The 72,089-nt window shown below is 37.4% G+C and overlaps 1 protein-coding gene across 1 annotated transcript; it reads left to right on the forward strand.

The window, feature by feature from the left end:
* Positions 1–11,857: 11,857 nt before the first annotated feature.
* LOC143350800 (uncharacterized) lies at positions 11,858–41,723 on the forward strand. The gene is made up of 5 exons (XM_076782769.1): positions 11,858–13,404; positions 24,203–24,441; positions 34,734–34,874; positions 35,934–36,071; positions 38,288–41,723. The coding sequence occupies exons 1-5, from the start codon at positions 13,062–13,064 to the stop codon at positions 38,501–38,503; spliced, it is 1,077 nt and encodes a 358-aa protein (XP_076638884.1). The 5' UTR covers positions 11,858–13,061; the 3' UTR covers positions 38,504–41,723.
* The last annotated feature ends 30,366 nt before the right edge of the window (positions 41,724–72,089 follow it).

A 72,089-nucleotide genomic window follows, 5' to 3' on the forward strand; every position in this document is an offset into this window, starting at 1 on the left:
TTTCAAAAAATTTTATTTATGAATTGACTCGTATAAAATAGACACTTATTCTTTTGATTTTCTATAAAAGTACGATAGACTAATAAGTAAGAGATAATACTTAAATCCATGTGAAAATTTTATGCACTATTTTTACAAATATCACTAACGATGTTATTGCAATTTTAGATAATATTTATACATTCACGCGTATTCTATTATTCTCCTAAACTGACGACAATTACGACTACGAAAACTACGAATAGTGATTGTAAAGTAATAATTATAAGCAACTGGAGAATTACGACGGGGAAACGTTGACAAGAAAACGACACGATTCTACTCACTTCCGTCGACCTGTCACTGTTACTCTTTTGTTTATTCTCTTTCGCGTTGTCGTATTTCCATTGATATGCGTGCGCGAGCCAGTCTTGCCAATTTATCGTTCTTTTAATTCTCATTAATCACTGCATCCACAAAAATTTACCTTCTTCTCGCGCAAATTAATCCTCGAGTTCTTTGATACCACGCAACAATCCGTATGGAAAATATTCGTACGCCGCAGAAAACGTTCGCTGACACGAACGCGCCAATAAATGAACGCTGAATTCACGGCTCAGAAAATTTTTTAGTCATCGCCGCCTCGATGCTGACCTCTCTTGCACGCTCCGGTAAGCTTAATTATTTAATTTTAATTTGCCAGTCAGGGGCTGATCGCCCCACTAATTGGACAGTTAAGGAAAAATAAAATGCGTCCCCTAGAAATTAATTAACACAATCTCATTTAATATTCGTTCATGCGAATAAGTACAATTTGAGGGACATTTCTTGAACCAATTTATTACTCACTGTCTGATCATTTTTCCTGTATAATACTGATTTACTGTATTGCAATATAATAGCAAATAAAAAGATTCTTTAACTATATTTTGACATTTGAATTTTATATAGTTAAACTTAAATTTTTACATATTAAAAATGTGCAAAAAATTTTGCCAAATCTGAAGGGCCTCTGTGACGTGTAATGGGTTAAATATATTATTATAGATTCTATTAGGGTGACTGCTCAAATCAAGTGTTGTATCCCTTAAAAATATTCATTTTCTCAGACAAATATAACATAGAAAATTTGTTTATAGGACAAAGTTATTCAAAATAATACACGTGGGAAAATAATTCGTATAAAAATCGGAAAATCGTGGACATTTATAAATTCAGCCAATATTTAAAATGAGAATAGAATGGATTTCTATATTAAGTAAGACGATGACAAATCTAACGCAGTTTTTTACGTAATACTCGATCGTAACTGTGCTCATTATCCAGAGACAATCGAAGAACGTTTAAAATTAGAATTATTGATTTCTGTACTATTTCAGATTTCTATATTACATATAGCAAATGTCACAATTAATATAACTGGCTATCAGGTTTGCAGCAGATGTAGGAACAGCCAATAATTAATTAATAAAATAGAATCACATAATAGGGCTCTATCAAAGCGCGATGAAACGGCGCGCAAACTCTCGGTCGAGCAAGTCAGCGTTCTAAAAATTGCCAAGTGTCGGGAATCGTTTTGGAACCGTTTCATCTCGGCGTCCGACTCGCGCTATCTGTTTCTTTAGCTTTTATGTGCTCCGTATACCTCGGGTATTGAATATTGCGCCAGGCAACGAGAGTGGTTCTGGGTGGTCCTTGTGCGACCGAAATGTTAAGCAGAAAGGGCAAAACGGACAGCAAGATGGTCACAGAAAGAGTGAGATAAAGAAAGAGAGAAAACCCTGAGGTCCCTATTGGGTTCTTGGCGTGCCTTTCGTACTCTTGGAATGTGGCCGATGTCTCTATCCGCTTCTTGCAACCGTCGCGATCGCGGGGACCACACGAATCGATAATTGCCTGTTTCGAAAAATTGCTCCCGCCTTTTCCACTTGGACCAGTTAAACGTCGTTTTTCTGAGCAATGTGCCGGTACGCGTCTCGAATTCGCTCGCGTAATACCGAGCCGCGAAATCCCGACCGGTTGCAGAATCGAAACCCTTGCAAGCGGCGTCCAACATCACGATACTCTGAACCACAAGGTCCAACGAACTCCGCGTCAAACATCGGGTCACGCGGTACAATTAAACTACGGGCCAAAATGATCATTACGTCTTTCTACTCCAAACTGGGAAAAATAAATATTGACACGGGTAGGCCTGAATATTCTTCGTCTAAGAAAAGAAACAATTCTAATTTTATATTTGGTTCTCGTTCGAAAATTAATGCACGTAAAAATTGGAAACGAGTAGTAGAGTAGCCTCAATTATCGAGACTGTGGTATAAGTTTGTACTAAAAGCTCATATAGATAAAGTAAAAAAAAGTCTTGCTTCTGTAAACTGGAAAAAATAAATATTGACACGAGTAGTAGAGTAGCCTCAATTATCGAGACTCTGGTATAAGTTTGTACTAAAAGTTCGTATAGATAAAGTAAAAAATATATATGCGAAAGGATACGTTTTGCAGATGTTAGAAAAAGTGTACCTAATATGTGATATAAATTATTTATTACACGGGTAAAAACCTATTATATTTTTACAGTCGAGATAGAGAACAGTGTTTATAGATAAACAATATATAGTATATAATATAGAAATAGAACAAAATAGAATTGATATTGAGATTTATAAGTTAGTTGTAAATTATAAACCTGATTTTTGAACGAGAGAATTTTAATTAATTAATTATACAACGTAGATTTTTAGATACTTGGATATTCCAAATTACCAGCAATCTTGCAAATATGTATACTGCTATTATTTTTTTTCATAACGAAAAGAAATATGTATATGTGTACGTTGATATCACATAATATTTTCCTCTTCGTTGCTAAACACCGTTAAACGAGAGCGTCTTTTCTCTGAGAAAATATCATCTCAACTAAAATCAGACATCATCGATAACATATTAATTATACGTCTAAATTGAAAGAAAATTATAGGTGATAGCGAGCAATAATTATTATCTATTTATATACTCTTCATCTATTTTTAAATTTTTCTTACAGTTTTCGTTAATATTTGAAATTTTCGTTCTAATATTCTCAAACAACAGGAATAAAAAAATTTTCGGTTCAACTGTGTTTCTTATAGATTTGAATTTAATAATATTTTGATGTTCTCATTTATAATTATTGTACCCTATTATTTTGTTTTAGTTACGTTAACGACGTAAAATTAAATTTTAGTATTCATAAATGTATAAGTATCGACAACAGACGGTATATTATATTTACGAAATTTTTATTTCACCGTGATTATTTTACTTTGCCCATTTCTCCGAAATTCAATTTTGGGGCTCGCCTAATTCTTAGTTAAAGAATCGATATGACTTGTTCATAAACTCATTGTGTGCTACAATGTAGCTCCAACCGCCAAACTTATTGCATCTATTGTTTATCCCATTATTGAGGACCGCGTCGTAATTAGGGTTAAGGGTGTTCTCTCTATTTTCTATTCAGAAACGGCTGATTAGGGGAAATTTCGTTCGATTGACCGTCTTTCGCAGAAATGCGGATTAGTGAGAAGTGGGAAAAATCGGACGCACGGGTCTCGAAAGGAAGTTGTACTTTATTGCGCTAACACGGAGCGTTCGTTTATGGCACTGGTATTTACTGTCGAATATGTTTACGAACATTGAAATACTACGACCGAGATAGACTTACTTTGGACCAAGTTTGAAACTTATCGGTTTGAATCTAAAATATAATTTAAAGAAAGAAACAAATCGTCAACGCGCGTTTCCTAGGTTACATTTCATAGTTTGACAAATGACGATCAAAGTCAATAGGTTGCGAAACAATGTAACCAAAGGATTATCCGTGCAAACATAATGATTGAAAATTGTATTATTCTTGAGCATGCATTTAGTTTCTAATATTACCCTTTCATTGTTGTTTCTTTGTTTAAAAAAAAAATAAAATGAAACATGGACGTTTGCTTTAAGAATTACTTAAAATTAATTGCTGCCTTTTGATTCCTAATTAACTCAAAGTACTAAAGCTCCGTATTAAATTATATTTTGTTTCTTTGGAATTGATATACTAGTTTTCAAAATCTGTAAATGTATTAAGCAAATAATGTTTATATTTTAGATTCTTTGACTTTGACAGGATGAGAATTATTAAATGTGTGGTATCAAAATTTATTAGAATGAAATATTTGTTTTTCATATGTAAAAGTAAACGATCGAAGATTTCGGTAAATAAGTAAATTCAGTATTGCCTAATTTTGTAAAAAAGATGGTAAAAAAGAGTAAAATCATCTATTCGAGTTTTCTAAAAAGAGAATTGAAAGAATTTCAATTTTATTTAGAGAAAAAGAAAAGGGTCTTTTAATTTTAAATACACTTGTTGATGTAACAAATATAAAGATACACTGAACATTCGGAATAATTTTGTTATAAGCCAGAATGATTCTCGATTCATTTACATTATAAATATAAAAAATTAAGTAAGGTTGCTGTCATAGTTATATGACATGGGATACTTTGTATGGGTTTTCTTTATATTAGGATAACAAGATTTCACAGTATTTGTGAGTTTTATAGGATAATATAATAATTATAAATTTCATAACATAAATGTCTCAGTTTAAATTCGTTATTTTAAGGAGTTTTTTTAGTGTGGCAGTTCTTTTTACTATTTTTTGGCAAAAGAATTGCATAAATTTTTACAATAAAAATTGGAGGGTCTATTTTTACGTGTCTTAGGGTAACCAATTGTTGGTACGTTTAGCTTATGTCACATTAAACCGAAGTGACATTCGAAATAACAGTCGATGGCCAGAATGGTCAAAGTTGTGACTATTCTTTCTCGTTTTCATCGAAACGATTATGGGATGTGAGGGCAGGCATTACATGCTGCTGCGTGACTGCGCGTGTAATAGCGTAATTCGAAGTTAGGCTAATTTGCATAACTAACATGTCCCATGCGTCAATCTCGCAGAAGTCGTGCAAGATGAATTCGTCACGCACCAGTTGCATACCCTGGCGCTCTCTTAGTTTTCGCCAGAAAACATGAGGATTTCCTGGGAAACAAATAACTACTTTGACTCACTAATTAGTTCGTATCGTTGTACACTCGTTTTGGTTTTTTTTTTTCCTATTGGCAGGGCGCCACGAGAACGTCGCACGTTTTCTACGTAAAATCGTCTAGTCACCACTTAACCCCAGCGCCGCGTATTCGAACCAAAAGGAACATCTTGTACATAAATAGTGGACAACCTGATATCATGACGGATGACGCACAAAGTATGCGTGAAACTGACGTTTCGCGTCTACGATGACAGATTTAGTGAAATAACGTTACGCAATTACCAATTACAGCGTAGTCATACGCGATTGTTCGTCGTTTACGCGAATTTACGTTTACTTGAATATTATCTTCTTACTTCGAATCTTTTCATTTTGCATCCACGAATAGAAAGGGAAATCGATAGTCTATATCTACTAACGCGTTGCAACGAAATTAACTTCCTAACGATCAATTAATTAACACGTTAAGTGGCGGTCACTGGTGACCGACGATAAGCGAACATCAATACTTGGAAATTTTTTAATAATACCATTGACATTAGGAATACTACAAAATATGATTCTGTTGAACTATTGAATTTAATACGAATTTGAACAAATTTCGATGATATATATATATTTAGATATTATTTTTCATTAGAGGAATAGAAAATCCGTGAGATAAGTTTGAAGTATTGCTTGAAGAGAGATGAATAAAACATAAGAAAATAAAAAAATTTATTAATGAGAAGCGTACCTAAATAGAAGTAGCATAATGAGTTCAACATGGCAGATTCCGGGTCCGTTTTGACCCGGATCTAAATTGTATTATTTCGTATTCCAGTACAAGATTTCTAATTTAATTTGTATCTAATCGTATTTATAAATTCTTCATTTACTAATGTTGTTAATTTTACAAGTTCGCTTGGCATTAATACAATTATTATTATTTATTAAAAATGGATATTCTTAGTCGTGTTGCTTTCTAAAAAAATTGCTAATGATTTTTACCGTACAAATTTTTTGGTACTGGCTATTTTTGTTATGTATGTAGAATAATTATTAATTGAATAGATGTTAAAAATTGAACGTCCATACAATTACAAAGTTTTTCAAAAATTATTCGAAGAATACAATTATCTAGAGAATACGGTTATTTTTTCCTTCTATAAAGATATAATGAAAAATATAAAAATGTAAATTTTCATTAGGGAACGAGTTATTTAACGTGCATGCTTTATCATTCTCGATTACGAGTTTCTGAACACAAGTAATCGAAACTCACTCACTAAAACTAGATTATATTGTAAATAAATGTATAATTTAGAATACACACAAATATATCATTCCTATTTTTCTAAATAAATTTTTCCTATTGTCAGGGTTCTATGTACAGAATTATAGTATTTTCTTATAGAACGTATTCATGTACAAATGCAATTATATTATTTATCGTATACTTTCGATTGGATTCATAAATTTTGTATTATGTTTATCGTCATGAAACACTTTTTAAAATAAGACGAAGCAACTTCTTGATTTCTTTTCGTAGTTCGATGCTCGATCTAATTAAAAATTACCGTGTGTTGCAATTCATTGTAATTTTCGTAATCTATGTAAAGAAAAACTATCTTCTTACGGTCCGACATTTTAACCTAACGCCGATAATGACAAACATAAAGTACGGGTCAGAATTCATCCACGTTTGGCGGCTGTCAAAGTCACGTGAGAGGTCCTGTCGTCGAAATAAAAAGCCACGTGACTTCGATTAAATCGCGAGCACCAGTTAAAAAAAAAAACAATTTTCCTTATTCTCTTCGAAAGATAGTCACGTATTTGACACTTAAATTCCGACAAAATGTTTGCATTCGAGATTGTCGTGGCCTGCTTACGTGACAAGTTTCGGATACTGGTGCCTCCCTATCAATTGCCTGTAAAAATGGCAAGAAAAGAATTAACAAAGAAAGTTAACAAAGTCAACCAAAGTCATGATCGGTGGAATTGTGTAAATGTTCATGAAGTATCGAAAACAGTTTCAATGGCACGCGTATTTCCCTAAAAGTTGAACCACATAATCCCATAAGAATGGAGCGAGTGTAGGCCGAATGCAACGATTGTGTAGCGTTGGGACAAGTTAGGTTGCTAAACAATGCATTCTAAGTAGACCCTGCTGGTGTTTACCCTTTTATGACTCCTTCCCGTCGCGGTCAATCTGTGGTCAAAGCTATCGGATCAACTTGTCAGGAATTCTCCGTTTCCTGAAAAGAATAGCCACCGCGGGTTTCTCGAGGTAATCAGATCAGACAATATTGTTAATACGTTAACCCTTGCCGGCTAAATAGATTTTCGAAACGGAATAACCAAACCGTTTACAACTTCAGCGGATCAGATGCAAAATAAATTTACCTGCTTTCAAAATTAATTTCAACATATTTGTTCGTTTGAAATAATTGGATTTCGTTGATAATATTGTTTTATAAAATCAATATGATAAATCGAAGTAATAAAAAATTATCAAACATTCTTTTCAGTCATTTCTATCGAATAGTAAGGAGTTCAATGAACTTTGTAACAGAAGGATTCACTGAAAAGTTACTTGTAAGAGTCAATTTTGACGATTCATACACTAATCATATTATCTCAGTAAACCGAATCTTTTTAACACACATCGAAATTGTATGCTCCTTAAAGATGTTGCAGAAGCAAACTATTAAACGAAAGACCTTAATATCTCTTGTAATTAAACAAATGCTCGTTAAAAAATACTTTTCAATATTGTAAAGTGTCACTGATCCATCGTTTTGTAATCTGTATTGATATTACTGTCTTATATCAAATGGCTTTTTTAAATTTCTTGACAAAAGAAACTAGGAAAGAAGTAATTTTATCCAGAAAATCGAGTTAAATTTAATTTTTGTGTTTAGATAAATTTTTAAAAGACTTTTAAAAGTAAGTATAAAACCACAAATGTAGTTACCACACCAATTTTAAAAAATTTCATGAAGCAATTTTCGATCGTATCGAAGGACAAATGGGGGGTTTAAAAATTGTATAAAATTATTACATGAAACATATGATCCTATTTGAATTGCATCGTGCAATAACAATGAATTATTTTCTACCGTGTCGTTCGAACGCTTTCGTTACCGTGTATATTCTTTCGTTTTGTGCATAGTTCAGTTTGCATTACGAAGTTCTAACGAAAACTATTTCTACGTGTCGAGGTTCGCATACGCAGTCGTACTCTATGGCATTTCTCGAATGTTGTGCACTTGACCCCGAAAATTAAACGTGACGTGGTCAGCGTACGTTTCTGCTTTCGTAGGTACGAATCATTTCGCAACTATTGGCGAGTCCAGTGTAATCGTTGCGAAAATCGCTACGTCACTCCGTTAACCAGCCTATACCGTACACCGATACTAGCGAAAGTAGAAGGAAGACACGGAAACAGTTGACCCTGATTCGAAATTTATCCCTTCTACTTTCAAGATCGATTCTAATTATCCTCTTAAAATCAATCCGAACGTTGGATCATTCTTATGACGTCACAACGGATAATTAGACACTGACACTCATAACCCATGGCATCAAAACCCACAAACCGTTATTACGATGTCCCACTCATATCGTGGTTTCCAAATACCGTGCAGTAGAAAACGTTTAGTCACGTTCAAGTTCCCCTTTTTTTTATCGATTCGCTACCATCTTGTGTCATTCTCGTTTCAAACTGGATTTAGAATCGGAACAATCGGCTCCAAAACAATCTCAAATTAGTCTCGAGGAGCAAAGAAATTTCGATAACATGCTCATCGAGTTTCCGTAGAAACTAATTAAAGTGTAGGTTTAGGTTAGAGGTCTCGTTGGATTGATTATCCACCCCTTACTACACTATTCGGCAGTATAAAAATAATTCAATTAAAACGAACCCTCGCTTTCTCGACGAGTCGTAGTAAGATATTTTTATTTAAAAATGGAACACAATATATAGGGACTAAAATCTTATATTTTTTTATTTGATGTCGTTAGTATATACATACATAGCGTAAAATAGTAGATAAATACGGTTAAAGAAATTCCTATTTATCTAAAAATTATACAAAACAAGAAAGCTACAATTTTAATTCAATTTCATCCACTTTTTCATCTTCATTTTTTACTTTCATTTTCGTACTCGTTACGAAAATATCTGAAGCGAGTAGCAGCCTGTTTATAATGAAAGTAACATTCGATCGTTTTAATTAGTAGTAATATATTGCACCTAGTTGGGATATTAACATTTTATTCAATCTGTTCGAAGATACCTAGTACCAAAAAGATTTTCTCTTGGTAAATTTTCTAGTAACAGCTCAAGTTTTACTTTTTTTACTTTTAAATAAGACTTTGCTCTTTAAAATGTGTCCAATGCCAATACTGAATTCGTAATTAAATAATGGGGTAAAAAGTTGAACATATTCAATTAAGTGTAAGACTGCATACCTTTAGTTTTTTACAAAAATATAATAAATAGTTCTAAGCCACCCCCAAAGCATTTAGAGATAAAGAATAGACGCGAGGTCGCATCAATTGCTTTTTGAAAGAATTTAAAAAATTTTGTTTTCAAGCCGTTCAATATTGTATTGGTGATTTGAATTTTATTTACAACTTACACGTGGAGAACCAATTTCGATAAATATATCATTGCATTCTACAACTCTTGCCTAGTATTTTGACGTTTTAATCGATCACGTGTATTTTCCTGAACAATTAAATATGTTTTTGAAACAAAAATCTCAATGTCTGATTGTGCAAGGTTTACTCAATGCTACTAATGCTTTGTAAAATCTTGTTTGGCTTCTGATTTTTTGTAGACAGTAAAAACATGTTAAGTATGCGGTTTCACTCTACTTTTCTCTGCGTCAAACGTTACTCATCATTTAATATAAAAACGACGATCTCAGTTTCGGATGTTTTTGGGCCATTTCGTCCCCAAAAGAAATGGTGGGAACAATCATATTAAATCAACTATTACCAAATAAATGTTTCATCGTGCGGATTTTTAAAAAATACCATTTTTTGGAGCAAATACCCCACAAGACATTTGGGAAACAACAGAAATTCGGTGAATACCGATGCAAAAGAAAAGTTTCGACGGAAACGTTTCCCTACCGAGAAAATTCGGAAATGCGAACGCTTGTCACTATCGAATAATTTCCAAATCACGTTCCTTTGGTATACCGGGGGTTTCACGCAGAAGATACGTCAGAGGTACGTAAGAGAGCCAGTGAAAGGAAACGTCACCACTGATTTCAGGTGGGAGGAACGAGAAGACACGGGGTAAGTTTTAGGTGGGGATCGCGGGTACCGAAGTAGGGACATCAGAAACACGAGAGGAGTATGCGGACGGTCGAACACGAAAATAATTGATCTCGGGCAAGATACCGAAAAGAGGAAGAAATAGAAACGACAAGTGCATCGAAACCCCTATCGCATACACGAGTGAAATAAATAATGCATTTCTCAAATAGAAAATTTGTAATTCGAATATATTAGTTATCGAGTGATGGCTATTTCAATTTCAGTCTTGGAGGCATCGTCGTCTTCATCGCCAGAACCGTAGTCTCAAGAATAATTTAATGTACGTTGTTTCGCGAACAGCGAGACGTTGCAATTATTGCTATTATCGTCATCTTCTCTATTATTAGCGTCGTTCGTCGTTCTCGTGTCTACGGAAACGTTGGCTCGCGTATGCAGGGACGCGCGTAAAGGCTACGAAAGTCGCGATCCGCCATCGGCGCTTATTAATTACGGCGTTCGAGATGTTCGAACCTCTTTGTTGATGCTGCGCAGAAGAGTTTCATTTCACGGTGACGTGCCGAGAATAACGATCTATGTCGCGCCTTTGTTAACGACAATAATTAACAAAGTTGCACGTATGACAGCGCTAATGACGTATACGGTCACCTGTCCCGGGATGCCCCCACGGAAAGCTTGCTACTCGGATCCGATTCATTTATAAAAACACATTAACGCACCGCTGATTCTCACGGAGGAAGCGAACCGGCTAACGACGTGTCTTCCGCTGTGTGCACGGAAAAAGAGCTCGCGTGCCAACGACGGAACGTTCGTGCAGCTGCGAGGACCGAGCCTTCGGACGACATACCACCGAGAGGTCTCCTCGGGACACATATTGCGCGTCGTCGACGCAAGTCCGTGCAAATCTTCGAGACATTTGTCCGCGGGATTCGTAAAAGAATGCGTTTTACGCGACGACGAGGACGTTTGAAAAATGTGACTAATTTGTCGCGTCGGTGACGCGGTTCGCGGTTGCGTGAAACAGTTTTGACGTAATCGCGAACGAAAAGATTTGGAAAAGGAGACGATGGAAAAGCACGAGAGCATCCGTTGGATGGAACAGGAGAGGATGTTGGATAATCTGTGGCAGTTGGTATCGCGGTGCACCTGTGGGTGCAAGGTTGAACGAGCCGTGGAGCGTGCCAGTGTAGCATCGAGTTTCCAGCAGGCTGATCGTGAGACGAAGTCGAGATCGTCTCGTTTAGATGCCCGGCTTCTACTACGTCCGATAGGTGGGGATAAAGCGAAGGAAGGTGTTTAGTGGGGATGGTCGGTCGCGGGGAGTTATGAATGAGTCGTGGAGTCCTGACCCACGAGTAGCGCGTGGTGGGGGTTGCGACAGTGGCAAGCATGAAATAAAGAGGAGGGCAGCCGATGGGTGCCGGTGGCGGCAGTGGAGGAGGCAGAGGAGTAGAAGGAAAGGACTACGGGGGTGGGGGAGAAAGAAGAATAGAAGAGAAGCAAAGAGTAATATGGCGTGAAGGAGAGGGAGAAAGAGCGAGAAAGCGAGCGATCAAGGAAGGGTAAAGATGGTGGGGGTACTTAGGATTGACCGAAAGCGGGGTGCGGGCCACGTGCTTCGGTGCCTTTACAATCGTATATAGGCACCGGTCACCGACTGGCCACTACCATACACTGATAGTCATATACTCGGGGCGCACGAGATAAAAAAGGGAAAGAACGCCGGCCAAGGAAGAAGAAGGAAAAGAGGAAGGAAAGAAAGAAGAAAGAGAATACAATAGATAGAGAGGGAACGGACAAGAGAAACGACCTACCGACAACCAAGGCAGACAGAAGTCCACCTTCCACTTCCATTCCCTTACGCAGGTTCACTCCTACTATAACGACGAACGAACAGCCTGCCTCTGCTCGCTCGCCTGCCTATAGCTGGCTTCTCCTTCTCTGTTTCTATACCGACCTACCTACCTACCTACCTTCTCTGCGCCGTGGTTAACTCGACAGAGGCGAGAGGTGATACACTCGATACATTCGGCCAAACGAGGGCGACGAAGACCTCAGTCACCTCCTGACATTCGGTATGGTACAACCTTACCCCACCGTTGCGCGAGTAAGAAGGTGCTGCCAAGAGGAGGGCTGAGAATACCAAAAAGTCGGGACCAACGGGGGACAACCCGGTGAAAGGGATAACAGACGGAACGACAAGCGACAGGGAAAACTAACCGAGAGCAAGATAAACGAACGAAAACCAGCAATCACGCCGGGACCACCCTTAACGGTGCGCCAAGCTGATTCTTTTTCCTTTCTTCTCGCACCCCCCGCCATATTCTTAAACACCTACCGCCCCCCACCTTTTCCACTCTCTGAGACAGCTCTCGCAACCCCCTTCCCCCTCGTATAAGAATCAGTGCATCGCATGTGTTCGAACCAGTGCCAAACGAGTTGTGAATCTGTGCGTACAGTTTTTCAATTGTGATCGCTACCGATACCTAAAGTGACCGGTGAATCGTTCTACGATCGAACAGAGTCGGTTCGTACCGTGTTCTTCCTGACTCGTTGTACATGTTTTTTCTTTTTTTTTTCATTTTAATTATTATCCATCATTCGTAAATACGATCGACGACAGGGTTAAACGGAACCGGCTCGCACCGTCTATATATTAGGCACGCCTCGCTTGCTCCTTGGCTGCCACGCGCCATCGTGAGTGCCTGCGTGCGACGAGAGTGATCAAGTGCTATGCGAACATGACAGCTGCGGAGGATACAGGGATCGCTTACGATCGACAAATGACAATGGAGGCGATTCTAACTCGTGACCAAAGGACCACGTCGCATCGAGTCCTCGACTACCGTGCCTCGTCAAACGGCGCGACAACGATGACAGCGACCGCCAAAACAACATCGACGAACCGGTGTAAAAGCATAGTCGCGGATCCCCGATATACAGGAGTGATCGCCCCCGCAATAAACAAGGATGGTCACGCACAGAGACACTCGCGATGTGATTCGTACTTCGTACCTGCTTTTTACCACGATCGAGGGATACGATCGAGACACAGCGCATCCATCACCGCGACCACGTGGCTGAGTAAGTCGAACTACTGACTTCGATACACGATTGCCAAGGCAACGTGCTCGATTACCGCCGCCTCTCTCTATTCCTCTCCTCGTACGATCGATGTCTCTATCGAATAACCTCTCACAATCTGACAATTTATCGCGATCGTTACATTCTTCGTCGTTGAAACGCGATTCGGTCGAAAGAAAGTGACACTTGTCTGTTTGGACGGATGTTTCACACGGTCCTCAGATTTAACGAGAATAGGTATTGGAAGTAGTTAGTTTTACGAAATATTTGGACGTTGATGAGAGGACAAATGTAATAGTGGTTATTGCAAATTTTGAACGTACGTGTCTGGGAACAGCGCTAAACTGTTAATGTGTTGACTAGTTAGGTGGTCACTGGTGACCGGCGCAGAGTGAACATTTGCATATCAAACTAGGTAAAAATCACATTATCTCTAATTTTCAATTTAATCCATCCTTAGAATTGCTATTTTTGTATGACTTTGCTTGTCGCAAAATACCAAATTTTTGCGACTGATTTCTCAAGCATTCGCTTAGAAATTTTATAGAGACGTGTGTTCTAGGTGACAATATATCATAGAAAAATTAAACGTGTATTATTATACAGTGCAATATTTTTACATGTATTTATTTCTGTAACTTCTCCAGTAACAGTCAATTTTTGTTCTAAAATAAAGACTTACCAATGAAAGTAAAAAGATCACTGATAAAGTAAAAGTAGAATTTCTTCGATAATGTGTAGCTAAACAAAATTTAGTGGTATCAGAGTCTAATTTAACATAATTCAAATACGTGTCTGGTATTAATTCCATCATCTACCATTGAATTAAAAAACAAACAAATTTCGAAGATGATTAATTCAAACACGTATAACTACTCAGATTAATAACCTACGTGTTCGATTAAATACCAGTTTAAATTGTTTCAAACTACCAACGTGTCTTTAAAGCATTTGCAACAAATGATCCTCGATATTTATAATTTCTCGAATAACGTCACTGACATTAGGAATACTCCAAAATATCAAGCACACCATCGAATATTTCTATTTGTTATAATTTGAAGAAGGAGAAAATTGGAGTAACAGTCAACAACGTTAAATATTCCTGCAAGTTTGCGTTTCCTGTGTAAAAGTAATACCTGTCGCGTTTGACCCACCATAATTTATCATTTCGCGTTTATTTATGAAAACGTATCTTATGTTATAGTTTGTCGTTTTATCTTTACTTCATATTCGTTGTCAAAACAAAAATTGCATCCTCTTTCCGGTTGCAATGGCTTCTCCGAATTGATTCAAGAACCGTATCAAGATACTCTTCGTTGTTCACTCATACGAGATATTTTTTGGAAGATTTTTGCAACTCTTTTATAGAGATACTCTACTGTAAATCTTTTAAAGGTTCGATTTTATTTTTTTTACACTTTCTTGTTAGTATTTTTTTAGTACACAAAAATGATACAAAAAATTTTAAATGTGGTTCTTCCAAAACTATGTTTCAATTGCTTCCCATTACACAAAATCCATTTGACCGATTGGGTATTAATATCTTGTTTTTTAAAGATTTTTTTAGTCTGTGAAAATAATAGAGAACGTTAATAATAAAAATCGAAAATTAAACTTCAAAGCATTTTTTTGATTTTGTAATGTTTCATTTGAAAAGCATAGAATGGATGAAACTATGGAAACCATAAGACGACGTTTATTCTTTTTTACTACGTTTTAAAACACGTACAATGGCCAATTGTGATTATTTTAATTTGGAAAAGTTTTCATGTATTTTAAAAAATTGTTTTACTTCCTTAAAAAGTTTATCAAAAGAGAGATTTAACGAAGACGTAATTGTCATAACTGGACTGCGAATTTTACACACATAAGACACATAGACGAGTAAGAAAAATATATACAAATCTTGAGCAAAAGGAATTCTTAATATCGTTATAACGTTGAAAGTTCCGATCGTCCGAATTAACAATGACACCGTAGATTTGCTTGTGTCGAATTATAGTTTACCGGTTAGGTCCTGTATCGAGAACTTAAGTCATTGTATAATAAGTTATAGTTACTAGAAAAACGTATATCATTATGGGTGTCATTCATTATCATTTTACGTATCTCTGTCTTCAATGTGCAGCACATATCGGTGCATCTAACGCTGACTCACGTAAAATTCTTACGTAATGAATGTCCTCATCTTTCCTCGGCTATATTTTCTTCTGCATTCTCGATACTTTTACTTTTTTTTTATCTTCGTTATTATATTTACTGTGATAGAAAAGTTTTCAAGTCGTAGTCCGAGCTCCATTCTACCCCCGATTCTTTATTTCTGTTCTCGTGGGCTCCTTTCGTCGAAGACATTTTCCATTTTTATATAAATCACTTGTTACAGCGAGGCTGGGGAATAACATAAAACTTGGTACGATTTACGTTAGCCGTTCTTATCATCTATACGTCATAAAATTTTCGATTACAGTCGGGTATCGCTACAACGAAAGATAATCCACGCGTTGCTCCGAAACTTCAACGTTGGCAGGTGCTTTGCAAACGTGACAATATTTTTTCGTTGATGCATTGTCTCCTCGTGCGATTCCCTTTCGCGGTTTGACGTCGCTTTCGAGCAAGACGACGAGCAAACATTAGTCATCCTCCTTGTAACGGTCCTTATCGAATCTCCTTCGTCCGTGCGTTGAAAAGCAATCTCTCCGCGCGTTCGCGCGTCTTTTTCGATCAAACGTGAAATAAATGCGCGCGATAAGGCGGCGTATTTGCGAAATCGCTAAAAAATGTGACACCGTTTCCAACGGTGTGGCGCGCGCACACAAAACACACCCACCTGTTGAACATTCGCGAGCCTACAGGTAGTTCTGCCCGAAGCATCGACCCCGACCAAGGAACGGGTAAACATCGTGTAGTATTTAGCCCTCGTCTAACGGGTCCCTTTTGACCCGAGCAAGCTGTTCGTCTCAGTGCCACGAAATTTGAAATAATAATCGAGCTTTTAATATTTACCATAATAACAAATAACGAATTTACAAAACGCAGAACTTCGGTACCTTATACCAGAATTTTATAAAATTCACATGAGGGGGTTAATATTTTATTTATTTATGTCGACTGGTGAAAACCCATTATATTTGTTTAATGAATATTGTTAGGTGATCGAATCGGTCGATATAATTTGAGATTCATTGCAGATTCTGCTGTTGTTTGTTGTGGTTTGTAGGATGGGGTTGAGAAAAGCCCAAGAGGGCTAACGGTTATTTTATCTATTTATGTAGACCGAGAAACCCCTATTTATATTCGTGTAATAAGAAGTTTATTTTGTCTCTGTGGGTTACGGTTTGTTGTGGTTTGTACGACAGGGTTGGGAGAAGGCCAGCGATCGGATCGAAGCATATTCGCGCGGTCGCGAGTTCCCCGTGGCTCGTATTCGAAACCGCGGCAGCATTAAAGAGCAACGTACTGTGACAATCAGCGACAATGCAGAGTACACGGTCGAGAAGGAGGTAAAATGGACACAAAACGGCGTATAATAAATCGACGAACGTATATACGTGTACCGCAACCTACCGCAACGCGCTCCGGTCAGAGCATGGACACGATCTGACAGATAAGGGGGTGGCGGGACGGGCGTAATGGGGTATAATTGTCGCGAGCAATGCGAGGACAGTGCGTCATTACCGCATTTTTCACCATCTTCTTGCCAGCCAACGGTAGAGATGCGCTTTGCACCGGTGTTCACAGGCTTTGCACGCCTTACTTTTTTCCACGTAGCCGCGGGTTCTCAGGAATTTCGTTGGAACGCCGTCGCCGAGCGTCGTCGTTGAGGTAGGCCCTAGCTGTACCGTCGACACCGTCCAGGCCACACGGGGCGAAAGTACAAAAGACGCGAGTACCGACCGTTAGGTGACCGCCTACGAAATATCAACGGATTAATCCTGACCAACGCGATACGAAAGAGTCCGGGTGAAAAGATTCACCGGGTATATACTGGAACGGTTTTGGATGTCCGTGGTTCCCACAGAACGAATTCTGACCAGACCTTTTCAAAACCGTGAGACAATGCTGCTGCTGGGCTTTTTTAACACTTTGACTGCACATCCATGTATGGACTTTTCAGTATTGAAACTGGGGAAAATTAATTCTCAGGTTGAGACGAGGAAAATAAATTTGGATAGGATTTGTGAATTTTAGCGAGGTTGCAAAAATGAGTGAAATTAATTTTAGGTTGTATAGTAGTTTGCAATGGTCTGGAATCAAATTTTACTGACAGTGAACGTATTAATGTGTCGTTTAGGGGTTGTGTCGAGAAAATCTATTTGACTTTATTTGGGATTTTATACTCTTGGTTATCCGAAACTCTATGCAGAATTGGAAATTTATTTAATATTTAAAGCTTTATTCGAAACTCTCTTCGAGATCCGAAATTCAATTCGAAACCACAACTATTAATCAGAACTGTTTTGTTCGATTCGGAACACGATTTTTATGTTCGATCTTAAATTTTTTATTTTGAAGGCGTTTTCGTATGTATTGTGAAATTAAATGTCCCTTTTTGTGAATTCTCAAAACTTAAGATTATGCTGTAATACTAACGAAACTAGGAGTGAATGGGTTACTGAGATGTCGAGTCGAATCTATCCTAAATAATAAGTCCAGGAATTTTTTAACGATAGAAACGTGATGTTTTTTAACAATTTTTTAATCAAATTTTTCATTAAAATTTCTGTAGTTAAACAATTCTAGGACTTACTATCACCGTCTGACTAATTTTCAATTTGGAATACGATTTTTTCAATCGATCTCAAGTTTTCTAAACGTTCCCTTTTTAGGAATTATTATACTTGGATCTCGTAAACAGTTTTAATATTTAAACTTCTCAGTTTGTAGACCACTTCCTTACGAAATCCTATTTTTCAATTTGAATCGACTTACGATTTTAGGCGAGGAAGCTTCCAGTTTTTTATATCGCCCTTCAACACCCTACCTTATGCAATTAAAAATATTCTTTTTTTATCTATGTTTAATTTACCACCAATGATGCTGTAGTACTAACCAAACGTCAAAGCACTTTTCTAAAGGAATTCTATAAAACGTATCGTTGCTTTTGATTTACGAAAATGGTTCGATTTTGAAAATTTCTAAATTGTTAATAATCATAGAAGAATTGTACATTCTCCAGGGGTTAGACCTTTTAGAAATTTATTTCTAAACGACAAAAACACATTTAGAAATTTTTTCGATAAAGACAAAAATATGTATGAATAATATGTACAAGCTTTATTTAAATTCTCAGTTTTCTCAAACAAAATTTGAACAAATATTATACAAATAAAATAAAAAATAACAAAAGGGCGAAACTTTTAAGGAAAAAGCCCTATATTTATGCACAAGTATTCTTCACACGTATCTCTATCTTTATCGAAAAATTTTGATCGAAAAGGGAACTTTTGTCCCTCGGAAATAAATTCTAACTTTAAATGGGAATAGATTCGCTAACAATTGCTCGATGCTCGTTTCCATGCGAGTAACGAATCTCTTTTCGTATATCTTGTCAGCGAATTCTCGATACAACCGAGATAAGAGAATAGTTTCTACACAAGGCAAATCCGTTGATGCATTCCGGTTGGCAAGGTTGCAAGTTACAAGCCGCAGGTGGCTCTTTGGATTTCTTACACTGTAAGAATGCGAACTTGCTCGAAAGCGCACCTATCATCGTAATTCCCTCCTCGGACAAATTTGGCCAGCCGCGGCGGACATATCGTATGGCAATTAAATTCTAGTAGTACAAAAACGTGGCGCGATTAAAGAAACTGGCGAAAGTACACGATGCGTATACGAACGACAAGTAAGGAAATATAATCGTGGACGCCGAGATCGTTTACCAAGATCGCAACTTCTGGTACGATAAAAATACCTGCCGCATTATTGAATAGCTATTTTCTCAAAACTACATTGTTTTTTGCTCGTCCCGTTGGAAAGTCAAATACTGAAGGCATCCTTACAACGAGCTAGTTAAATCTCAATCGCCTCTTTTCCTATTTCGTTTCGTTCACTGCCACAACAAACCCCTCGAATTTTCCACGAGACCACCACTCTGTCTCTATACAAGCCATTCATAGACTTATTTTTATGAACTCTTTAAAATTCAGGACGATATTATTTAGATTCGATCTCGATCGAAGAAGCTTCTGAAATTTTACATTATATTTACTTCGTGTATAATTGTACCAAAAATATTTAACAAGAAAGAAGAACTAAATCCCTCGAATTATCCACGAGACCACAATTTTATTTCTAGACAAGCTGTTCGCAGACTTATTTTTATGAACTCGTTAGAATTCAAGACTCTTGTTTACATTCATTTCGATCGAAGAAGTTTCTGAAATTTCACGTTACATTTAGCTTCTGATATAAAAATACGTACTTTCTGTATAATTGTACCAAAAATATTTCCCTCGATGAAGTAATTTATAGATACCAAACAAAAAGGAACGAAACCCCTCTAATTATCCACGAGCCCACGACTTTGTCTCTATACAAGCAATTCGCAGACTTATTTTTACGAACTCGTTAAAATTCAAGAGTCCTATTTAGGGTATAAAAATATGTATTTAGAAGGGTATAAAAATATGTATTTTCTGTATAATTGTATTATACAAAGAACAAAAGAAAAAAAACAGAATATTTGAAACTTGTTAATCAGAATGTGCCCCCTCGGACGAAGCAATAAAAATTAATCAACGTGTCGGGAAAATCACGTGCGTGGATGGGAGAAAATTCACACGACTTCGGAGGATATTTATCGGTGTCGGCGCGTAGGAACGTGTGATCTATCTATCCGTGGCCGAAATTCCGTTGCAATCTGCACGGTGGAGGACGAGGCGCGTGCCCAGTTGCTTATCATCGAATATTGCTGTCCACCGAATTACTAAGAATCAACGCGTTGCCCTCGAGAGACGAGAACGAGCGAGGTTCGAGCAATTACCGGGTAGTCGCAAGAAAAGATACCACCGTTAGACGGTGCGCGCGTCGACACGGTTTTCATGGTACTTTGGGGCGCAAACTTCCCCGCGGCAAATTACTCTCTCACCAAGACGCGAAACGCACTTAAGAGCCGCTCATTAATATGCGTTAAGTGTCCGAGATGTCTCCCTGCCCTCTCCCTCCCGCCCTTCTTTTCGCTGTATCTTTCTCTCTCTCTTTCTTTGTCCGCTTATTTTTCTCCATGCGACTCGGGAACGCGTCCGTCGTGCACGTTGCGTCACGTGTTGCTGCACATTAAAATTAAATTTGTTGGCGCCCGTATACGATCGCGCAACATATCTACATACATATTCCATTCTTCGATACGATCGTTATATCGAGCAGCGTTTTTCCCCTTAACAGTATTCCTGCTAAACGCGACGAGAAACGTCTCTTGAAATTATTTTTCCTCGATCGACTTTTCGACTTTAAGTATTCCTTTTTTTTTTAAGAATAATTTGTCTTCAAACGTGAAGGCGTCAGAAATCCTTTGATCGAAATATGCGTGTATATAAGCTCGGTAGAAATGGTTTAATTGACTTGTGATAGTGTTTTACATGGTGGCTCGAAGGTTGATATCCCTGTCGACTCTTCGTCATTTAAAAAAAAAAATTTAGGACGTTCATTCATTTGCTTCGCACGGAAAAGTGAAAAATATGCTCTCGTCGCATTTAATGAACAAATTTTTGTTTATTAAATTTTTTAAGAAGTATTTCGATGAGTATTACAGATTTAATATTTTAGTAATTTGTTCTCCGACCACCCCTATTCAACCGCAATGCGAACGAACGTACAAGGGGTGATTTTTTATGGAAAAATAAGTCGAAAGTGTAGAATAAAGTTATTTCATTCGAGAAAATATTTTTTTAATTTGTTTGCTACACGTGTAAAGTAAATGATACAGTAATTGTCCACTTAGTGAGTAATTGTTTCTTTAACGGTAAACTATCCTTTTATCGAAGAAAGATGAAGAAATTTTTTTTATATAGTTAATTTGCTCCTTAATGAAAATAATGATACTAAAAAGGACTTTGAAACATGCATTTGCATTTGAAAATTAATTTTTAATAGTAAGATCCGAGGTCCACAGTTGTCGGTAGATTAGATGACCCAGTTGTCGATCAACGCACTAACAGCGAAAGGTGTTAAAGTGTTAAGCAATTAAATAAATAAAGAAACTTATGCAAGTTGATAGAATTTAAAAACACTTTTATTTAACATGGGTATAAAGTTTTAGAAGACTACAGAAATTAATGACGTAGCGAATAAGAATCGTGGAATGAATGGAATTATTCTATGCAATTTTGTTTAACTATTTAATTCGTATTTCTTCCGGAGTAAATTTTGTTTTCATTTCAAGCAATTCTCTTTTTAATGATTTTGAATTATTTTGAATTGTTTGTTTTTCCATTGAATTTCTAATAACTTTTTATTTAGCTTATATTGTTCAGATTTTCTTTTAACTGGATCTGTGCTTTCTGGTTTTTAGCTTGATTTTATTCAGATCATCTTATAATTCTTCTTTATATAGTAACTTCTTCTTCTTTATAATAATATTATATTATACGTATTATTGAATGACCATAGATCAAAATCGTACAATTTTCTACGAGACCAAAACTTTAATTTTAGACAATTGTAAACAACGTGGCTTACAATTTGTCTTAGTACTTATTTTTGTAACCTCATTGAAATTCACAAATCATATCCAGATTTATTATTCTTCAATATTTCAGCTTGAGAACTGATTGTTTTAAATCCATAGTGAAATTACCCATGTATTTGATGCATTATTTCGTTTTATCTTGAAAGTTTCGTAATGTTATAATTTTACAAATTATAATTTATGTTTTTGAAACCTCAATATTCTCAGAAATTCTGATACTTTTGACAATTTCGATATTATTGGATTGACAATAAAATCTATTATATATTAGCATTGTATTAAATTAAGATTTTCCATTCATTAATAAAAGGGACTAGAGAGGTCAGTTTATTTTCAGTAAAACATCGATTATCCAAACTAATAGAGAGACAAATTCGTTCTAATAAACGATTTTTCAATTAATCAAAAGATGTATGTTTACTACATGGAGAAACACAAGGAAAATGTAATATAAAAACTATATTAATAATTCTTGGATTTAATTAAATTTCTTTTCTAAAATGAACATTTAAAAATCATTTTTTTTAGAACTTTCGTTAATTTTAATTAAAAACCATTTTTTTGTTCTCTGATCTAACTAATCAATCTTCTATAATTTTCCGTGTTTGCTATCATTTTTAAGTTCAGCAATTGTGAATTCTAAAACTTATTTTTCAATTCCAACTCCATTCTTTTTCTCGTATTACTTACAGTGTAAATGATACGTGGTGATTATAATTATGTATTTATATTTAGTATTTGTGAGACGAATACAGATTTCGAAATATAAACAATATTAGTATTGAATTTATGGTTCGATTCTTTGGATCGTTGTCATTCGGATAATCGACGTTCTACTGTAATTAAAAAATATATAAAGTGAATCAAGTATTGTTATATCATGTTATCTAATATTCTATCAAGTGGACCGAAATGAAAGGAGTGATTTAATAGTCTAAACTAAACTAAGAAAAGGAACGTGATTCTACTCGAGGTTTCGTTTTTGAAAAATAATTTTATTTCCCCACATTATCCACGTTTACCCTAATCACACAAGACTCAGGACATTAAAACGATCCATTATTGCTCGCGATCATAAATTATTCAAATTATGCATTGGGTTACTTTCGAGTCGGTTCGTTAAAGCTACTTATTTTGAAAATCGAAGCTTCGATTCGGTACGATGGCAGAATCGTTCGAATATTCGATCTTTTCAACGTCTCTGGTACCAAGTTTACGCGAGCATCGGGGCGTTTGGTAAGATTGGTCCTCGCATTGGCGGAGTTGTTCGAACGTCGAAACATCGTTGTTGGGTTATCGGCTCGACTACCACGTTAGAAATCAAAGACAGAATATTCGCTCGGAGCGAACGCACAGGACAGCATCATCTCGGGGAGAAAGACGGTAGTGTTTAAACGGAGAAAGAGAAAACTTGTACGCGGTGGAGTGCGGTGGTTATACATCCTCCAAATGCGTACGCGACTGCTGATGGTTTGTCGTCGTAGCGGTGCACGTGATCCCAGGCCCCTCATCAAGGGTCGTAACTCGTGAAATAATGCGACGACGAATTCACGTGGATGTAATTCGACGAACGGTGATCCCGAAACTGCCGGATGATCATAAGACGGTCTCGATCGAAATCTACCATTTAGGCGCTTACTATCGACGAAGAGAGTACCTCTGAGGGTGGGGCGAGGACGGGGAAGGTAGAAGCAACAAGCCGGAAGCTCCCAGAATGATTTATCTCGAGGGTACCTTTTCTGAGACTCTCACGTCAAATCGTTGATTGCTACCGACCAGCTGGTTCTTATCTTCAAAATACACGGACAATTCCGCTAATAACGTACCGTGGTAGTTAGCCATGAATTGGTAATTGGAAACAAGCCGAATTGTCAGACACACGAGCAACACCGTGGAAATTAACGAAACTACATCTACTACAAAACTTTATCGAATCTCTTTGATAACTTTTCGCACACCTTCCTGTAAATCAATCTTGCGATCTCACTGTACCTTGTCCAAGGAAACGAAACAGCTATTTGCTTTTGTTTGCTGTCTCGTCTCGTTGGACAAAGTGTAGGCAAGTGTGTTATAATGTTAGATGTTTGAACGGTCGTCTGTGTCTTTTAGGGCTAGGCAGTCTTCTGGTGACTCTGCTCGTGATCTCGGTGCAGGGCGCTCCGACGATGACCCTCGAGAGTAGACGACTGAGCTCGCCCCCGAAGTGGGTGAATCCCTGTGGCCTTTCCGCCGAAGACTTCACCGGTGATCTGGACGTGGTGCAGCTGTCGGACTCGCAGCTTCTCCATCAGGTCGTCGTACAGGCGAAAACGGCGTTGATGCACGCGGAGCTTTTTCGCGACGATTACGTGAGTACACACCGCAGCTATGCGCGTCTTTCTTTCCGTCGACGACGTTTCTTTTCGTCATCCTTCCGTCAGAAACAACGTTTTCAAGAATGTGTGTTTCCCGCCGCACTGACACAGTCCGCTCGCGTGCCGATATCGATGATCGGAGACGGAGATTAAGTTCATCAATGGTTCAATAATTACTGACGTGACTTCTGGCCGGGGGCCAGACGGGGAAAGGGGACATCGAGCGGAAGGCAGTTATGGCAGTACTTCCGGTCGTACGGACGTTGATCGTTGAGTCCTGTAAGCCTTCGAAAGAGATCTCGGACTTACAAATCGTCTGTTGTACCCAATCGAAGACACGCGTTTCAATCCAGCGTTATATTGCGTGGAAATCTTCGTAATTTCGATAAGAAAAATACTTCACCGAACGATACTAGAGCACGTCGTGGGTGCAACGAAACCAACTTTCTGAAATTAACTTGTTTAATTATAATTTTTTAGTCGCTAGTAGTTTAATTTTGTTACTTGGGAACTTGTTTTTTTTTACGATATTTTAATCGTCAAACCATTGCGTTCAGTATCGTTTCTATTTAGCAGGTATTCTATCGTAAACCTTTGAAAGAGTTGATTACTTTTTACATTTTTCAGAAAATATACGTACAAAATCCGATGTCTAAATTCCTCGATTCAAGATAATAAACTTTCAGAATTTATTTAACCAATAGATACAAAATTTTGTTCTCATCATTAGTAGAAATATTTGTATAGTACTACCAATTCAATGTCTTGTTTCTTTTATATTTTTTCTGACCATGAAAGCGATAAAGTGTTGCCATTTTCTAAAGTCAAACTATATAATTATTAGTATTTTACTTGAAGAAAGATTCTATATATTTTTATTCTAAACCTAGAAATATGGGTTTTACAGTAAAGTATTTAGAAACTATTGTGACAGCTTCATGAATTTAGATTCTTCGTACCACTTATAAACAATAAGGATTCCATCGAATTGTTTCACTCAAAACCAATATATACCCCAATTTGAATTCCAGTTGAATTCCATTGATGTTTTTAAAATTTTTAAGTTGAATTAATTACGTTTACCAAAATAATTTAAAGAGAAAATAGTTTGGCTCGATTATCTTTGCCCAGAGTTTCAAAAAAGTATTTTTGGAATACAATTATCGTAAATAATTTTGTTCTTGTGCGATCGATCGTCAAACATTTGAATATTACTTTTGATACGGGCTGGATTGGAAAGTGGCCACAACAAAATTACCCCCGTTTCTCTTATTTCGACTATTACGCGTAATATTTATCACCCGTAATTGCATACATCGGAAATGTAAAACAGTGTAAATGGCAGAAACGAGCTTCCTCGGTGCCCGTTAAGAAGAAACTTGTTGAATTTCGTTCCGATGAAACGAATGCAGTTTATCGTTGCCGTTTCTGACGTTTGCGGTCCGGTAGATATCCGCTCTCTTGCTCTACCTTTTGTAGATATTATGAAATGTGTAAGCGATCCCAGAAAAAAAAAGGTAAAAGAAAAAAAGAAGAAAAATAGATCCGTACGACCGGCGCACGAGATGCTTCGTTTCGAAAGAATCTTCCCAGCCGATCGTGCCTTATTATCTCTAACCAAGGACAATAAATCACGGTCCGGGTTCGGCCTGTTGCTCAAGGTTCCTCTTCTGAAACGATCCGAAAAAAGAGACGTGGAAACCGCAGGATCGAAGGTACGGTTACACACGCGAATCTTTACTCTCGTTTTTTAGGATAGATTAAGCTTGTCCCCCTAGTTATGCATCGTGCACACGTGTCGACATGATTTCGGCTCTATAACAGAACGTCCTTATGTGCCCGCCAAATTCTTGGACCCACCTGACTCATCCATCGCGACCGCTCTACGCGCTTCCTGTTTCTCTATTACTTCGGGACTTGTTTAGGATCCTCGTGTGCACTGTACAGTTTGGATTACATCGCTGCCTCGAGCTCTCATCGAAGCAGGATCGAATAACATACTTCAGAAATTATCATGCGTCGTTGTTAAACCGTTGACAGTCGAATTGCGGACGGTTGCTTCTAACCCAAGCTTCCTAAACGCCAGAGAACTTTAGACTTCTATTTTTATATTAAGTTATTAAGAAAATTATAGCATTAGAAGTATTCGGTACTGTTTTTATTGTATATTTTCGCGATTCGTGCACGAAGTATTTCTAAACGTTCGTCATAGTTTTTACTATTGTATGTTCAGTGACATTATGCAATATTGCAAACGGGTTTTTAAAGGCGGAGTAGCTTGTTGATACCTTCGTAAATGTTCAATGTTTCGATTAAAAGTGTCCTGAATAATCCATGCATCGTCCGATTATAAAGATTATAAAGAAAGTATGGGTCTAAAGTGACCCACTTTGTTAAATGCCGAGCTAATTTATTTTCACGTAGAAATACAAATTACAAGTAGAAAACTTCGTTATAGAAACTTATTTATTTCTGTCACTGTCTTATTTTTAATATGTGACTGCTAATTATTTTATATTTTTAAATAAACAATAAATAAACAATATGTAATTAAATAAATAAATCAGTTCATAATTTTCTCTATACAATAAATTAGGTCAACATTAGGTCAATATTTTGCTGATGTAAAATTTTACATACTACTACTGTTACTACATTTTTTATTTTAAGGATCCATAAACTGTACTCCAATATTATGCAACACAATTTTATCACTAGTTGTTATACAAAATACAAGACTTAAAATTGTAAATTAAATTAGTGTCTCAATATATTTGTACTTCTCAAAGCAGAAGTAAACAAAAGCATTGAATCTTGGAATGGAAAAATTGTTGTCGAAACGTCACGGTTAGAAGGAACAAGTTCTCCAATAATAGAGTCGAAATATTTTTGCAAGCTTCTCAAGGCAATGTAGGCGGTTTAGAAATAAAAATATGAGTTGTACGTAAGTAAATGGCCGCCACTGTATGAACGAGAGAATTAGCATTCAACGGGTGCGACCGCAGAGGGTATTTGTGTGTCTCTGTACGTATAGGGCCCGTTCCACCCTGTGGGCCCCACCGAAGTCACCGTGGAAACGGTCCGCGTTACATCATCGCTCGACGATACTCGATACCGATATTTTCTAAGTAAGCGCATAATCTGATATTGTTTGGTTCCCTAACAGTCCGTCCCCCCTTCTTCTTTCTCCGTTCTTCTTTCCCTTCTTGGGAAAACGAACACGGTACACCGTACGGCGCAAGCCACGCTATCTAAAAACAGACGAAGCGTTTCACGGTACGGAATCGTTTCCGTCCTCTCAGACGTCCACCTTTCTCGGACACGGGGAGTCTTTGCCAGAGAGTTCTGAGGACGTCCCTGCTGAGATTAACTCTAGTCGGCGTCACACTGTCTGGTAGTTCAGTGACGTCACCTTCCAGGTCTTGTTATCGTTTTAACGTTGGCAGACACTCTGCCAGAGAAAAAGTAGATTAGAGGTCGGTACCGAGAAGCAACCAAGTTTCGTGTGACTGATTTCCTCTCGCATGCACGTGGCCAGCGATACAATTTCGATCCGCGAACCCTTTGTTCGTAGAGCGAGTCTATTTGTAACGGTAACTTCGATACGATCGTCTAGTACATTTCATTCTATTCATTCTACTGTGAAACGCGTGTTTTTGGGTCCTCGATAATTGTTCGGTAAGAAACTTTGTTTCTTGGAATTTCACAGAGACGTTTACCGATGTTTACGACGTATGCAGACATTTTTCGAGAGTCGAATATCAATAATCATTTACAATTTTGAATGTTAGCAAACAATTTTTTTCTCGATAGAAGGTGCAATCTTTAATGTTTTCGGGTGATTTAGGAAATTAGATTGCACAGGTATTTTTTAAAATAATTCTTCGGGAAAATTTGAATTTTAAACAAAACGAATTGATTTTTATGGAAAGTTACTCAATTCCACATCTAAATTCCATAGTGATGGTGCGAAATATGTCAGATAATAAAATGCACAAATATTCCATTACAAACAGATCTGAATTGTGAAATATTTTAACAATTTTGTTACAGTGAACTGTAAATTGTATACTTTCAAATTAAAAAATATATTTTCGTCGTATTCTCGAGCGATCGAATAATTTCACAATTCGTAAATGTTTGTCGGCAATTTATGTTAAATCTGTATATCCTAATTAAAGAGAAAGCGTAATTTAGTAAAACTCGAGTATCGATCGAAAAATATTTTAGCGGGGCGTTTAATCGTCGTCGAGCGGATGTTTTGATTTTCGCGCGAAACGTAAGCAACGGCGCAATACGCGAAAGGTGGAACTAAAATTTTTTTTTAAGCGCGCGATGAATTGTGTGACGCGTCCTTGCGAGATGCCCGCAGGCAAGCGTGTACATGTGAATTACATCCGATATACTATTCTTCGTAGATAGGAAGTTCGACGTCTACGAGTTGCATATATGCGCATCGGTACGTGAAGGAATCGGATATAATATCGGAAGCGGAGGATTCCAATAAATCAGAATCGGAAGCTGCCCCTCCCGCCAAGGATGGGGCATCTATACACCACACCGGTACTCCGCCTGCATACTAAAACGCAGACCGGATACACAACCCGCCAGTGCATTTACTCGCCTCGATACGTTCAGTACGCACTACGACACGTATTTTCTGCTACTCGGCTGGCTGGATGTCAGTCCGTACTGTTTCATTCAAGGCTGACATATTTTTCAAATACGCATGCTCGCGACCGATTACGCTCGCCGGAAACCACTCTTCGCCGATCGGGACGTCCAAACGTCGACAATCCGTATTTCCACCCAAACGTTTAACATTCGTATCCATTATTGAGGTAAATGTACGTAGAAATACGCCAAAAATAACGTTCAAATGCTTGTAAACAAGCAAATGCAATGTTGTTTTACAGAGAAACGTAATAAAACGTAGCTGAACAGTTAAATAATTGCCAGGTTTGGACGTTGGTTGAGTCGTTCAATAAACATGGAGACTTGCAAGGAAATGTTTTGGAGCTAAAATAAGCTTGCAAATTCGGAGGAAGTCTAAAAACATTTAATTCTTAACGTTATGGTTAGAAATACACTTTCTCGACTGTATTGGAACAGATATTATCATGAGAAATGTCTTAAGAATAAAAAATATGATAATATTCTTCTATTTTTAGGCTTTTCTTATTTATTATTGTACGACCACACTGTAAAAAATCAACCATTTCTTACGTTTAGAATCTATACTCTGCTTGTTGTGTGCTTATTCAAAACTCGAGGCTTAGCAATGAAGATTGTACTGATATCACATTTTGACTACGATTTGTTATTAAATCTGATTTATACATTTTATCTTTACGTTTCCTATACACAATATAATTTTAAAGTATTCACTGTACTGTCTATGTCTATTTTAATTATAAATATATCCAAGCTTACAATATTACAATATTAAGACTTTAGTAAAATTTTTATATCTTATTCAAGTTGTATTTATTCAAGATTGAATAAATAATAAACAATCAAAATGAGACAAAAGTGCATATATTATGATATGGTATATAGGTTCTAAACATTGATTTCGTTGTGTGATAATAAATAAGACGAACTATGAAAACGCAAAATTTCAAGTCACAAAAATATCGACACTTTTTTGTTATTCTTACGGGAAAGCATTTTAATATTACAACTACAAATTTTACATATCAAACGAATTCAGTTTCAAATTTACTGCGATGAATCTGCAAAAAATTAAATATTTCCTAGAACAACATTTAATTTGTAATAAAGTTTCTAAACGTAACGCTGTATTATCGAATTTTTTAATCGAACGAAGCGTGGGTGTGAAAAACGTGGAGTCGTGAGATCCGGAGGCAGTCGTCGAGGGGTATGGTGGAACGTATTCGCGTGATCGTCGCAACGACCGATTAGAAATAAATCCACCGAGGTTCGTTCTAATCCGTTATGACTCAGATTATGGATCCGTTTCTAGGATCCCCGCGTGAAATTACGGAACTCGCGGCGACGAAATAGTACCGGAAGTAGTCGCGGCGGTTACGACGGGACCATAAAACTGGTAGATTTTGCAAAGGTGGGCGAGAAAACGATCATCGGGATGAAAAATCTGTTGAAATCGAAGATTTTTTTTATTCGTAACCGAGCGTTTCTTTTGTGTCTCGTTGAGCGCGGCACCGTGGACTTGGGAGCAGCGAGCCATTCAATCGGTTCGAGGCCGTCGCACCGAAATTTTATAACTTCTAATAAGCGGTGGAGCGGTGAAGCCGCGCTAGAAGAAAGACTGAGAGACTAATTGATTTTGACGGGTCCTCGAGAGTACCGCAGAGACCATACCTACTCTTGCCAGCCTACTTCCTGTCAGTTTTCAGCCCGATTTTACGATTATTCGTGCTCCGGTGTGGCCGAAGAGACTTTTACGAGGCACAAAAGACCCGCGTCTCAGATTTGTTCGCCGCCAGTGGTTGTTAGCGACAATTCCTTTCATTCTTCGCTTTTTCTTCTCCCGTTCCTATGCGTTGTCTCGCTGAAATCTCCCCGTGATTGCCACGAAACGAGCAGCAATACGAAAAATTCCGGATATTCGCGACCTATTTGTTTCGACATCGATGAAAACAATATCTTCGACGCTCTCACAATCGGTTGATGGGCTATACACCATCGATGCCTGGGCGTATACACTATTACAATTTATAATGCAAATAATAGGAATCAAACAAAATGATTAAAAAAAAATAAATAAATAAAAACTGTGTCTCTAAAATGAGGTAAAATTAAGTGGCAGTGAAACTGTAATTTTATTTAATGCAATCCTTTTTCTAAATAGATCCTTATAATTTTAATTGTACTATCTAGTTTTTCAATTTCTACTCAAAAGTATTAATGCACTTGTATCCTAATTAGAATAGTTCAAGAGTTATACCACTAGTAAGTTTCTCAGTTAATGAATAAAACTGTTGACACGAAATTCGAAAAACAGGTAGAGATGCTTCTAATTTGTAGCTGAAAGATATCCAAATATCTGAGAAACGATAAGTTTTAGAACAAGTGTATCATATTATAACTCAGAACACTCGAGCATAAAAAATTAAACGCATCCATCTAAATATATACAGTTTGTTACTATAATTATTACATTTCTCTCTATACTTATTGTTACTTCCCATAGATAAGAGACACACAGTTTTATTTTGTAGCTACTCTACGTACGAGTGTCAAAAGTCAAGTTTCCTGTTCTACTGTAGGTTGTTCAGAAATTGTGGATAGTCAGTTCTCTCCAGCGGCATCGAAACGATCCATAAAACGCGAGGCTGGAATTCGAGTAGTTCCTTCGAAAATTTTGTTATTCTTTTTCATTCCGAGGGAACCGAGAAGATACGAAGATCGGTCGTGGAATAAACGCACGGAGATCGGTTTTAACGTATTTATTAGGGAACCGTTCGCGTAAAATAACCATAAAATAATTTAATTGCCTATTCGATTCCGTGCTCATGAAGTAGCGCGTATCCGAGGATCCCCTAATAGACGACGTTATCCGTGTCGGTGGTAATAACAGCCCGTGACGCAATCAATGACTGCTCGGTTTTAATCACCGCGTTTAATGTTTCCGATACAAAGTGTCTGTTTTGAAAGGTGTCGATATCTTCTTGGAGGGTTTCATAATTATTTGGGCGTGGAAAGGGATCGATTACTGATAGAAGAAACCGGGTAGCTTCGAAGCACGAGGCCCAATACCGAGAATTTATTCGATAAAGCTCTTTGATTTGACTCTAATTTCATTCGTTGGATTTATTAGTTTTCAGAACGCAATTTTTCAAACTTACGTTACCTTGCACGTTTATTTATTTTATTTATGATCGATATTGTGCTCTATTATTTCGTGCAGCTGCGTAAAATGAAGACAATTGTACGAGGAAGTAAATAATAATCTATCGAAGAGAAAGTGAGCTTTTTTCTATGGAACCGTTTAATTAGAGTTTGTTGTACATTCTGACGTTATCGAAAGGTTTCAACAAAATAATATTGCGTCCAAGTGTTTCGATCGTGAGAATCGTTGGACGCTTTCCAAGTTCTTTCATAGAAAGTGAACGTTTACAGAAGGAAACGAGACGACGTTGAAGCATTGTTTTAAACACATATCGATTGACCTGCCTCGCATAAGCACATTTATCATTAAACGTGCCTTCGACCTCGCGTCTTGGACCAGCTGGCGCGCACAGCGATAACGCGATTATCCAAACCCTTATCTGCCCAGGAATGGAAATAATCATCGTGTGATACTGCTCTCACGACCCGCAAACCGCGATAATCTCTTTAGCAACCAAACAACATTCCTCGGATGTTTCTATGAGTGAACGTGCTGGTAGAGTGGGTCGAAATAAATGCAAGAATACGATGCAGATTAATGTGAATCGATGAAAACTTGCTATAACTCTAAAGTCAATATTTATCTCGTTCGATAAATACCAACTTTCTGAAACAGTAGCTAAATTCGTGAAACTTGTTACGAGGTCAACGCTTTGTTTCTAGACAAACGATTTAAAATTTGTACAATACGAGACAGAACATTTTTGTCTTCACTTTCCGATTTTCATTAAAATAATTTCTAAATAATATATTCATTATAAGATAAAATACTCGATACAGTAAAATTGATTTCCAAAGGGAATTTGCAGAATTTTATGCGTGTTCCATTGCAGAGTTCAAAGTGTAAAACGTTGCAAAAGGGAGGTTTCAATCTCGAAACATATCACGAGACCAGGCATTGAAGTCTCCAGCTTGAAATTTTTCCAACCAACACCTTGTTTCCATTCCATTATATATTTTTCACGTATCGTTTTAATTTCTTTGGTACAAATAAATACACTATAATTCTCTGCAATTCTAGTGTTAACTAATTCTCCAAAATCTGTGTTAATATTTCACAAAGTTAAATAAATGAATCAAATTTTAAGTTCGTTTTATTTCACTTTCTATCGCCTCGTTTCAAAACATTGACAACCCATAAATCTTGTTCGTTTCGACTAATTTCAAGCTTCAAATTCCTGTATAATAGGCGACATAAATACCAACAGAAGTTGAAGGAGCATCCTAGTATTTGTATAATATCATCGAGCGTAAAAATAAAGCGAGCTCCAGATTATCGTTCATAGTTTTGATTTCGTTCCGATTGAAAGTTGTATATGGCTGCTGTTGGAAAAATCGTCAGCTTTTGGTGGAGGGTCCAGGTTCGACGAGGAACCATCTTGGTATTCCCAAAAAGTCAGCTCGTGTCAGGCGCGTGCTGCTCGCATTGGATTCGCGATACCGGACTGAGCTTACTCATCCGTCAGCGCGTTCGTCCACGTTCCCATCGTACCAGGAACGAGGGATATCGTTAGCCTGATCGCGTACGAGGCGCTACTGCCTACTTAATCAGTGACTAAACCCGCTAACCTGTTATTGAACCATACTGCTCCCCTAATGAAGGAGTTGTGCAAATTTTTGCATACGAACACTCGCGAGTTCGATACGATCTGTTTCACCGAGTTTCAAAATCAAGACATTTAACGTTTCATGGTCGATCATTGGTACCTTCCGATGTGTGAATATAGGTTATTTGCGCTTAACGAGTCAACTTGGAAACAAGTATTCTTGCCCAGTAAATCGATTTCCTCACGTTCTCTTTCTCTACGTTCGGCTTCCCTTTGGGATAAATTGTTGGTTCCGTTTGTGAGACTGTTTTCACTAAACACGCATCGAGTTCTGCGCAATTCTTCATTTCTTGCTATTACAATAGCGCTTTAAAGTGTAAATTTTAGTAAATTTCAAGTTCCAGAGATTCAAACATACAGGGTAAAAGATTCAATTAGTGTCATCTAAACAAGTAATAAACTCTGGTAATATTGCATTTTTTTTTTATTTCTTTATCAAAATTATGAGTTTCTCTTCTTATTCAAGAAAAGAAATATCTTTATCGTTATTTATAAAGTCAATAATTTAAGAAGAACGCTTTGGAAGCCATTATTGCTATCCCTAAAATGTGTTTGACCAAATTACTATACCCTTAATCAAAAATGCCTATGTAGGGAAATTGCAATATAATGATAGTGTTTTTGGAAATATTTATACTGTTATAACAATGCAATATTTGCTGGTGCTAATATTTGTTAAAATTGTGGATACTATTGTACTGTAGGAAGGATGATGAAAAATTGAAACGCCGTTTATGTCTCGATCTTATTTGCGGTTTAACGTTCCTCTAATCAAACACGCGATTTTCTTTTTTGATTTTACAGGCCAGGCGGATCTTCAACATCGACTACGCCGACTTGCATTCAACGTTTATAGACCATCATTACGATTGGCTACCCGGGTGGAGGGAAATTCCCAAGAATCTCGGAGAACAGTTGAATCAGGAATATTTAGACAAGTTGGAGGTACAGACGAATATTCGTTTATTTCTTTTCTCCCCTTTCTCTACTATGATACTTCTTAAAAATATTAGACACTTTTTTATCAGCTAACATCCACTTTGAAAAAGTGAACAAAATTAAAAAATAAATTTGTTAAGAAGCTTACGCGATTGAATATCTCGTTTAAAAACACGTATGTAATTAAAAAAGAAACACATGTTAAAAAAATTATATGAAAAATATACGTTTTCTGCACCCCGATTCTGGGAGCTATCTTTACCCTTTCGAAGTGGATATCAATCAATCAAAAACTACCTTGCGTTCCCCTGTTCAAATAAGATACGACTAATAAAGACAAGAGGAACGATTTATTAACAGTAACGTTAATAACGGATCATAAGTAACTAATTAGACGTTTCACTCTAGCATACGCTCAATTACTCACAGCGTTAATGCTCGTTTCTATCGAAAGTCACAGTTTTCATAATGTATTTAAGAATACTCAGATGTTTTATTACATGTAAATAATCACAGGAAGAAAATGTGAATATATTTATACAGTTAAATTATTATTGAATGGTTTTATATTCATAAAAAAATTACTAAATAATAGAAAAATTTAAGTTTCGATTAAACACTGTGGTTGAAAACATTTAATTTCGAATAAATTTTCTAATTTTATTCATTATTATATTATAATTCCTTAATCGTTTAATCATTATTTATTATTCGTTATTTGTGTATTTATCGTGTTTCGTTGTTATATGCTTGAACACTATTAATTACTAGGGAATAAGAAAAACAAATGTCTGTCAATGTTTCACTGTTTGATTAGAGGAATTCGTATAGATTCATAAATAACGAATAAATGATTTTGTGAATAAATATACTATAACAAGTAATACTCCAATCAACTAGAACGAATAATATATCAATTACGTACAGTAAAGCTTTGATAGAATGAAACGCAGAATTAACTTTCGTGTAAATCTCGTTAAAAGCAATTTCCTCCGCGCGTGGTACAATTTAATTGCAAATTATTTTTGCAAGAAGCGTTAAACGTTGAATTCTATCTATTCGTAGCTCGACAAGGCCCTCATCGACGCGTACGAATACATGCAAAAGTATGCGGTGGGTTTGGAACAGATAGTTTGGGACCAAGAGGATCTCCAACTCGCATTTCGCAAGCAGTTTAAGGACACAGAATACAAACTGCGAACGGTGAGTGAACGATTGCCGTCAAAAACTTAACTTTATAAATAATCCAAGCTACGATACTTCTCGTTTTCTCGATAAAAAGTAGTACCGAAGTACCAGGTACAATCAGCTCGAATTATAGCACCTTTCATTGTCGCGAACGTTACAAAAAAATTTTACGATTATTTGCACAATACTTTCACGACTAAACACGTTCTAATCGCTAGATACGAAAAAACATTATGGGTTTATCGATTAACCGATCGTTGCTTTGTCGAGTAAATTTCCATTCGATTTCCCTGATTTCACGACTCTGCAATTCTTTTGTAGCGATTTGTCTTTATAGACAAATTGCAAAGTTTATTGTTTGGCGATTTTGGATATGTATTTTTGTATGCACTCGTATTTAGAAACTTTCTGTTTTTACCGAATTAAAAAATGTAATATAAAGCCGCAAGTGGAGGATTAAAAACAAATTTATTCTAAATAATCTATTTAATTTTTTTTCTTCACAAATATAACTAAATTAAGGCATGCAAGAATCTCCGGCTTGTTTTACAAAAGAAACAATGTTTTTAGTTGATATCGTAGAAGGTTTTCGTACATTATTTAATATTTAATATCGTGGATTCAATTAATCCATGTTGCTATTCAATTCTGAAATAATTTTACCTTATTCGAACTTTTATTCTCTCCAAAGATGTTATGTATGATTTATATTCATCGATACCATTTTTTGACCATTTTCGATTTGTATTTAGGGTCATTATCGTGCATAAATGACCAATTTGGCAACATGTTTCTTTAGCAACATATATCTTTTTAAGATTCCTCTATACATGACACCTGTTATAATACACTTAAATTTTATTAATATAATGAAAGTCCAACTATTTCACCACAATGTTTCCTCTACCATGTTTCACAGTTGGCGTTTGATGTCTGCTACATACTGAACATCGAACATAACAAATAGATTGAACGTAAATTCGTTTGAAAAAAAGAGATTTCCAATCTTGAGCAGTCCATTGATTACATATTTTATCAAATTTTAATCGGGCTATTTTATTTTTCTTTTTGATAGACGATTTCTTAATATTTTGCCAAACGTACATTTGTAACCCACACGTAGAAATATACCTTTAGATAAACTTGTGCAACTCATAGAACATGGAGATTAATAACATGAAATTTTTGAAACAATATTCATCTTATATATGAATGAAATATCAAATTATAATTAGCTTATGATAAATGTAAAAATATTTAATAATGTTATTATATTCTTCAAAAGTTTATTCTTATGAATATTTAAATAGCTACAGGTTTTTGACTGTACAAAAACAATAATAATTTTTTCACGCGTGTGCAATGTAAACTATTACGGTATAAATAACTGTAAATGTAACAAAATATTTGTAACACGATTTTATAATACTTTGACTGCTTCCAAATTTCAGATCCTTAGTATAAATATATAAACACGGATTTCTCAAATTTAGCATGAAAAATTACGTGTTAATTCAAATCGATTGAGTTTTATTGACATAAACTAGAATCTCAGCACTGTCTACTCCAATTTGGTATCATTAATTTGGTCAAACAATATCTGTTTTAGAGCTACTGAAAAAGTAACACGAAATAATAATGACAAACAAACTGAAATTTTATTTACAAAATGACACGAAGCAACGATTTGGCTAAGGTTTAAGTAATTTAGAATAGTGGTATTTTAATTCACATTCACACTATAAAATTAAAAAAACAAGTAAAAAATAAAATGACTTTTTCTTGTGATTTAATCGAAAATAGAAATCACAGTATAAGAACAATCATCTTTGTTGAACATTAATTAGATAAGTCTTAGCTAGTGCAATAATCACAGATGTAATTTTATACATAACATACTCCATTCTTCTCCTCTTTTATCTTCGTTGTGCTCCAAATCGTCACAAACTTATCAAGAAATCTTAAATGTTAACACGTAAATAAATACATTGACTGATTCTCTTTAAAGAACGACTGAATGGTGAAAAAATTTTTGCAAATTAACATTTTCTTATTCTTCTTGCATCGATAATATATAAAATTGTAGTCCCTCTATAACAATTGCTTCTGTTATTAAATATTCCAAATTACCAACAGTATTGCATATATCTTTTCCTCTACCATTATCACCGAGAAGAAATTGCAAATGGCCGACAGAACGAGGACGTAACGTGGTGAATTTTGTTTTGCAGGTTCTCTGCGAGCTGCAAGTGGCATTAGTGGAGCGGCAGCTGTCGTCGCGACCGGACGTCACCCGCGACATCATGAACGCCGATTTCCGAACGACGATGTCATCATCCGAGACGTACCGAAACCTACGCGACTGGTTGATCTTTCGGGACTACATGAACGGTCTCGAGTACGTGGTGCAGGTATTCGAGCACCTGCGCCGCGGTCTTCAGTCCTGAGGATGGCAAGGCGGAAGCCGAAGAAGGGCTACCAGACGACGACTCGCTCATCTTAGGAAACCGGAACAACCCAGCGTGGACGGGCAGTTTTCTTGAGATTACCGAGGAAGCGGGTACAATGGAAGAAGCCTAGACGTGCTCTGCCAAGCAGGTTAATGGCTACCATCGGTCCCGGTTCCAGTGTGTGTGTGTCTCTGCGACGATCACCGACCTATCTATCGACAGATCTACTCTCGATAGATATTTCGTGTCGTCGGGTCGCAAAAGTGCGCGCGTACGTCTGCGTCAAGTTAGCTACCGTAACTTTGAAACAGGATCGACGGAAACCGTCGACGAGCCTCGTCGATGATCGGCCGATGCTCGACGATCAGGATTCCGCGAGACGACCGGAGAGAGAGAAAGACGGGAAGCTGAGTCGTTCGATAAACAGCCTGTTGGCTTTCGCCGCCGAGTTCACGATCGTGCAAAGACATTCGTCTTGTATACACGCTAGTTGCCGGTACGTGTTTTGTACCGTGTCGAACGCGTAACCATAAACGTGCGAGAAGATGGATATAGAAATCGACAGATCGCGAAATACCAGTTCTGGACCGATATCCTTCTTCGATTTGCCGAACAAAGAAGCCGTGTGCGAGCCCTCTCCCACGTTTTCGACCTCCCCTCGTCCGTCATTGTTGCTACCTATAGATTTTTGCGATTCGCCGTTTTATTTACCCGACCTATTGCATTTTATTCGACGAAACGATATCTTCTTTTTACGATTTGAATCTTTTCTTTTTTTTTTTAACGTGAATTTTTAAACGTATATTTTTCCGAAGGAAGGAAGAATCGTGGGAGCGTTCGCACGCGAGAAGGGAGAAGAGAAATGGATTCCGATGGGAATCCGACTAAACGAGCTTGTGCACCGCAGCGGTATTATATCCTAAGTACACAAGAAAATACAGTATTCGCGCTTTAAGTTAGACTATTCGCGTCGAGCGAGAAGAAAGTAAAGAAAAAATTCTGCGCATAACTATATCGCGTGGCGACACGCGAGCAAAGATCTTCACGACGGTATCTTTTGTAACGTCGACGCGCTCGTCGCCAGGAAACACGTTTCCCGACGAGCGACACGCGCCCTCCCCCTCTTAATCCTATATAATAATTTATTAACTAACTGTAATATTATATTTGTATTTATTCAGATTATTTATTTTATTTTTGTAGAGATTTTACATGTCCGATTAACTGTATTTAAAGTGTCTAGTTGAGCTTAAAATTACCTAGAGCGTAAGAGAGAAATAGAAGGATATATATTTTAATTATTATTAATATCGTTAGTAGAATTTTTTTTTCATAATATCGTAGCGGAAGATGAAGGAAACGCATCGACGCGGCCGACGCCATTTTACGTTACGCGCCGCGCTGCTGCTGCTACTCTCTTCACTCGACGTACCTTTGGACTCGGCATGAAAATGTAAATTCGATAAGGAAATAATAGTTCAATACTTCCATCCCACCCCCCCACCCCCCTCTACCCCACCCCCGTACTTTTTATACGTTGCAATTTCTTGCAAGGAAAAACAGCGTATCTCAACTAGTTTTAAATCGATTTTTATCCGACATTGGTTCAATTTGGGCGCTTTAGAAAAAAATCTCTTTTCCTACCTTTGTTATTTCTTTTTTTCTTTTAGCACCGAAGTCGATACTTTCCTGCTTCTTCTAGCCTTTTTATACCCGAGACGCTGCTATAGTAGCTCGAGCGTATAATTTTATTTGCCAAGGAAAACCTTTGCTTTTCGAACTGTAAGATTTTATCCATTTTACGGAATCGATTGTTCTTTTTTTCCTTTTTTTTTTTTTTACCGCTACAACGTTTTTCGAATTTTATCCTTACTCTTAGAGATACTCGCGACTAGAAGGGTGCGTCGTACGAAGCATCGCGCCGCTATTCGCTCGAGGGTAATTGACTTCGCAGGTCCCTTTCGTACTTACAATTTGCTATCGAAACTTAAACACGAGCGTCACGTTGGCTCGTAGAAAGTATGGTGTCGTTTTTATTTAATTCTCGCGTCTATCGGGCGGCCTATAAGCTTATCGTGCGCGTCGAGCGTACGCACACGTTCATTATACGAAACACACTTTCATTTCCATATCATCGTGTCTGTGATATGCATCGTCGAAAGTCCCTCACGCGAATAATTATCATTGTTGAGAATCGAACTGCCTGATTCCCCTGCGAGGGAGAAGGAAAAAGGAGATAAAAGGGAGAGTAGGAGAGGAAGAACATATTCGCGCGTGTATGTGTGTATGAGCGAGTGTGCGCGCGTGTGAGAGAGAGAGGCCTATTTGTGTGACAATGTCGATCTCGTAAATCGATCTCGAATACGCATTTCATTTTATCATGTTATTTTATACATTTTATTTTAATAGACAGTCTTCTGTCCTTTAAATGCACCGATCATTTTTTAGTACGTTTTTTTTTCTTTTTGTTTTAAATAAGGAAGACTGCCATTTAGTTCGATTGTTTAAATCATCGTAGAATACAGATATATTTAAAAATTGAGTATATCGTTGAGAACGTGTTAGGTTTATGCGCGGTTAGGAAGGACTTCGACAATTCAACTATTTCGATCGCAAGCAGCAGCGCAGTTCGAGCGTCGATCAGCTTAAATAATCCTATCGATAACTGATGCGGGTTTATTTTATTTTTTTTTTTTTCGTTTTTCCCACTGAAAGGAGTTTTCTTTGTCCAGTGATTTCTTAAAAAAATTTATTTTCGTATCGAATCAGCGTAAGCACGACTTTTGGCGATCTCTCTGTCCCTTGTTATTAGGAATCGTATATCTGTGTAAAGATACGTAGAACGTACCAGGCATATGACGAATACGGCTATTCGCGTTTTCCTCGAACGGTTTCGTTCGTTTAGAAATGCCGAACGAACGATCCGGCGAATCGGTATCGTTGACCCTCCAACGATACGAGAAAAATCGACTTCAGTGACAGAGCCGGGCGCACATTCTACGCGATCGGTACACGCAATGTACGGAAAATTTTTGTGTAAAATAATTACTGATTGTTTGGTATATGTTGTACATAAACAAATTTGATGATATAGAAGCTGCAAAATATAATTATATATGTGAATATGTAATATGTACACGGGCCCCTCCCCCAAAACGTCCGCTCTGTTGTATCATATTAAACCAAAGACAGTTCAACATGAAATATATTGCGGTTTATTTGACTTCGGTGACACTTTCCAATCCCTTTAAAAATTTTTCCTCGATTAACGACCCATCAAATATGACGTACTTTCGTGGTTAAATCGGTTATCGTCTGATTAGTTCAAAGTAAAATTTATGTTCGTAATTTTCAAGAGTTGTTTTATAGAATTCTCAAAACTTAAATTTTTTTTAATTTTTATTATATTTTTCCACATAAATGATTACTTCGAACGTCAAAATTGCGATTATAATGATATTAATTGTCTACTTGTAATCATACAATTACATTCCTAATTTTCAAAAGTTGCTTTATAGAATTTTAAAAACTTTCTTAAATTTTTAAAAATTCTTATAATATTCATCCACATAAATGAATACTTCGAACGTCAAAACTACGAATATAACGATATTAATGATCCACTTATAATCTCTATTTGTTTTAAATTATTCAACTCGAGAAGAAGTATAGAAAACTTTCATAATTTATAAATTTATATGATTAATGATTGATGAGGCCTACTATCAACGAACGTTTAATTGGAATTACGTGATCATTAGCGTTATTTTCCAATCGTATTCGAGTCTACTATTTACTTTCGTATCAGTTCTATGCGAAATTAAGTGGTAAGTGTGCAAACTTTAAAATAGAATAACGATACAGATTATTGTATCTGAGAAGTGTCATTTAACTAAAGAAATTAGTATAGTGATTGAGCATTGAGTTTGACAAGAAGAATAAGCTTTCTATTCATCGTAGAAGCCAAATTAGTAATTATCATTTTTACGGGAAACTATGTATGAATTCTATTGAATTTTATATTTGTATCCAGATAAAAATTTTGAATAACAAATAAAACACAAACCGCCGTTTATTCGTAACTCGTCGCATAAATATTTCAATAGTAAAACGACATATTTCCCGATTAACTAATAGAATTGTAATCATTCGATTGAATAAACGACACAGATTCCTGTATATTGACTTTATCGATTATCTGTCGTTCGAATGAAATTTTCGTCTCCGATTTATATCTGTACGAGTCAGCTTGATTTGCAAACGAATTAATTGATGCAATTCTCGCGAGAAAATATATTTGATAGTTTCTTATCGGTATTTAACATAGATATCTTAGCAATATTCCATTTCTTTCAACGATATGAAAATATATTTATCAGTGAGACCACATATTTGTCACTTTAATTGAGATTTTATTTGAACTTTAAAACCTTAATTCCGTGGCCAAAATCATTTACATTATACAAAGAATATCATAAGAAAGAAATGGAACAAAATTTGGTCCACAACTAGCAGAACAAAAGCTCATAACATAATACAATGCCTCTATCAACAAACGAATAGAGGTTAGATTCAGATAAAAACACATCAAAATTACACATGATTACTTTATTAAGAGAACCGACCAACCCCCACAGTTGGACAAATTTTATTCACGAATAACGAGTAAAATTTTTAGATTCATTCTTAAACTAGCATTTACACTAACCTTCCTGGATATCGATTTGAAAAATCCGTCAATAGATTCTATTTTACAAATGAATTTACAAGTAAAACGTTTACGTATGAATCTAAAAGTTTTATTCGTCGTTCGAAAATAAAATTTGCCTCTATGAACGATGTTAGAGCTAGACAGTTCTAATTAATCACTAGACTTAGGATCTTTATGCAAATTCATATATTTATTAATAGTATTAAGGAAATCAGAGCTTTGAAGAGGGCTGTCTCAACCCCTAAATATAATAATTAGTATTTTTGTGAATTCAAATTTCCCACAAATGCATAAACATCCGTTGTCTATTAATCACATACTATGTTAAGAAGAAACTATAATGTAACCCTAGTGGAAACCTTAATAGAGATGAGATGAAAAGCACAAAGAAAATCAACGCGTAAAAAATATAGACCACCATGATGCATTATTGTAAACAAATAAAAAAGTAGAAACTAAATGTTTCGACCTAATATTAGAAATTTTCGAAGTGTCAAATATCATTTATAACACTGTAAAATTGTGTAGAACTTGACAAATGATTCATCGTAATAACTGTCATCCAAACTAATCTATTCCTCAAATTTAATTTTTTTGTTCTAGATAGGAAGTCTTACACAGAAGAAATTTGCCATAATAAAATTTAAAAGGTGAGTATATCTAGTCAAAAAATTCCAAGAAAATGAGAACAAGATCTAATTGAACCGAATTGAAAATTATAAATATATCCATTCGTCGTGGTAACTGTCATCCAAACTAATCTATTCCTCAAATTTAATTTCTTCGTTCTAGATAGGAAGTCGTACACAGAAGAAACTTGCCATAATAAAATTTAAAAGGTGAGTATATCTAGTTAAAAAATTCCAAGAAAATGAGAACAAGATCGAATTGGATGAAATTGAAAATTACAACTATATCGATTCGTTTTTTTATGGTAGGAAGAATCGATCGTTATTAAATCCCGTTGATAATTTTCAGGCTGGAGCAAGAACGACTTGTCGTTTCCCATGATCAATGGCCGAGGCGTCCTGTCTTCGGTGCTGCCTACGTCGTCGATGTTTGAGAGGAAACGCGTAAGTACATGATCATCATCCCGGGCACGGCTCTGTCCCAAGCCGCCGTGTTTGTCCACGCTGTTAGCTCGTTGTCATCGCTCTCCCAACTTACCTTCTCATAAGGATTTCTACTTCACTCGTGCTGACCGTCTGTTTGACGATCCGTGCCCGTCTTCCCTTCTGTGTCCTCGCCCAGGTGGTTTCTCGAGCGCCGCCAAGGTGTCAATGTTTTGCCTAGCCATTAAGATCGTTAGTCCTCGTTCCTGCATCGCCAAGTGTATTTGGTGAAGAACGATCCGGACATCGAATTCTATCGTAATTATAACAGACAAAGCCCCTTGTTTAGCGTTTATTTATAGACCAAAGGCATCTAATACGCAACACCACGTTTCGAAAATCTCTCGAAAACAAAGTAATTTGCCTTTATCAGATTCGTATGGTTGGGGATGTTGGAATTATAGCCTTGAATTCCAAATGAAACTACTTCCTCAAGTTACCTATTATAGGGCATCGAAATGGGCACCTAGAAACTATCCCTTTCACAATTTAACTATAAAAAATCGTATTGTATACACGAAAATTTTAAATCGCTTTGGAAATCCCTGAGCAGCCCAAACGCTGGTCCCCGGTTTTCTTTCGCGATCGACAAACCGGTGAACGAGAATGTACGTAAACAGGTGAGATCGATCGTCGATTCTCAGGTACGGGCTTGTTTTGAAATATTGTCAGCGATATAAATATTCATGCGTCCCGTTATACAACGATCGGGGGAAGACGGAGTATTTAAGGCTGGTTAACAAGGCGAGGAGCGAAATCCGAACAGTGAAATCCGAAAGGTCCGCGCGGCGCATGCATACCGTCGGGGCCCAGGAGAGTCCCGAAAAAGGATGACGCGTCGGTGTCTTCGCCGATGATGCAGGTAGGGATCGACGATCGGATCTCATGCGGCGAGGTATGAATGAGTCGTGAGAAGAGGCCAAAAAAATTGGTCGGTACCATGAATGGCTGGGAAAACTGCGACGTTCCCGCGGAGAATGTACCGTCTCTCTCCCTCCTTGGCTGGTTCTGGCTCGGTGTTGTTCGTTTTGGCCGATCCTCGATGACGGCGAAGTGCCGACGATTCTTTTGCACTTCGTTTCGAGCAAGTCCTGGGAGCGGTAGGGAATCGTCTAGCCTCCGTTGCCGCGGGCAAATACTTCGGCTCCTTTCAGCTCGAAAAAAATAGGAGGCCTCGTTGTAATTAGGACAGTGCGCCCGCATGGCCTGTTGGATGGAGACTCCACCACCTCCTCTCCATTCTCCTTCATCACTCGCTATCTCGTCCTTCCTGCCTTTCTCCATCTTCCATTCTCCTTCCCTCTCGGCACCGTGTCTCTTTCCTTTCTGACTCTCTTCTTCTTTCCTCCCGTCTTCTGTCGTCCTTGAATATCCGAAGGCATCCTGCCGCTACATTCCTAGTGACCGTCGAGACAACTTTCAATAACGTTGAGACAAAAGACTTCCAAAGTTGAGTGGTCCCCGTGCCCGGAGCGCCCGTGGAACCCTTTGCGCGCGGAGACACGACCACTGCGTGTATTCCCGATTCAACGACCAGGTGTAAACAGTCCTTGCCCGCCATTGATTAACCGTATTTAACCCGCAGCTGAACGATTGAGATTTTAACATTCTTAACCCCTCGATGTATTACGATTTAATTCCAAATAATCCTTCTATTTCAAATTTAATTTTCTACAAGGAATGTCACGAAAAGGAATAGATTTGTCTTATGAATATCTGGTGCATTTAAAAATGTGTTGATTTTAATATACAGTGTGTTCGACCACCCTGGGAAAAATTTGAATGGGAGATTCTAGAGGCCAAAATAAGACGAAAATCAAGAATATCAATTTCTTAACCAGACCTAACACTAACCATAACCTGGCTAATCAACGCGAGTTATCTAATACAAAAGTAAAAAGGTACCAAATATAATAAATTACCAAACTATGCCATTATTATTATTTCTTTTTTATTAAGCATTCGAAACTATATGCAGGGTGTTCGGCCAACCTTGGGAAAAAAATTATTAAAACATTACATTCAAAAATTTCAAATCATTCTGAAAAAATTATTTTCGGTTACGGGGGTAAATTACAATCATTTTTGGTAAATAGACACACCCTCGAAATTCTACGCAATTTCAAGAAAAAGATTCAAGTAGGTGGACATTTGTCGCCAAAATTAAAAAATTTCAAATCGTTCTGGAAAAATTATTTTCTGTTGCGAGGGTCAATTACAATCATTTTTGGCGAATAGACACACCCCCGAAATCCTACGAACTTTCAAAAAAAAAATTCGTGTACATGATTTTATTATAACACAAATTATCTTACGATCGAATCGAGTTTAATCGTTGCTGAACACAAAATGTCCGCCTGTGACAGTCACTAATAAGGGGTTAAAAATTAAAAATATTAACACCTTGCCAACCCGTTTACTTTCGACTGAAAATTTTTATTGCCGTATCATTTTATTTAATTAAAACTGTGCTTGTTTTTGAGGTCATTCAATTCGACTCGGTGTCTGTTAACTGATGAGAAAAACGATTATAGAGTTGTATATAAAAAAGAGTCGATAGTGACCTCGAGAATCTACTTAAAAAGATATAAATAAAAAATATTAAATATCTTTACCTTGAACATCCTTTGAAATCGTATCTATGATAAAAAAAAATTGTTTCGTCCACTAGTTATAAAATTACTTGAGTTGGTATAGAGTTTATAAGCATACCATACTATGATTAATTTTAAAACATATTTTTCTAAATTACTATTGCTCCATTTACGTTAAATATATTACTGAGGAAATACACGTGATTCTGAGGTACAAATAGAAATATTTAAATTGCACATGGATCTTTTGAAATGGAATATAAAAAATAGCAAGTTTCCATGGTAGATGCAAGTTAGTATGACGTAGAATTGACTGTGGAGAAAATGAAGACGGAATAAGGTTATTCTAAATTACTGCTGATTGAGAGACTTTGCTATGCTAATAGCTTTCAGCCCTCAACCGCCTACCACAGATACCGTGTTCCAGAATAACCTTGATTTATTTCACGACTAATTTTATCCGATTAACTGGCGAAACATGCGTTACACTAATTGGTTACGGAACGTTTACATCGTTTATACAACGCTTCGTCGATCTTTTCTCTAAAGACTCGTTCGATGTATATCTCAATTATTTGACGTTTCTGGCGCGTAAATTGCTTACGAGGTATAAAACGTCATCGACAAATGAAATAAATTGTCTGAGATGCAACAGATTTTATATATCGTTACATATTGCACGACGAAAAAAGTATTCTTACACTTAGGTTTATTGCAATAACATTAGAGGATGGTATATTAACAAAACTTGTTAGTTACTTGTTAAAATCACCATATGTGGAATAATTATTTTTAATATTGCGTTATGATAGAATGAATCTTAAAGTAAAACGAGTATTCGTATATTTTGGGGCAGAAATAAATTTATAATATATTATTTTACATGTGTTCCTTTAACGTCAATTATAACGTGCAATATTCTTGGCGTAAATTGTATTACTTTTTGGGTAGTTTTTTTTTATATTATTGCCCATTTTTTAACACCTTATCACACACAGATCAGCTTTCTTTTTTTCACTTTAAAATTTAGGGTAAGAGACTTAATGCATTGCATTATTTTTTATTTATTTATCAAAAGTATAAGTTTTTTTATTTATTATTATTCGATACTTTCGATTTCAGGAAATAATAATTTAAATATGGATTGGAAGCTATTACTTTCTTTCATACTTAAATAATTTGGACGTGTTTTTCAACGTCAATATTTTGTTTTCCTTGTAATATGTAATATTTTTCCATTTTTCATTTCAAACGTGACAACCAAATTAATTTTAATTACCATTTTTACGGGAAAGTATCTATGAATTCTGTAGAATTTTATATTTCCATCTAGATCGAAATTTTGAGTAACAAATAAAACACCAAACCGCCGTTCAGTCGTTACTCCTTAAATAAATACTTAAATTCTAAAATATTTCTCAACGAACTAATACAATTGTAGTCGTTCGATCGAACAAATAACACGAATTCCAAAAACATGATCGAAAGAGACGTAAAGAATTCCGAGTTTTACAGTAGAATACCCCTTTGGGTGTACGAATATTATTTTTTTTTTTATTCGTGCGTCCTTGTGGCGTTCGTCAAATTCTGATGCAGCGCAGAAGTTTATTACCGACAAAGGACCGGGTATAAACGGTTCAAATGTTTTATGACACGATTCGAGATACGGACGCCATCTCAGGCATTAGGACGCGGTTTCTCTCGGTGAACGCGGAGATGGCTTCAGAGAAAAGAGGTGCCGTTCGTGGGAACCGTGAGACCGCTTCCGAGAAGCCGAACGCTACGTAGACATCGACCGGAAAAAAGAAAGCAGATAAAAGATTGGGACGAAGGAGGGACGATCGGGCATTATGGAAATTTCGGCTCTTTCGCAACATAGGCGTCGCCGTAGTGCGCGAACGATGATCACGCATCGGTGGTTCGGGGCATAATTTCGGCCAGCTGTTCCGGGCCAACGGGATGCATTTTGTCGCGAGATAACGCGCCGGGGACGATTTGGGCGCGTGGGTGGGACGGCCGATAACCGGTGAAACACACGAACACTTTTAACGACTAATTGCCGTAGATAGGAGCGGTTCGAGAAGCTGGGTGTGGAACTGCTATATATCGTTGATCGTCCTCGCGAAATGCATGGGAACCGAAGTCATCTGACCGATGCATGCGTCATCGGTGGCTGTATCCATGTGAATTTCCATAACGATCTTGATCTCCGCGAATCGACTAGTGTCGCGAACAACGGCCTAGCATAACAGACCGATTAACGACCAACACGGCTATGGATCAAACTATTGCCACACCACGATAGTTATCCTTGCAAAGGATAACACGATATGCTTAAGAGGAAATAAAAAATGTAGACGAAGTTTCTGGAAAAACACTACCATTTCTCTAACAATGGCAAAAATTTTTGATAATAATATTCAAAATGCGCTGAGAAGTAATTGAGAAATCCCAAGTATTCTATTTCTGTTGTAATCAATTACAGTTGTAAGAACAGTCTAAATTCAAATATTCTGTCGTTACATTTCACCCTTGTACTTTTTTGCTCTCGAATATTATCAATCCTGTTAGAATTACTTATATCGAAATTAAAAATTTTTCATGCATCCGGGTATTAATTCGTGTGTTTATTTAATGCATGTGCTTTTAATTAAAACTAGAAAATTGCAACGATGCAATGTATATAATGGCTTGGGATCATTTATTTCTAATTTAAAGGATCGTTGTTCTTTATCAATTGTGTAACTGTTATCAAGAGCTGTTTCTAGTTCTTTAGAATTAAACCATTCTTTAGAATTTTCCATGTGATTTAATCTCGTTTCGTGCCTTGATAAACGAGTGGCTAAATATATCGCTAATCTGAAAATCCTCGACTGTCAGTTTACTTTGCTTCAAACAAAACAACTTGCAACAAAAATAAAATGTACTATTACATGTTATGAGAATGAATTAACTAAATTAAAATTCATATAGTAGCCTTATATTATGATACAGAAAATGATCTTCCATTGTGTGAATTAGGAACTACACCAACTGAATATATATGTATATGTACATATATTACAGATTCCAAATTCAGTTGGTGTAGTTCCTAATTCACACAATGGAAGATCATTTCCCATATCACAATATAAAGCTACTACCTGAATTTTAATTTAGTTATTAAATTAACTACAGATAATTACAGGTAAAAGTCAATTAATATATATATTCATTTCGACCAAATATTCGCAGTTTGTCCATCCTTCAAAAATACTTCCACGCGACTAAAATCGTTGGTCCCACCGAAAGTTTTAGCAAAGCATCGAGGGTCGAGTTGCACTTGTAGCTCAACAATTGCGCCTTGGGGTCGAATCGTAGCACGGTGGTTGCACCGTAGCCCATTTTTTTATCGTTAGGAATCAACGACGCGCGACGAGAAGAATTTTCTAATCGTTCGATCGTCGTCCTTGTTCGTATACACCCGATGGAACGACAGAAAGGGTGTTGCCGTTCGAAAAATGAGAATGCATTACCCCGACGCCTTCTCTCTGAGTTCCCCGGGAGATCGACGTTGGTGGTTCGGTGGATAGCACCGACGTCGGGATCTGGACGCTATTACGAACGGAGCAGAGAGAAAAAGAGAGGCTGTCGGCGAGAAACGAGGAGGGACGGTTCCTCTCCTCGCTCTCGGCAGGCATTCCAAAACAAAAAGCCGCGATGCTGGTTCAGCGGTGGACAATATGTAAATCAGTGGCTGGCCGTGGTCACGATGTCGCGACCTCGTCGTCCCGCTTCGGGCTACGTTCGTAAACCCTCACCACCGCCACCAAACTGACTACCTCGCCGCGACTACTTCCCATAAGGGCCTGAAAGATCTGTAACGATCCATAATGGCTTGCTGGAGCACGACAGGACTCGTTCCTGTTTCCCTTTCGGAAGGGCCACGCCACGGCCACGGGCTTTAATTATCTAAGAGTAATTGTTACAACGATCTGTTTTCGGCGACACCGAACCCACCAAATCGCGCTTTTCGCCGAGAGAATACGAGATTATGTAGCGCAGGTTGTATGTGGGTCGCTCCCACGCTCGAAATATTCATAGAATATGGTTTTGTTGGTGTTTTGGGGGTGTAAGGTGTTGTAAAAACACAATTATTTACGAAAAGATACGTGAAAATTGTCGTAGACTGTATAATATAAAAGGAACCACCAAGGGATTTTCAATGGATATAAAATTATTAGGAAGATGGAGGAGGATCCTACGTTTGGTGTACTGAAATTGATCGATGAACTCTTGTGGAAGAAACTAGGACGGAAGTAAATGCTTGATTGATACGGAATTTATTAAATGAAGATGGTTATAATAGAAAAGAATAGGAAGAAGATTAAATTTTGCGAAAAATTTTGAAAAATAATACGTGGTAGGATGATGTGATATTCAATGATGAAAGCAAATACATTTTTAGACCCGATGAACGAAGAATTGTTATTTATAATACATAAGAGAAACAGTAAGAATTTTCTTTTAATCATTGTCGTAAAATATATTCGTATGAATTGGTGCAAAGTAGAAAATGATGAATGGAACGGCAGTCATTGCGTCGTAATCAATGAAAATTAATTTGGTGCAAAGCATTCCTATTGTTGGGTTGATGTTGAATGGGTCAGGCTCAAAAATTATTCGACGTGGAAATTTTTAATAAAAACGACCGTCATAGGCATTAATTTATGGGATTGTATTATTGCTTAATCGTGAAGATTCTTTGTCATGTTTACTGAATCTTCTGCAGAGTTTCTTTAATAATAAAAATACTATCTGAACATAATCCTAATAAAAACCATCTGTGAAACAATTCTATATAGCAATAAATAATATAAACGCACGTAAAATTTCTTGATTGGACTATATTAGATACATTTTCTTCAGGCCTCGATTTTTGCATATTTATGTCCATTTGTAAAATTATGTCACGATTGTAAAATAAATCCAATCTACAAACTTTCCTCATTACAATAAAGGAATAAATTTTACTGTAAAATAAAATACATAAATATTAAAAAGAAAACAAGAGGCAGAAAAAGTGTGTTTTCAATTATAATTAAAAATCTGTATATTTCAATCATTCTTATTCTTTATGAAACTCGAATAATTTTTGTTTACCTTGAGACAAATTAAATATTAGTTACATGATTTAATTTTTGCTAGGCCATATTAGATACCTTCACCCTATACATAAAAGAAGCGTAGTCAATAATGGAATTAACAAATTTTTCGTATAGCATTTTCATTAATATTTCTAGACTCGAATTCCATCATTAGACTATATAGATCTTTGTAGAGGGTTGTCTCAACCCCTAAATATAATAATTCGTATCTTACTTAAGTATTTCTTATCTTTTTGCATATTAAGTGTATTCTGTAGATTTTTGAAAATTGAAATTTTCTATAAATGCATAAAGATCCGCTAATCATTATGCATGTCATAAATCAGAATATGGATAAGTGGCACTATTTAAGTATTCTGAAGAAGAATTTAAAACAAAGTGGAGAAAAATGTTTGCATTGGGGATCCATTTCATGTTTAATCGTTTAACAAATTAGTCAAATCGATGGAATAGACCTAAAAATAGATTTAAGAATAGACCTTTGTAGTTTTTTGACCTACCCATCATGTACCCTGTAGGAATTTGATCATATTCAAAGATTTCACACATTTTCTACGAATTTATTCGATTTGGGGGTAGCTGACGAGCGATCGTTTGAATATATTTAACGTAAATGAAGTGTCTGGTCAGTTTGTCGCAAAGATACTGGCACGCTTTTCTCCGCTACTCTTTGGAACGAAACTGAGGATCCGTAGAGCCGTGAAGCGTCGATTACGGAACCATCGGGCCAACCCCTAGCCAGGTGGGTGCGTAGAAGGCGCCCGGTGGTAAGAAGAGCCGTAAAACCGATCCCTCGCGGCAGATTAAGGTGTTGCAAAAGCGTGTAAGCAAACTACGACGTGCTGCGAATAATAAAACGGCAGGTTAAGGGTTCTCTGCTTGAACCTGTGTCCGGAGGGGGGCTTCTTTCCCAGGTATAACTGTGCACTGACTCGCTCGGTACTTTGCCGCCTTAAATCGAAAGACCTTGGTCTGTTTAGTTTCTCTGTTTTCACAACAATACAGAAATACGAGGCGCCGTTTTTCGTTCAGAATCGCCCGGGCAAGGTGTCCCAAATAACGGAGAAACTTGGGGCAACCGTGGCTAACGCGGACATCGCCTCCAGAATAAGTCCTAAGAGGGTGGTCCAGCGTGATATACAGTGCTGGGCACAACTATAACAAACTAGCTTGCACAAAGAATTCAGACGACGTGGAAAATAAAAAAACATAATACAATTTTCTGGTTTTGGTAATACGTAACTCCCGTGGTTACATTTTCTAGCGAATTGCAAACGTGCTTCGTCAGAGTTCATCAAGTTTTTGCGTTTTGTATATTTTCAATACAATGCATTACATATGATACATTGTATAGTAGATTACGTGAAATATACTGTACAATACTTTGTATATTAATATTTACGTCAACTTCTGGTACAATTTCTCTGGTAGTACTCGCACGATTCGATGCAGTTCATGAAATTGCAAATGTTGACAATCAGATGCTTCTTTCTTTCTTCGTTTCTTAAAAGATTACATATTACTTGGCGATTACCAAGCTGACGATGAAACATTTTTCCTTACGTAAATTTTAAATTATTGCCATTTCACAATCATGAAATCGTCACATCTCATCTCATCTCTGTGTTAACTGTAAGAAGAGAAAATTTTAAGTCTACTTTGAACTAAGTAACCAAAAAAGAGGCGTTTAATCCGAGTACGTGCAACTACTCGCTGAAAGTGATATTTAATACGAGACTTGTTCATATTTGATTAAACGTGAGGAAGTTGGCAAAGTAACATGGCGCGCGTGTTTTAGTCGCGAAGCGTGGTTTGTTCGTGCTGCGCGTAAATTGCGAAAACGAGAAAAGTGCGAACAGGAAGCGGATAGAGAGGAGAACGGGGGAGAATCGCGAAAGGTTAAAACGAAAAACAAGTGTGGGATAAAGACCTTTAGAAAAGGCTTGCCAAACCACAAAACCTACCGTGAATCGAGCATTTTAGAATCGATGTTGTCCAGTTTGCCGTTCTGGCTACCGCGCCTTTTCTCTTCATCGTCCCACTTGTTGCCGACCGCAGCCGGGCACGAGGCTCATGCTGATGCCTTGTTAACATCCGCGAAACGACCATCAAGAATCCCAAAGAGCTTGCCGCATTAGAACCGGCCTGGAGAAGGAAGCTGTTTCGGGTTGACTGCCTTCCATGTAGATTTGTCAAACACAATAATACGGCCCTGCCTTCGTATACTTAGTTACTATGTCTAAACGATGTTAAGAGGATTCCTATAAGATTATTAGTCGGCGATTTCGGGACCCGAGTAACGGCGACAGATAGAAAAAGAGGCTGTAAACGATTCTGGTATTTCAGTTGTTCGAGATGCGCGATCGGAACGCTGGAAACGATGCTATAAAAGACACTGCGATACTCAGCGTGTGCAAACAATTGGGAAATTTATGGTCACGCTAAATTGTTCGATACGAATCTTCGTTTACCCGAAATTTTCTTCGATGAAAACGAGTTAGAAAAAGTCTGCTGAATTATTATCTGAATTACGAGTATCGCTCCAGTTGTACGAACATTCATTACGCACGAAAATATGAATTTTTATTGACAAGTACCAAGCAGTGTTCCAAAGAAGCTGTAAAATATACATGTTAATATAGTATCTCAAATCGCTAGAGAAATATCTTTACTTTTTCGATAACACTTGGGATACCGAAGAGATTGAAAAGTGGTGGAACAGCAATTTCTCTTTTTAAAGTGCTCGAATCTGAAATAATAAACTGCAAAAGTGGAGTAATAATAAGTGGAAGAAATAAAAGCAAAGAGAAAACCACATCGATCGTAGAAAATACTGTTTTAGATACAGTCTTGAGATAATTATATTAGTGACTCGATCTACTCTGGAAAAATTTAATGATTAAAGAAAAGTGAAGTCCAAACGAAAGTTTTAGAGCTCAGGATTTTAAACCATGACGAAATAATAGCATAAGTGGCGCAAGAAAATGATGTAACTGCTTCCTTATTTCTGTTAACAAAATACCTCGCATATATCGTTCGTGGCATCTTCAACACTAGAACTACCTACAAGTGCATTTATTTGTACCAAAAAAAAATTAAAATGATAGATACTTGAAGAAATGTATAATGCAATGGAAATAACTGTTTATTCATTCTCTTATAGAAAACTCCGGTTTGTAAAAATCCAATCGAGTAAATCTGTAATAATTTTTATCAGAAATTACTTCGCGAAAAAATATTACATGTATCTTACGTGGTTACGTAACCGTGCTTATCTGTTTTGATACATTTACGCAATTTTCGGACCAAGCACGAGCAGGTAACGCGATGGCATCGAAGTCTCCGTCACGTCGGGCAGTTTTCAACGACGGTTGCATCCGCGTAGGTGCATTTTGTGTCGCGCAGTTCATTAAATCACTCCCGGGGGACAAATCCTGCGCGCCGGAGACAGCTATTCGGGTTCTTCTGTTTGTGGTATTTTGCTAGGGGCACTGTGGCCGGCGGGCGCAAAATATGCAGAGCCGAGGTGAGGAGAGATCTCGTCGGCGGGATGAAACGGGATCACCCGCACGTGGGAAAGTGCGAGGATTGACCGTGGGGGGTCCTGGTCCTGTTCTATCCTGTCCCGTCTTGTAACCTCTCTCGTTCTTTCTCCCCCACCATTTTCGCCCACTCTTTGCTTCCAGAACAGAGCTGTCCCCGCAATGCGGAATCGTATTTCTTTCGGCGGAGCTGTCCGAGGTAAAAGCCGGTCGGTAGGTAGCTCTAGAGTCCCTTCATAACGGCGTCTGGATGAACACTATGGAACCACGCGGGGCCCGCCATTTTGTCGCGCATGAACGGACACGATCGCCAAGAAAACGCTCCTACGACGCTCGAGACGGAATTTCACTCCTACTATTTCCAACCGAATTGTTCGATACGAATTATCGTAGCTTCACGCGAATCTGTTGCAAATAATGCTGTGTTTATAAAATTGAAAATCGTACCAGAAGATTAACCAACATTTATATTTTTCTTCTCGTCCATTTCACTTCTATAATTTCCAACCGAATTATTCGATACGAATTATCGTAGCTTCACGCGAATCTGTTGCAAATAATGCTATGTTTATAAAATTGAAAATCGTACCAGAAGATTAACCAATATTTATATTTTTTTCTCGACAAAGTATTTGAAAGAAGCTGATCATTTAACGATTTATCTATTAACGAAAGAATACTGTGTTTATATAATGAAGGTCTTACCAGAAAGTTAACCAATATTTATATTTTCTTCTCGTTAAACTATCCGCTATATTTGTTGATTATAGTATTAGACCACTATTATCTGTATAGCTTCCGTTATATTATTCCATTCTCGTTTAAAAATGTTCTACCATGTTTTTGATTTCGAACATTTTGGAATTTGTCTGTCTATTCTGTTCCTATAACTTTTTTACAAGGTTAACGAGATGGCCATTCCATGATTTTCATTTTATCATTGATTTCTATTAAAAGTAAAATTGTGCGGAATGTATTTCCAGATATGGCACAGGATTATTGTATAAAATGTTTAAAGAGTCCTCTTTATTTAAAATAACACTGATTCGAAACAACCCCATATTATTATAGATTGTTCGCCATTGTTGGTGCAATATATTCAGAATTCAATTTTTCGTTGAAGCATATGAAACATATTATACTTGAATGCAATGATTTCCATCATAGAATTGGAAAGCACAATAACATAATAAAACTTATAAATTTTTTAAAGGAAACTAATGTACATAACATAAAATAAGAATACGAAAGTTATTAATAGTTTCTCATGGCCTTAGCTGTCAATGAAACCTTAAATAAAAAAAAAGAATAAAAAGAATCGCAGTATTTACAGAACCTTTTTTATCGTTTTATTTTATTTAATTTTCTTAATAAAAGTTTTTCAACAGCCACAATGACCACGTGTTAGGGCGTTATTGGTTCCACTGAGTTATTGGTACACGCAAGTGCCTTATACGTTAGACGTAAACGGTTTGAATTGAAAACGCGTCGAAGGATTGAAATTTTGTTCAAGGTCTAGACGATTCCGGCCACTTTTATCCTTTTGGTTTCAGAAAGAACGTGTCTGTTATAACGCTAGTAGACTGCCCTCTATTAATGCTCGGATATTTGTATCCAGGCATCTCCGATTACCATGCGCGGAGTCTGCTTTCGAATCACGAGCCCGGACCACCGGCGGTACACGCAGAAGGATTGCTTTAATTTTTCCGACACTTGTGTCAAATATATCACGAGCCCAACGATAATATATTAGCGACCCGAAATACGTATCCCTATCAGCTTCTGCTTCGATCTCCCCGCTGCGTTTTCGGAATTAGGATTTAGTTATCGTGCGAGGATTAGTGGCCCGCTATGTATTGAATTTCTTAAACGGAACGCCGCGTTTTCTTCGTAGAAAGAAAATAAGAACTTCGAAAGACGTCGCACACGGTCCATAATATATTAATAGAAACTAGAGATTTAAGACGTTGGTCGAAAAACAAACAAAAATTATTCGAGTTTCGTATAGAATAAGTTAGAACCGTTGGAATGTACAGATTTTTAATTGTAATTGATAAAATATAACCTTTTTCTCAATCTGAAATGGTCCAGGAAAAAGATCTTCGTTCGAGCCTTTTCTTTTTATTTTATTTTATATTTTGGAAAAGGATATAAATCTCTGAAAATTTCTGCAAAATCTACAGAGCCTAAAATAGTTGTTTAAAATAGAAATATTTTACCATCTGCTTTGCTCTCTGCAAAATTCCTTTATTCGACTTCGATTCGTAAGAGTGTTTTACGTGTTTTTAAAACATTTAAGACAAATTAACTTCAATATTTATAATTTTTCAAACAACGTCACTGACATTAAGAACTCTGCAAAACAACAAACACGCCATTAAACTGTCGTTTACTTCCATTTGTTATAATTTGAAAACTAATCATGATGGACGAATTGAATAGCACTTGATCAGGTTTATAGGAGGAAAAAATTCCAAAAGATGGAAATAGGTAGTAAATTCGACTATTCATAAAAGAATTACTTTCTCTATTTGCATGCTGAGAACTCGACGAATTTTTCGGTGAACCTAATATTTATATATGTATTTATGTATGTATATCGAACGCGTCATCGATTGCAGAGGTTGGGTGGCGAGAGAATCTCGTTTCTCGTTAGTCCCGTGAGAGGGTCGAATACTATCATGTTGGTTGAAGAGACGTTCAAAGATTCGAAGGTAACGATATCGAACGTGAGTCGCCAACGGCGATGCTGATGACCTGCACGAAGACTTGCTATACGTTTCAGAGACATTCGCCAACTAGACCAAACATCAGACGTTTGTAATTCACGAACATCTAATACCCCGCGTTTTCAGATTAATACTTAACCCTTTAATTACTCGGCACCACGTTTTTTAAACAACTGCGTGGGGTTTTATGTAACCCAACATGATATGAAATTTCCTATCAAATTAAACGACTGTATTATTTAAAATTAAATGTCTATAAGTGAGGGTTCTGTAAACATTTTTAAAGAAAGAGTTAACCCGTAATCATCGGCGTAGAAATAAATTTTACAAGACACACGATATCGAAGACCACTGTTTTAATTTAACAATTGGCACTTTACGAGGACATTATTTTTACTCTGTTTTTAAAACTACGTATTACTATAAATTATAACAAAATTTAGTTTTTTCCATCGATATGAAGTCGACTTATCTAAGGAAAGAGGGTAACTTTCAATATTCCATTTTTTAATATTAAAAGTAGGTTCAATATACAAAGTATATAAAAGAAAATCGTCATCGACGAAGATGTTAACAAAATTTTACATTAATTAAAGAATACTAAAAATAATTATTCTCCAGAATATAAAGATGACTCCTCACACCCTGAAAAAATATTCGATCCAAATAAACGATAATTTTTCTAAAGAAACTTCATAAATACGAGATACTTTCAAACCAGTTACGCGAGAATTTTGCAATCAATTTTCTCTGTTAATTTTTATCGTTTCCCATAGTTTGAAACCTAATGAAATCGTACTCGTGTGAACCAAGGTTGCTCCGGAGAAATTGAATTTTGTCCAGTATCTCGTCGTTTCGGAACGCTGTGACTCGATGAACGTAAGTCCTGTTCATTCACGAATGCCCCACAATGGGCCTAACTAGCAGATTCCTATGGTTGGTCCCCATGGTGGAAGGTATACGATTATCGTAGAAAATCCCAGCCGACAAACACGATCGACCGCGTCTCATTTTACAGGGGTAGTTTCCTACGTTTACGCGTACCGACACTCATGTGGACACATTATAGATGCACCGGTAAAAAGGAAGACAACACGATGACAGGAAAAAGAGAGGAGCACAATCGAGCACGACAAGCTGGCGCCACTTTAGGCCCATCCGAGTCCTTTCTCCACCATCTCCCTCCTCGTTCATCCTCCTTTTCTTCGTCTCGTCCTGTCTTTTTCACTCGTCTCTCACCCCAGGCCCTTCTATCTCGTACCAAAAAGGCCGACAATTCCTTTCGGATTTGGCAACATTCCTTCACACGCTAAATGCGCAACAATAGGCTTGTTTAAGCTATGATTTAGGGGTCGGTTCGACGCTTCGTCCATCGAGCATGGTCATCCCACTCTTGTGCCACTCTTCCCGGCTATCATCTATCTTCGATCCAGTGGGAAACTGAGGCACCTTCCTTTGTGTCGTGTTTTTCTTTTCGCTGCACGCCCTTTCTATCGTGGTTCCCTTTATCGTTCCATCTATCCTCGGTTTGCCTCCGATCGCGAACGCTTTAACCTCACCGATTCTACCCTGACGCCATAAACGGGCATTTTAATTCGCTCGTACGAAATTTATTCCATCGGAGATAGAAATTATAAAGTTATCGAAACGGCTCTACTTTGCAATACCGTCCAATTTCTTTGGATTCCGTTAATTGGTTTTGTATTAAATAAAATGTAACATTGTACAGTAATTACTGTTAGTATAATAGAAATTTCTATCTTCCTTTCAACGCTTTCATAACTGCTGTTGTTTCAATCTGGTGGAAGCTCCCTAACTGTTCTAGCTATTTTTATAAATATTAGCTCAACAAAGTGTTATCATTAAAGAAACATACAAATATTAATTTTAAATATCAAAGACAGTATCTTCATATATTTCTTCATCCTCACAAATTTAATTTCTTTGCAGACGATTCGTCGATCGATTTCGTATAAATAGATTGAAACAACTTTCTATGTTGACGTTGTAGACCAAAGTGAGACATACGAAGGTACTATAAATATTATTATTAGGTATTACAAATTTTTTAATAATTCAGATAAAATTTGAACATTAACAAACGTAATAAATTAAATGAATGATGAAATGGTATAATCACAGACACGTGACAGTGGCCGTCAAACTGTTAAAATAAGTTCAATGAAATCATATTCTTATATACAATCCTCTTTATCGTAAACTATCAAATGTTTCTACTTTAAATTTCTTATTTAGTAAAATGAAATCACCAGAAATAATTTAAGCGCTAATAATAATACTTTAAAATAATATCCAATATAATTACAATAATAAAACCAGTATACGAAAAATAGAAAAGCAGCTTGTATATAATAAGTTACAGTAAAGAGTAAATAAACTACAGAATTATATTTGTAACGTTTTGTTAAAAATATTCTTAATCTTGAATTTAGATTGACGTTAATTGGATTTGATGCAACGTAACGCATTTGTATTTGGTAATCGGTCGCTGCACCCTTGTTTTACGGTTCAGAATGTGTTAGACAAGCGTAATGGCGTGAAAATACTCGTGCTACTTCAGTAGTAGCAACAAGTGGGGTCACGCTCCGCCCTCTTGGTTTCACGCTCTTCATACTTCGCCGATCTGCGAACATAATCTGCGAGCAAATCGGGATTTCACGGCCCGGCTGCTCCGGACGCTTCTCGCTCGAGAGATCTACGAAGGGACTCCGCCATCTCTGAACCTACCATGTTTCCGGTTAAATTTTTAAAACATAATCTACACGTAAAAGTTAGACAAAAATATCAAACGAAGTTTCTATGTTACAAATTTACAAATGCTTAATACGTGAAAGTCAGATTTAATTTGTGGGGGTGAATTTGTACCAGGAATTATTAAATATTTATTTTAGTTAAATACGATACATTGGACTAAATTTATTGCTTTAAAATAAGATAGCTGTTAGAGTTTAATGAATCTGTCAATGTCTTGCAGTCTTTGTGCTACCAAATTGGTAATTAAAGCTCAAAATTCTGTACAAATAAGCAATTATTTAAAAATGCTTTTGGTGGGTATAAACTTTTACTTAATGGAAGATTTTTTGATTTTCAAATATTTTTAAATTTGTTTCTCAATTGAGTTCCCATAACTTTTCTACGGGGTTAATGATGTTGTTATTCCATAATTTTTATTGTATCATTGGTTTCTGTTAAAAGTAAAATTGTTTGCAATCTATATTCAAATGGCATAGAATTATTCTACAGAATGTTTAAATAGTCCTTTATGTTTAAAATATCACTGATTTGCACCGAAGCAACCCCATATTATTATAGATCGTTCGCCATTATTCGTACAAGATATCGATAATTCAATTTTTCGTTGATATTTTGTCGAATATAATTTACACGCGAAAATAAGACGTTTCTTTTTATATGTTATGTTACAAAATTACAAATGCTTAATACTTGAAAATTGAACTTAATTTGTGGGGATGAAATTGTACGAAGCATTATTAAATATTCATTTTTGTTAAATACGATACACTATTATGAATCTGTCAATGTTTTGGAGTCTTCACAAATAAGTGACCATTTAAAGACACTTCCATTTAATATAAACTTTTATTTGGTGAGCATTTTTTGAGAAATTTAGAATAGCACTGATTTGAAAAACATTGATCTAACTAATACTTTAAAACTTCATTTTCAGAAAGATGTTCATGAACTACAACCCGAGTATCAAAAGAGGAAAAAAGAAGAGGTAAGAACTACCAAATTATAAATCTTTGGAAACACTCTATAGAATAGCTCTTTGATAAAAATCGGTTTTGCACGCAGGTCACTCGATAAGTAAATGATCCACCCACGGTAACTTCTTTTCCAAAAAAGTTACGTAGCTGTCATTTGTTGGGTATATAGATGCCATATTGTCGTGGACTTATAGTAAGTATTGACTGAATTGCATAAGCCCATCGTATGTTACGGTATATTAAACATAAATACTTTCAAGTTTGAGATACACGGTGTTATAAGATTCTCGCTGGGAATAATTTATTCCAGGCGATTCATAGAGAATCGGTTTCTGTGTATCGTCAAAATGCTTCGACTTGTCGATCTGTCGGTCATAAAAAATACGAACGACATGGGAAACTGAGGAGAAAGGTGGTCCTCGCCCACATTCTGCGGTTGCGACACATGAGCTGTTGTGTTAATTCGAGTGCAAACAATGGGAACATCCACCTTATATTCCAAACCTATCACCGCGCGATTTTCATGCGTTTTGTCTAAAACGAGGAAACACACGGCTGGGGATCGTTTCAACGTGGATGGGAAAACTTAAAAATGTCAACGAGTTATATAAAGCGATTCGTGAAATTCAAAAACAGAATATAGATAAGTGGCACTATTCAAACATTCTGAAGAAGAATTTAAAACAAAGTGGAGAAAAAATTGGGTACTGGGGATCCATTTCAAGGTTTAATCGTTTAACAAATTAGTAAAATCGATGGAATCGACTTAAAACTGTAGAACGGAACAAAGGAAATCCCCACAAAGTACCAAACTTACGTTTTACAGCGATTATTATTTATTTTTTTCAAACAATAACAAATGGTGAAAAAGATCATACTAAACCAACTATCTATTACCAAATAAATTTTTCATAATAACCCAAAACAAATACCCCCAAAAGATCAAAGATTTTACTCAGTTTCATCGTTCGACGAGAGATTAATCTCCACATTATCGAGGCCGATGGACACTTAAAAAGCAACAGGAATTCGGTAGATGTAAGGCCCAAGTTCCAGTACAGTTTTACAGACGTTCCCCCATGCGAAAAAATGGCCTAAACGTATCGCGTTCGTCTCGAAACGTGAAATTTCGCAAATCAGAGCCCTGGCGTGACGGTCCGGGTAAACGTAAAGGAATTTTACTCGCGATTTCGCTAGCAAGCAGATCGTATGCCGAGGCACGTCTGGACCGCGCGCAGAACCGTTGAAAAGGGCCCCGAAGAGGCCCATACAACGTAGCAGACGATGTAATAACGCGCGTTGCGCGACGTCGCCGACATCGTGCCGGCAAATTGTATGCACGCACTTGGTACATTGTTCGCGACGAAGCATTCGAGACGGTCACACACAAGTCAGCCATGAACCACGCTCGAATCACAACTTTCAACGCGACGATCCCTCGAGAAGACCAAACGGATAGGAAGTTGCGACTCGCACGTTCGCGACACTTTAACACGCTCGCAACATTGTTCCTCGTTCGAGCGCTGTGCAACAAACTCGAAAGATTCTTCCGGTCTGGGAGGCTCGTTTCCTCCCCCTTCTTTGGGAATTTTTTCTCGCAAAACCGGTAGACTGTACGACTGTACGCTTCTGCACGTATATTTGGCAACCTTTCGAGAGCGCAAGCTATTTTTTCTCGTGGCGAATAATAATTATTACGGGAGCTATGTGTCGTTATGTGAAGACGTTTAAGGTGGTCTTCTTGTATGCACCGCGTTTCTTAGGCTTTCTTGGGGAATTTTTTGTGAATTAACTATGAGACCTTTTGAAGTGAAATTTGCAAGGTTTATTTATACACGTTTCAGTGACATTTTAAAATATTTTGGGCGAAAAAGAGTTAAAATGGAGGGCACTGTATACTCTCAAATATAGTCAAACATAGTCGTTTTCAGAAAAGGTCTCACAGTGTCCATGATTTCGGTCATTCTGTTCGTTTGAAACGAAGAAACTTGAAAGATTCTTAATTAGTATGAGTGTGGCTATATCTGGTACTAAAACAAAAGTAAAAAGTCGATAATTAAAAAAATGGCAACATTTAAAAATTGGATAAACAACATTTTCATGTTTTTTTTTAACTTTGGGGACCTAACAAAATATAAAAAATAAAAATTTTGAATTGATGTTGGTAGGGGTTATAGCCATATATGTACTGAACGTGTAGCTAAATTTTTAAGCCAATTAATCGAGTAGATTTTGCTGTATCGTGGACAAAGTTTTGGACAACATAGTTTTGAGAAACGATTTTAAAATTGTATACCCTTATAAAAATTATATTGTCCATCGCGCCTTTAAATAACCCTTAAACATTAATTGGAGCATCATGAAATATTACTACAGCGGGATAAAATCAACAAAGAAATATTGAACTTCCGTTCCATTTTATAATGTAATTTAATCTTATAAAGCAACGATTGAAATTTTGAGACTCTCGAATATTACAGTGTCAGAACGAAATATTTATTTAAATTTTACAGCATCCCGATATTTTATTCGCGGTACGGCGATCGTTAACTTAGTTTCGGAGGCGGTCGAATAGCCTCCCGTGGCGCGTTATAAGTTGATACAGACTCGGTTACGAACACAAACAGGTCGTGAGTACGTAGCGGAAAGAAATCGAGAGTTAAATTATCACAGTGTCCACTTAGAGAGGGCAGAAAAAGAAATAGAATGAAAGGAGCAGCGGAGAAGGCCGGAGAAGGAAGGAGATCAATCGGAAACCGGTGTGGCTCCTCCTGCCCATAGAAGAATAGTTCTGTTTGTTTGCGTGCTCGTGTGCATCCGTGTCTGATCGTGTTTCACGAGGTTTCGGTATGTGTCCCCCGCGGGCCCGACAACTCAATAGCCACATACAACACCGAGGAATAAGGCACTCTCGGGACCCCAAAACCGTCGTGTTTGGTCCGGACGATGAGTCCCCGGGGCTACTCAGGTAGGTCCCGACGAAACGACGAAGATATCCTCGGAAGATCGATGTTTCTCTGTCTGGCGCGTACCGTCTTTGTCTCTCGTACGAGGCAGGATCTTCTATCCGACACCCCCTAACTCCAGCACCGTTCGACATTCTCACGCTAATTGGCCGGCAGCGCCCTCCCTGTAATTTCATTAAGGGGTCTCGTGCCCACGGTGAGTTTAAGACCCCGCCAACGCGCCTCTCTCTCTCACTTCTCCTCCTCCAACCCTCCCCTCTGCCCCTCCCTCACCCATCTACCCTACCGAAGTCCAAATATTTGCCAGCTTTGATGGCTTTACGGAGTTCAACACGATCGTGAATCAGAGAATTGGGAAGCCGATGTATCCTTCGAAGAATCTACGGTTTCTTGTACCTTGTTAATCCTGCCAAATTGTCCTTACCACGTGCTCGAAGCCGATGCATATCGACGATTTTTACCGACTTACACTACGCGTAGCAAGAGTTTGGACGCGATATCGCGTGTCGTGACTCGAGAACAACCCTAAAATCTTCAATTTTTATATCAGGGTTTTATTTTAGATTACTTGCAGATTATTACAAATTACTTTGTCACTTCGACAACGGCTCACACTTTTCTTCTGGAACATACACGGTCCATATTTTTACACATACGTACATAGTACGTACATTTGTCTCTAGACAATAGATGTCATGCGTCTGTTTACCTGCCTACATGTTAACGAAGATCGTGTACTACCTTATCAGCGTGATATTCAGTTGTTCTTCACAGTGATTGTTGGAATTCGGAAGAACGGAATACCCCGTATTTGAGATCTCATGGGGGGGTCTATGTTAACCTAGAAAATATGAATTGCAGAAGATCACTTTGCAATGACTGGATATTGGGTCGATATTTCGTCAGTTTTGTTTTGTCAGACGTGTGAAATTTTTTAAAATCTCAGTTAACATGTGTAAAGTAATGTCTGTGACGCATGTATATACAGGATGTTCGGCTATCCTTGGGAAAAATTTTAATGGGAGATTCTAGAGGCCAAAATAAGACGAAAACCAGGCTTCTTTAAAAAGTTATTCGAAAATTAAATTAAAAAATTTTAAATCATTCACGGAAAAATTATTTTCCGTTGCGGGGGTCAATTACAATCATTTTTGGTGAATAGATAGACCCCCGAAATCCTACCCATTTTCGAGAAAAAAATTCGAGTAGGTGTGATCTTTCGACGAAAAAAAAATTTCAAATCGTTCTAAAAAAACTATTTTCAATTGCAGGGGTCAATTATAATAATTTTTGGTCATTAGACATACCCTCGAAATCCCACGCACTTTCGAGAAAAAAATTCCTTACCGAAAATATAATTTCTGGCCAGAAATGTCTGCCCGAATTTTCATACGAATCTTTAAAACGTCATAACTTCTGAACGGATTGGACGATTTTAATGTTTAAAAAAGCAAACGACGCGTATTTTAGTGTAGAATATATAGAAATTATAAAAATATTCGAAAAGTTGATCCTTGACCCTGCAAAATGAGAAAAACCCCATAAAAATGGTCCAATTTTCAAACAGCCATAACTCCTACAATTGTGAATCTATTTCAATGAAACTTTTTTCTGCAGTAGAGCTCATGGGTAGCTACAAAAAAGTATTAAACAACTTTTCTATAGGGCGTCAAACAAAATTACCTAAACTCAAAAACGAATTTTAAAGAATAATCGACAGGGGGTAGGTGCCTAAATTTTTCGATGAAAAAAAAATATTTCAAATCGTTCTGGAAAAATTATTTTCGGTTGCGGGGGTTAATTGCAAGTATTTTTGGTCAACAGACATACCCCCGAAATCCTACTCAGTTTCGAGAAAAAAATTCCTTACCGAAAATATAATTTCTGGCCAGAAATGTCTACTCGAATTTTCATGCGAATCTTTAAAACGTCATAACTTCTGAACGGATTGGACGATTTTAATGTTTAAAAAAGCAAACTACGCGTATTTTGGTGGAGAATATGTACAAAGTGCAAAAATATTCGGAAAGTTGGTCCTTGACCTCGCAAAATGAGTAAAACCTCATAAAAATGGTCCAATTTTCAAACAGCCATAACTCCTACAATTGTGAATATATTTCAATGAAACTTTTTTCTGAAGTAGAGCTCATGGGTACCTACAAAAAAGTATTAGACAACTTTTCTGTAAGGCGTCAAACAAAATTACCAAAACTCAAAAACAAATTTTAAAGAAAAATCGACAGGGGGTAGGTGCTGAAATTTTTCGGCGAAATTAAAAAATTTCGAATCGTTCTAAAAAAATTATTTTCGGTTGAGGGGGTCAATTGCAATCATTTTTGGTCAACAGACACACCCCCGAAATCCTACCTACTTTCGTGAAAAAAATTCAGGAAGGTGGTCAGATTTCTCGACAAAATTAAAAAATTTCATATCGTTCTGGAAAAATTATTTTTGGTTGCGGGGGTCAATTGCAATCATTTTTGGTGAATAGACACACTCCCGAAATCCTACCCACTTTCGAGAAAAAAATTCTTTACCGAAAGTATACTATATGGCTTGAAATGTTTCTATAACTTTTTAACGAAGCCTCGATCAACAAATTAGTATCCTTGATTTTCGTCTTATTTTGGCCTCTAGAATTTCCCATTAAAATTTTTCCCAACGGTGGCCGAACACTATATGTTCGAGAACGAGATCAATAATAACGTTTTACTCAGGAGTTATATATTTATTTATTAGTTAAATACACATGGGCAAAATAAAAAAGGAGAACCAAAATAAGAAGCTTTCTCCTCGATCTCGATATTTAATCCGTTCAATTACTTTTCCAAGCGTCCGTGTAAACATATTTCAACCAAATTGAATCCTCATCGATTGAAAAAGTCTGTATTGTGTCTATACAGTTGATTTTCGGACTCTAAATAAAATATCAACCAAATTGAAATTGAAATAAAATCGAATTAAAGTCGTGTTATGGGAGAAGCGCGACGGCGTAAAAGGCAATGATCGAAAGGTTCGATCGCCGTGGATCATCGGATCTGCGGGCAGCACTGACATCCGGCTTTCGTCGGTCGGTAAAAAAAGATCCGTGGCGAGCCATTTGCTTTCACGCGTTTTGCGCCGTTCCTTATCCCCCAGGTAGGTATACGCATTTTCGAAGGTACCAGATTCCTCTTTCCGTGAGGATCGCCGTGTGGGGTCCACCGGGCACGCCGATGAATGGCGTTGAAACGACAATGGGGCCCAGGAAGTGTACTCGAGTGATCCACCGATCGTTCCTGCTGGTTCCTCGAGAATGCGCACAAGTTCAAAACTCACCTCCCTCTCGTCTCCTAACCATCTTTTCTTCCCTTTTTTCCTCCGTCTTCCTTTGGCGGCACTTAACTTCGAGCCGTCAGTTACAATGCGCACTTCTCGACAATGCGGGCCCACAATCCGCCTTCGTCGGATGCGATTTTGATGTACTGACTTTTTTCCCTTTCTCGCTCAACTACGCGACGAACACGCGCTTCGGATGCCTAGCGTTGCGAGTTTCAACTGTTCCCGGCTCTCGAATCAACACGTTAGTCGAGACTGTGTTGGCTCTGCTGGTACCAGCGATCCCTCGTTAATGGACGCTGGACGCGAACCTTATCGAGGAAGGTACTAATTGTCGATTAGGCTTTAATTGTTGATTTGTATCTCTGTGAAGTTTGGTCGCGTTGCAAGTTGAGAGAACTATTCAATGTTTGTTTATTCTGCTTTCAGAATTAATGGGCGCTGAACGCAAACGTTATCGAGGGAGGTACTTTTTAATTCTCGATTGTTGTCTCTGTGAAGCTTGATCTCGTTCCAAATTGTAAAAACTGTTCAATGTTTGTTTATTCTACAAATGCCAAAATTAAAGTTCGCTGGACGCGAACGTTCTCGAGGGAGGTACTTTGAGCAGCTTATTGTAAGATGTTTTTGCAGACTTCGGCTATTTGTTGGAAGGGTATTGTAACTCAGAATAGATACAGATAGCAAACAGGGGACTGATCCTCCATGTTAATTTTATATTAGGGTTTTTATTTTATACAACTAACAGATTGTGTATTACTAATTACTTTGTCACTTCGACAACGGCTCATACTTCTCTTCGAGAATATTCCTCACAGCGCGGTCCATATTTATATACATACATGGTAGATACATTTGTCTCAAGACAATAGATGTCACGCGTCTATTTATTTCGTACATACTAACGTAGATCGCGTACAGCCTTATCGATTTTCAGTTATTCTTAACACTCCAACACTACTACCAAATTCCAAAGTCCAACAAGAAGTTTGTTTAATAAAGAAATAACCGATTTCTTCAGGTCGTAATCTTTCGTCCGCTACCGTAAACGACCGGCAGCGTGAAGATGGGGAGCTCGGGGCATTTTCGGTGAGCAAAGGGAACAGCGTCTAGGGAAGCAAAAGGACGATGACGGAGCGGTATGCAGAGGGAGTCTGATAACTCCGTAGGAGCGTCAAAAGCAGTTAACCCCCGGTAAGAGCGGGCCACGTTCCGCCGCGGTCCGAACGATATCGAGCCTCGTAATCTCGATCCGGTTTAAACCCAAAAATGTCACGGCCTCTGGTCGGTGGGATAGTCTAAGGGCGGGACGTGAAGCTATGTCGTTCTCCCCGCGAGGGTGCCCTTGCCACTTTCCCACCCTTCCTGCGAGGCGTCTCGAGCCGGTGCTCACTGAAACGAGTATAAATGCATTTACTGCGACAAAAGCTAACCATTCTGATTCCCACCTTGCTGTTCGCCTTTCCCGTGCTTTGGCTCGGTTCGCTCCTAAAAGCGGCCACTTTGACTGGCTCGGCCGTGAGGTCTCTCGTCTATCTGATCATTCGAGAAAAAGAAAAAAAACCAGTAAAATCATGATGTTGTCAGCCCCGGTAGGCGGCTACCCACAAAGCTCCAAGGTGGCCCTTTGGCTAGGAGGGGGGTTCGAGGCCCGCACCACGGGGGTCTGTCCAGAGCTAATAGAGAAATCACCCTGGCGCTGATACTTCCCACTATTGGTATATAACGCCGTTTGCTCGGAGTTCTGCCAATCAGAGGGCCTACCTCCTATGAGACTCGTAAATCCACGGCTTATATGCTGCCCGTCGAACCGAAGGTGGTCTATGAAACCGTGTTTCTTCCCCCCTCGTGCTGACACCACGAGTTAAGGGATACTTTTCAATCGGTGCTCCTCGATTGCTCGGTCACAATCGATCGTTTGTCACGTACGATACGCGGAATAATCGATACTGCGATTCGACAGGTTTACAGTCATTTGTTACCCCTACAAGTGGACAGGTTCAACCCGAGAAATTAGTCGACGATACGCGTTATGATATATTATCGTTCCCTTACGGTCCTCTTTTATTCTATTTCAGTGTTTTTTTCTTGCAACTGGCGCTAACTCTTTATTTTTTGTGTCGTATAGGTAATTGAAACGTGATATACGGTTTTATAATATAACTGTAGTTTTATAGTTAACTGTAGTTAACGTTAGAAACCAAGTCAAATTTAATGTGTTCATTAACATTTGCTACGAGATAAATCTCTCCAAATTTAAATAAATATTCGTCTGATGTTTGAAAGTAGCAATTTTATAACGCGAAAACGTTAATTCTTTAGAAACCATGTTAAATTTAGTGTGTTTATTAACATTTGCCACGAGATAGACCTCTCCAAATTGAAATAAATATTCGTCCTATGTTTGAAAATTGCAATCGAATAACGTGAAAACGTGATGCATTCTTCGTGCATAAACGAACGTAGTTGACAGTCGACGACAAATGAAATCGAATTTCGTGAGGGGTCCAAGCGTATCGAATCGCGGGTTCCCTTTTCACGGTCGTCCCCGAGTCTTCGAAGTTTTAACGAGCAGTCAATTTAGAAGGAAGGATAAGTCGCACATTTGGACGCGAGAGCTTAACATATCGTGGGGTTGATGGCGGCTGAGAGCCGTGAAGAATTAAGGGCGTGCGCGACGTGATTTGTGGCTGCAAGCGTACTACAAGAGCGAAGCGTTTGTTGATGCCGCCACGCACCGTGGTTCCTACACGCAAGTGCACGCCTACTCTGACAGGAGACAGTGCATCGGTAACAGGGACGCTTTACACGAGTATAATGTGTTGTCAAACACTTGACACCGGAGTGGGCACGTGAGTTCTAGTTCAACGCCTCCTAAGTTTTGCTAAGCATTCTCACCGCATACTGATTAACACGAAGTGGGTGGACAATCGTTGTACAACCGACCAGATAAAAAGTAATTCTACGTAAAAATATAGGGATAATATGTGGTACATGATTTTTTCATTCGAGGCTTTGTTTTTGAGAAAATCTTGAAGTTTGCTCCATTAGTCAAAGCGATTTTATTTATCCTATGTCTCTGTCCGTGCTAGTGTTTACAAATATTGATAATAAAAGTTTGACTTGTATTTTCATAAATATATTGTATAAGATTGTCAGATATATAATGGTTGAATAAAGTACTTAATCACGACGTCATTTAATTTAATCCGATATTGGAATGTTTGAAAAAGTTTGATAGGGTTTCACAAGGTTACAACATAAATATCGACCAAATAAAATAATTGGTACCAATGTTGTGCTATTTAATTCGAATCGTTTCCATTGTTTACTACAACTGTTACTATCGCCATTAAGTGATCGTAGAAAAGAGTTTCGAAGTCCGACGTGTCGATCAAATAGTTAAGGGTCAACGACCGTACGCGTTATTCGTGGGTGAAATTTGTATAAACTATTTTTGGTTCGCGCATCAAGCGTATCACTTTCACGAGCGAGCTTCCAGCGTCGACCTAAAAAAGGGCCTAACGTGGGAAAGCAAAGGGCCTAAGGGTGGACGCGCTCTGCCGGTTTTGATCTCGGTCGAATGAATGAGAGATACGGTGGTGCTCTTCTGTGGCTACTAGGGCCATGTTCATTGAGCTCCCACCTCATTTCATTTTTTAGGGTTGAGGAACACGAGGACAAACAAAAGGAAAAGGCCCGGGGAACAGGAGCG

The sequence above is a fragment of the Colletes latitarsis genome, chromosome 2 (genome assembly GCF_051014445.1).
Source record: "Colletes latitarsis isolate SP2378_abdomen chromosome 2, iyColLati1, whole genome shotgun sequence".
NCBI lineage: Eukaryota > Metazoa > Arthropoda > Insecta > Hymenoptera > Colletidae > Colletes > Colletes latitarsis.

Coding starts and splice junctions, on each gene's coding strand:
- LOC143350800 (XM_076782769.1), top strand. CDS start 13,062: ATGACAGCTGCGGAGGATACAGGGATCGCTTACGATCGACAAATGACA. Junction 34,875..35,933: donor AATATTTAGACAAGTTGGAG/GTACAGACGAAT, acceptor ATCTATTCGTAG/CTCGACAAGGCCCTCATCGA. Junction 36,072..38,287: donor CAGAATACAAACTGCGAACG/GTGAGTGAACGA, acceptor TTTGTTTTGCAG/GTTCTCTGCGAGCTGCAAGT.